The sequence below is a fragment of the Macaca mulatta genome, chromosome 2 (genome assembly GCF_049350105.2).
Source record: "Macaca mulatta isolate MMU2019108-1 chromosome 2, T2T-MMU8v2.0, whole genome shotgun sequence".
Lineage (NCBI taxonomy): Eukaryota > Metazoa > Chordata > Mammalia > Primates > Cercopithecidae > Macaca > Macaca mulatta.
Genome location: NC_133407.1, coordinates 37,379,910 through 37,450,399, shown reverse-complemented (window position 1 = coordinate 37,450,399; position 70,490 = coordinate 37,379,910). Strand labels below are relative to the sequence as shown.

Here is a 70,490-nt window from a genome sequence, read left to right as displayed (position 1 = left end):
CCCCTTCAGTTTGCAGATGGATTCTTTCTCTATATTTGTAAATATCACATATTATTCCTTCTCTCTCTCTCTTTCTCTCTCTTTCTGTGTGTGTGTGTGTAACACATATACCTGGTACAGAATTCAAAAGAAAAAAATGGCTATTCAGTGAAAACCAATTCTCCCTTCCACCCTGTTCCCAGATAGCAGTGCTTGCTTTTCTGTTCCTGCTTGGCCCCAAGAAGGCCTAGGCTTCCATCTCCTGCCAGCTGTGGGACCCAGAGCAAGACTCTTTTTCTCTTTGAACACTGGCTGCCTCCTCAGTAAAACTAGTGTCAGACTACCTGCAGCATGAGCTCATTAGGACCAAATGAGAAAAGTGTCCCAGGCCCGCTGAAATGCTGTGCACCCCTGTTACCACTATTTGACTCAAAGCACTATTCTCATCCCCTCACCTTGTCTAGCAGGGGCTGAGGGACAGAATTTGAAGACCTTGGATAAGAAAATGAAAGATTTGTCAGGTGGCAGGTAATAGGCTGTTACAATGTGGAGGAGAGCTGGAGTTAAGGGGAAAATAGCACAAGAAGTTGAAGGGAGGTATGTCTGTCAGGTTGTGCTGTACAGCAAACAACCACGAAGTATATACAACTATAAGCATTTCTTTCTTGCTCAGCATTTGCAGGCCAGCTGTAGCTCTGCTTGAGACGTGGATTTGTGGGGTGGCTGGGACAGTTCTGTTGATGTGTCTTATTCAGTGGCTGGGCTGAGCTCCCTTGGGTGTGTCCTGACAATGACAGAGGCATGAACTGCCAAGCCAAACTACATAAGCGTCACATCTGCTAACATCCTATTGGGCCAATAAGTCATGTGGCCCAGTCCAAAGTCAAAGAGGGTAATGTTCACTCCTCCCACCATGAAATAGTGGCAAAGGTATGTATTATCAGGGAGCAAAGAATTGGGAGCAATATTTCAGTCTGTCTTCTCTACATTCCCCATCCCCACAGCTTTAAATACCATGCATTTGCTAAGGATTCCCTAACTTACATTCCACTCCACAGCTGTCCCCTAAGTTCCAAGCAGCCCCGAGTTCCCACAGCCCTCTCTTCCTCCAGTATCTCCACTTGCACATCTCACACACTTCTTCAAATAGAAGTATTAGTTCCCTGCCCCTACCCCAAGCCTGATTTCATCAGCGGCCCCTCCTTCTACCCTCTTGCTCAAACCAGAGGCAAAGGATCACCTTTCACCCACCATCTCCCTCACCATCCATACCACGTTCAACCCACACAGATGATACTGCCTTCAGAATGTGCCTCTCCCTGACCAAGTCCTCTGCACCTCTCCCACCTACAGGTGACTACTGTAGCTTCTTGACTGCTCCCCCTGCTTCTGCACTTGCTTCTTCATGCTTTTCTCAACACAGCCAGAGCAATACTCATGAGTGAAAGGTCAAGCCATGTCACTCCTCTGCTCCAAACCTCTGATGGCTGCCATCTCAAAGAAAAGCTGAAGTCCTTATGGTGCTCTGCAAGGCCCTACATAACCTGCCTTTGGTCCCCTACCTCTCTCACTTCCTTCCCTAATACTCTGGCCCTCACATGGTCTGCTCCAGCCACACTGCCCTCCTTACGGCTCTGCAAACACCTGTAGGCACACACTGTCCCCAGAGCCTTTGCATTGACTGTTCCCTCTCCCAGAAATGCTCCTCCCCCAAATACTTGTACTGCTAGTGCTCTTTCTGAGGAGAACTTCCCCTAGTCACCTTATCTAAAACATCTCCCCTGACTCAAACTTTTTTTTTTTTTTTTTTTTTGTTGTTGTTGTTGTTGAGACAGAGTCTCGCTTTGTCACCCAGGCTGGGGTGCAGTGGCCAGATCTCAGCTCACTGCAAGCTCCGCCTCCCGGGTTTATGCCGTTCTCCTGCCTCAGCCTCCCGAGTAGCTGGGACTACAGGCGCCCGCCACCTCGCCCGGCTAGTTTTTTGTATTTTTTAGTAGAGACGGGGTTTCACCATGTTAGCCAGGATGGTCTCGATCTCCTGACCTCGTGATCCGCCCGTCTTGGCCTCCCAAAGTGCTGGGATTACAGGCTTGAGCCACCGCGCCCGGCCAACTCAAACTTTTAGATCCCCATACTTATCACTGTCAAACATATGATACAATTTACTTGTTTATTTTGCTTATTTTCTGTGTCTAGTAGAGATAATGTATGCTCCATGTTGGGTGACCATCCCAGTTTGCCCAGGGCTGTCCCTATTTTAGCACTGAAATTACTATGTCCCAAGAAATTCCTGGAAAACTGGGATGGTTGATCACTCACAAAGGCAGAGATTTTTCTGTTTTGCTCACTATCTTATTTCTCTTCCTAGTGCTTAGCACATTGTCTGGCACTTATTAAATAGTGGTTGAATGAATGAATTAGCAGTCAAAATGACCATCTGAAAATTTAAATCAGCTCATATCTGTCCTATGCTAAAAATTAATTGATGGCTGCATGTTGCACTTGAAACACAATTTAAACTCCTTTCATAGTGTATTAGATCATTTTCACACTGCTGATAAAGACATACCCAAGACTGGGCAATTTGCAAAAGAAAGAGGTTTAATGGACTCACAGTTCCACATGGCTGAGGAGTCCTCACAATCATGGCGGAAGGCAAAAGACACATCTCACATGGTGGCAGACAAGAGAAGAGAGCTTGTGCAGGGAAACTCCCCTTTATAAAACCATCAGATCTCATGAGGCTTATTTACTGCCATGAGAATAGCACAAGAAAGACCCGCCCCTGTAATTCAATTGTCTCATACTGGGTCCCTCCCACAACATGTGGGAATTATGAGAGCTACAATTCAAGATGAGATTTGGGTGAGGACACAGCCAAACCATTTCACATGGCCTCCAAAACTGCATCTCCTAGTCCTTTTCTGCAACTTTTCATACCTCCTCCTCCTCCAGTCTTGTTAGGCTCTGGGCCATCTGACCCTCTTCTAGCCTCTTCATGAACACCCACCCTCATAACAGCTCTAGGTCTTTGCTGTTGCTGTTTTCTTGGCTTCTCTTGGGGGCACCTGCTTATCCTTCAAGATTCAGTTCAAACAATGTGTCCTCAGAGAGGCCTTCCCAGGATTTCTGGTCAAAGAGGCTTCCTGCAGTGGCTACAGCTACTTACCCAGTGTATTTCCTGCATCCCTTCATCACTAACTATATTCATCCCTGTTTATCTGTATGCTTGTGTATTTATTACCTGTTGCCCATGAGGGCAGGAGCCTTGTCTGCCCTGTTCTCTACCACAGCACCACCCCCTAGAACACAATGAGTTCTCTCCTACATCTGCTAGAGCAATGCCTTGTGGTCAGGGATGGAGGAGGATGTTGGAAAGATTTCATGCACAGAGTGAGGAGCTAATTTTGCTGAGGATCAAATGGGCTCTTTGGACAGTGAAGGAATTCCTTGTGCATTTTCAAGAAAGATATGTGTAATAAAAATTATATTTTCCATTGATTCAGTACTTAACATGGGTCAGGCACAGTGCTAAGCACCTTCTGTACATCACCTCATTTAATCCCCACAATAATCTCATTATTATCTCCACTTTCAGCTATGACACTAACTACCTAATATTCATTCTTCACATCTTCTTTGTTAATAGAGTCCTGGCTTTGTGTAGGGTGAGAATGTGTCCAGCCCTGAATGATGGATTACAATAATCCTGTTCCCTGCATTCCCAGACTCCCTTGCAGCTAGGAGTAGCCATGTGAGCCTATTCAGGACAGTGTAAAAGAAGTAGAGTCTGTTGAGGGGCAAGGTGTTCCAAGAACGCTTCCATTTCTCCCACATCTTTCTTCCTAACTTAAGGTGTTGTGTTGTCTGGAGCCCTGGCAGCCGTCTTCTAACCATGAGAAAACAAGCTCCATGGTGAAAGTCATCAGACTAAATATTGCAAACCAGAAAAAGAGGAGTTCTTTCCTATTCTGGTCACATTGCTAAACAACTGAGCCAACACCAGAAACCACCTCCAATCTTTTTGTTGCATGAATGAAATAAGACCCTATTTGTCTAAGCTACCGTTAGCCAAATTTTCTGTCACTTGCAAGTGAAAACATTCCTAACTAATAGATTGGGTTTCAGATAACTTTGGAAAGAATCAAACCTAGAGAGGAAGATTTCTGTCTGGAGATTGTGACTCGTGGAAGTTCAGCAGTATAATGACAGGAATTTATGCCCACATTTTGTTATGGTGATTGATACTGAAGACAGATGCTGAAGCCATTACTTTTGAGACTACTTCAAAGAGAGAAGAGGATAAAGGTCATATTCACCACTAACCAGGATGTTATGGTGGATTTCCAAAAGTGACAGAGGGAGATCTATAGGAAAAGTTCGATTTAAAATGCAAGGTTTTGCATTCTGACAGGGTATAAAAGAATCAACATTTTTCAGCATTTACTGTGCTCAAGCACTAGGTCAGAATTTTTACAGTATCAGCCCATTTGAACTTCCCAATTGCCTTGCAATGCAGAAATTAACATCTCCACATTGCAGAGGAGTGAACTGAGGAAAGCAGTAAAGTAAAATAGCTAAGAGCTACAGAATCAAAGCAATCCTACCTAAAAGCCCAGCAGGATTTTTTTTTAAATAAATTGACAAGTTGATCCTAAAATCCATATGGAAATAGGAAGGACCTAGAATACCTAAAATAACCCTGAAGAAGAAGTTAAAAGTTAGAGGGCTGACATCTGATTTCAAAAATTATTATAAGGCTACCATAATCAAAACAGCATGGCATTGGTTCAAAGATAAACAAATAAATCAGTGGAATAGATATATTCAATATATAGTGATTTTCTTTCTTTTGGATATATACTCAATAGCGGAATTGCTGGGTCACATGGTAGTTCTATTTTCAGTTTTTTGGTAAACCTTCCTACTGCTCTTCATAGTGGCTATACTAATTTACATTCCCACCAACAGTGTATGAGGGTTCCCCATTTCTCCACATCCTGGCCAGCATCTGTTATTCTCTGTCTTTTTGATAAAAGCCATTCTAACTGGGGTGAGATGGTATTTATTATGGTTTTGATTTGCATTTCTCTGATGATTAGTTATGTTGTGCATCTTTAAATATTCTTATCGGCCATTTGTATGTCTTCTTTTGGGAAATATCTATTTGGATATCACCCATTTTTTATTCAGATTATTTGTGTTTTTTTACTAGGATGTTTGAGCTCCTTATATATTCTGGTTATTAATCCCTTGTCAGGTGGATAGTTTGCAAATAGCTTCTACTGTTCTTTGGGTTATCTCTTCACTTTATTAATTATTTCCCTTGCCGTGCAAAAGTTTTTAGCTTGAGGTATTATTGTCTATTTTTGCTTTTGTTGCTTGTGCTTTTGATGTCTTGCACAAAAAATATTTGCCCACACCAATATCATGGAGCTTTTCCCCTAACATTTTCTTCTAGTAGTTTCATACTTTCGGGTCTTAGATTTAAGTCTTTAATCCAGTTTGATATGATTTTTGCATATGGTGAGAGTTAGGGGTCTACTTTCATTCTTCTGCATGTAGTTATCCAGTTTACCCAGCACCATTTCTTGAAAAGACTGTCCCTTCTCCATTCTATATTCTTGGTACCTTTGTGAAAAATGAGTTGGCTGTAAATGCGTGGATTTATATCTGGGTTCTCTACTTTCTTCCATTTATCTATGTGTCTGCTTTTATTCCAGTACCATACTGATGTAGTTACTATAGCTTTTTGAAGTCAACTAGTTTGATTTCTCAGCTTTGTTCTTTTTGCTCAGGATTGCTTTGGCTATTCAAGGTCTTTTGTGGTTCCATGTAAATTTTAGGGTTGTTATTTCTGTTTTTATGAAGGATGTCTTTGGTATTTTGATAGGGATTGCATTGAATCTGTAAATCCCTTTGTGTAGTATTGTCATTTTAACAATATTAGTTCTTCCAATCCATGAGTGTGGAATATTTTTCCATTTTTAAATGTCTTCTTTAATTTCTTTCATCAGTGTTTTATAGTTTTCCCTAAAGAGTTAGTTCTTTCATGTCTTCGGTTAAGTTGATTCCTAGGTATTTTTTATTTTTTGTTGCTATTGTAAATAAGATTACTTTCTTGATTTCTTTTTCAGATTGTTGTCCGCATATGTAAAGCTACTAATTTTTGTATGCTGATTTTATATCCTGCAAATTTATTGAGTCCTTTCATCAGTTTTTTGGTGGAGTCTTTGTGTTTTTCTAAATATAAAATCACGTTGTCTGCATACAAGGCTAATTTGACTTCTTCCTTTCCAATTTGGATGCCCTTTATTTCTTTCTCTTGCCTAATTGTTCGGGCATGAACAACAGATTTTTTTTTACAAAGGCTCGAAAGTAATGCAGTAGAGAAAGAATAGCCTTTTCAACAAACAGTGCTGGAATAATTGGAGAAGCATATGCAAAATAGAGACTACAATAAAGAAGAAGAGGAGGAGAAGGAGGAGGAAGAAAAAAGAACTTGGGACAGGTGCAGTGGCTCACACCTGTAATCCCAGCACTTGGGAGGCCGAGGCAGGGGATCACCTGAGGTCAGGAGTTTGAGACCAGCCTGGCCAACATGGAGAAACCCCATCTCTACTAAAAATATGAAAATTAACCTGATGTGGTGGTGGGCACTTGTAATCCCAGCTACTCGGGAGAGTGAGGCAGGAGAATCGCTTGAACCCGGGAGGTGAAGGTTGCAGTAAGCCAAGATCACACCACTGCACTCCAGCCTGGGTGACAGAGTGAGACTCAGTCAAAAAAGAAAAAGAGAAAGAAAGAAAGAAAGAAAGAAAGAAAGAAAGAAAGAAAGAAAGAAAGAAAGAAAGAAAGAAAGAAAGAAAGAAAGAAAGAAAGAAAGAAAGAAAGAAAGAAAGAGAGAGAGAGAGAAGGAGGGAAGAAAGGAAAGAAGGAAAGAAGGAAAGAAGGAAGGAAGGAAAGAAAGGAGGAAAGAAGGAAGGAAGGGGAACTTGGAGTCACTCTTTTTGCCATTAATAAAAATTAACTCAAGATGGATCATAGACCTTAATGTAAGAGCTAAAGCTATGCAATTCTTAGAAGAAAACATAGGAGTAAATATTCATGACCTTGTGTTGGTGATTGGTTTCTTAGATACAACACCAAAAGCATAATCCATAAAAGAATAAGTGGATAAATTGGACTTCATCAAAATTTAAAACTTTTGCTCTTCAAAATGCTCTATTAAGAGTATAAAAGAGACAAGCCACAGCCGAAAGAATACATTTGCAAAGTATGTGTCTGATAAAGGACTTCTTTCCAGAACACAGAAAGAATTCTTAAACTCAACAATAAGAAAAAAAAGAACCCAATTTTAAAGGGGGACAGGGACAAAATATTTGAACAGATACTTTGCCAAGAGGATGTAAAGTTGGCAAATAGGCACATGAAAAGATGCCCAACAGCATGAACCACTAGGGAAATTCAAATTAAAACCACAATGAGATACTACATATCATTTAGAATGGCTGAAATATACCAAGCATTGGTCAGTAGGCAGAGGCAGTGATACTCTCATATGTTGTGGGTGAGAATGTAAAATAGTACAACCAGTTCAGACAGCAGTTTGGCAGTTTCTTTAAACGTTGACATATGCCTTCCATATTAACCAGTCATTTCTTTCCTGGGTGACTATTCAAGATAAAAGGAACTATATATCCATACAAATACTTGAACATGAATGTTCCTAGGAGCTTTATTTGTAATAGTAATGATTCTGGAAAAAAAGCCAAATGTCCATTAAAAGAGAAACGAGTAAACAAATTGTGCTCCATCCATACAATGCCATACTACCTAGCAATAGAAAGCAATGAACTATTGATACACACGACATGGATGACTCATCAAGGGAATTATGTTAAGTGAAAAAAAACAAAAAACCAGACCAAAAAAAAGAGCCTACTGAATGATTCCTCTTATATAAACGTTTCAATAAGGTAAACTAATCTATAAGAACAGAAAGATGATCAGCGATTGCCCGGGGATGGGGTGGGGGAGAGGGGTGGAAGGGAAGGACTGAAATGCTGAAATTAACAAACTGTTATATGTGGTTTATGTCCATAACAGTAAATAAGACTTGTTGTGTTTTTTGTTTGTTTGTTTGTTTTTTGGGTGTTTGTTTGTTTGTTTGAGACGGAGTTTCACTCTTGTTGCCCAGGCTGCAGTGCAATGGCATGATCTCAGCTCACTGCAACCTCCACCTCCTGGGTTCAAGCAATTCTCCTGCCTCAGCCTCCCGAGTAGCTGGGATTACAGGCATGTGGCACCACACCCGGCTAATCTCTACAGACGGGGTTTCGCCATGTTGGCCAGGCTGGTCTCAAACTCCTGACCTCAAGTGATCTGCCCGCCTGGGCCTCCCAAAGTGCTGTGATTACAGGCGTGAGCCACCGTGCCCTGCCAAGACTGTTTTGTTTTGTTTTGTTTTGTTTTGTTTTGTTTTTTGGAGACAAGTCTGGCTCTGTCGCCCAGGCTGGAGTGCAGTGGCGCAATCTTGGCTCACTGGGTTCACGCCATTCTCCTGCCTCAGCCTCCCTTATAGCTGGGACTACAGGTGCCCGCCACCTTGCCTGGCTAATTTTTGTATTTTTAGTAGAGATGGGGTTTCACCGTGTTAGCCAGGATGGTCTCGATCTCCTGACCTTGTGATCCGGCAGCATTTAAAAAATACCCAAGAGTACACAAGGGGTCAGCGGGGAAGCCAGGGTCCTTACCAGATCCCCAGAGCTCAGGAGCACAAGCTCAGGTCACGGTCGTGGGCTGCCCCCCAGATGGCCAAAGTCTGTTGGCAGGGCCTGTGTGTGAAAATTATGGGTGGAATAGCTGGAATTCTTTACATAAATGCCAGGAAATCCAGGGGCTTCTGGGTACCATATGAAAATGTAAGAAAGAATAAGAGGCTCATTTTGTGAGCAAAATGAAGGATACTTTACAGGGTCACGGAGCCATGGAAACGTCCCTGCCAGCCCTTCTTCTTGGTGCTTGTTGGGGCTGGGTGGGTGTTGGGAAGAGCAAACCCCAGTTCTGCCTGCCCTTTCCAGCCAGGGTCTCACACAGAAGCAAACCATGGTGCCCACTGAGGCTGGCAGGAGGGCAGCAGGGGAGAGGGGCTATCCATGGGCATCCAGGGAGGTGAGGCTCAGGCTGTGCAGAGGTGCAGCGCAGCGGAAGCCCCAAACTCAGAGACCTGGGAAGTTACACCATTGAGCAGAGTCAGAACAAGAGCACAGATGTACCCCTGAAGGAGGCCGTTGTCACCTGCAGCTTTCCCTAGTGCCCCAGCTGAGGTGAGGGTGTTCCCCACAAGAGCAAGCTATTCTTGGCAGGTAAAGACACACTCATACCTTACACAGCTACGCTGGCTGTGGGCATGGTAGCAAATTGACTGCTGGTTCTCCTAACCAGTTCAAACTCGGTCAGCAGAGCTTGTCACTTTGAAACCAGGCCTGGACCATATTATCTACTCCTTTTTCCACCCAATGGATATTTATTGTGCCAGGCACTCTTGTAGTCTCTGGAAATCCTGGCACCTGGAGCTTACATTCCAGCCAGGAGAACAGACCATATGCAAGACAAATAAGTGAACATACAATGTCTCAGGTGTCGGTAAAGTGTGGTGGAGAAAAATAGAGTTGGGACAGGAGACAAAGAGACAGGAAGTGGTATGGACAGAGCTGGGAGGGACAGGGAAGGAAGTTGCACAGAAGTTCTAGTGTGACCCTGCTCTTATTTTGTCTCCTATGATGGTTTTCCCCTAATCTTGTAGCCGACAACAAAGAATCAGGGTGCACTTTGTTGTTCCCCTGGCAGCGGTATCCAGGAGCCCAGAGATGAGCTAATATCACCAGAACTGAGTACTTTCCTCATCTCTCTTCCAAAAGCCAGTCCTGCTAATCCTACCTCTTAACCTTAGAAAGGTCCCATCCAGAAGTCTGTCATTATTCTACCTTCTGTGTATTCAGGTCTGCTTCTCCACACATGATCACGCTTCAGAAATTCCCATGGCCCTGCCTCTTCTGCTGTGTTCCTCACCTATCATGCCCACCTCCTCCTCAAACACTTCACACTCAAAGGTGAAACTCTAACCCATCCATTTCTAGACTCCCTCCTTGCCCACGTCAGCCCTGTGGACTCTCTTCCTGATCTCTGATAGCACAGTATGTCTGAGCCCCATGATTGAGGCAGTGGTCTCCTGACTGTTGATTTGGTCCCTCCAGCCGTCCTGGTTGTGCCTCCTGTGTTTTTATCTCTTCTGTGTCCCTGAAATGCAAGTTTATGTGAGCTTACAAAAGGTACACCACAGATATAGCTCATTTATCCCTTAGAAACAAGGCTTTGCTTTGTCTAAATGTTCTCCTCTCCATCTGAGAAATGGAAAGGTTTGGAAAATTCCAGCATGGGAGTGTTCAGCCTTATTTGAGTTGTGCAAGTGGGAAAAAATGTGCTTTTCCCAAAATTAAAAAAATTTCCCCAGCTTTTCCTCTGAAAGCAATTCACAAACCTCTGAGCCCAGTATGTAAGCTTGCCAGTTTCTTCACCTCTCTGAGGAATGAATTGTCCTCCCATTTTTATGTCATGGACACGCATGCATTTGTGGGCAAAAGAGGAGGATGGAGTCAGAGTGGAAGTTAACCAATCTTGAAAATGGAGCATGTGACAAGTGGAAAAGGCAAGCTCTTTGACGTCCAAGTCCTCTGGCTTTCCAGTGTATGAAAGAACCCACTGCTCAACAGCAGTAACCCCTGCCTGTTTTTATTCTTCCTCTCCATCTATCCCAATGTTTCTTCCTTCTGATGAAGGTAGCTGCCATGTTGCGAGTTGCCCTATGGAGAAGCCCATGTGTCAAGAAACTGAGGGTGGGCTGGGCATGATGACTCACACCTATAATCCCGGCATTTTGGGAGACCATGGCGGGTGGATCACTTGAGGTCAGGAGTCCAAAATCAGCCAGGCCAACAAGATAAAACCCTGTCTCTACAAAAAAAAATACAAAAATTAGCTAGGTATGGTGGTGCGTGCCTGTAATCCCAGCTACTCACGAGGCTGGCTGAGGCATGAAACTCACTTGAACCTGGGTGATGGAGGTTGCAGTGAGCCAAGATCACACCACTGCACTCCAGTCTGGGTGACAGAGTGAGAATCTATCTGAAAAGAAAAGAAAAGAATAGAAAAGAAAAGAATAGAAAAGAAAAGAAAAGAAAACAGAGGGTGACTTCTGGCCATTCAAGGAGGACCTGAGGCCCTCAGACTTCAGATCCATGGTAACTGTAAGTTAGTAAACATTGTTGTTATAAGCCACTAAGGTTCGGGATAATTTGTTATGAAGCAATAAATAACTCATATGCCAACTCTGTGCCAGGTACTATTCTTGGCTCTGGGGACAGAGCAGAGGACAAAACATACAGCATCCAGTGCTCATGTAGCCGATGTCTAATGAGTGAAGGCAGATGATAAAACACGTTGACTGCTTTAGTGTCCCCCAGAATTCATGTATTGGAAACTTAGTCTCCAATACAACAGTACAGGGAGTTGGGGGCTAATGGGAGGTGTGTAGTTCATGAGGGCTCCACACTCTTGAAAGAATTAATGCTGCTGCTGTTTTTTTGTTTTGTTTTGTTTTGTTTTGTTTTGTTTTTTTAAAGGCTTGCAGGCCAGGCACAGGGGCTCATGCCTGTAATCCCAGCACTTTGGGAGGCCGAGGCGAGGGATCATGAGGTCAGGAGATGCAGACCATCCTGGCTAACATGGTGAAACCCCGTCTCTACTAAAAATACAAAAAATTAGTCAGGTGTGGTGGCGGGCGCCTGTAGTCCCAGCTACTTGGGAGGCTGAGGCAAGAGAATTGCTTGAACCCAGGAGGTGGAGATTGCAGTGAGCAGAGATCGCGCCATTGTACTCCAGCCTGGGCGACAAAATGAGACTTGTCTCAAAAAAAAAAAAAAAAAAAAAAAAAAAAAAAAAAAAAGGCTTGCAGACGTGGATTCACTCTCTCTTGCCCTTCTACCTTCCACCATATGAAGACACAGTAAGACGGCCCACACCAGAAGCCAGAGTCTTGATCTTGGACATCCCAGACACCAGAACTGTGAGATAATAAATTTATGTTCTTTATAAATTACCTAGTCTAAAGTATTCTGTTATAGCCGCACAAATGGAGTAAGATAGTGACAGAGAAAAATAAAGCAGTGGAGGGACCTGGGGAATTGCCAGGGTTTAAGGGTGAATGGTGAGGTGGGGATGATAGTGGTTGTAGCTTTAAATAGGGTGAAGAGGAAAGACCTCTGAGAAGGCAGCATTGAGCAGAGACCTGCAAGTAAAGGAGTGAGCCATGAGCTATCTAGGGAAAGAGTGTTACAGACAGAAGGAACAGTCTAGAATGAGTTTTTGTTTTACTTAGCAAAACAAATTTTAGAGAAGGAAAGGCTCTTGGCTCCTCTGTTTAGCCTGTAGAAAAAAATAGCTAAGCACTAGCAGCTCACCAAAGCTGCATTCTAACTTCGCTCCTGCCCACAGAGAGAGTCAGAGTTCAGAGACAAGTTGTGCTTCGTTTTCTTTCTTTCCTACATCCTCAATATAGGCAGTTACACACCTTGGCAGGCGGGACCTCTGTGATTTTGAGGTGGGGAAAGAAGCAGTCTAAGGCCTTCTTGTCCTACCATTTACCTTGGTGTGGTTTTCCCACTGAGTTGGAGTAGAGAATGTAGGGATTGGGGAACTGGGGCCACAAGCTACAGGAATACCAGCTGGAGAAGCCTTGAATGGCCCACCTCACTCTGGGATCCTTGGGTCCACCCATTCACATTGGGCCAGACCCCAGCAGGGGTCTAAGAAATCCAGCCAGGACCGCTCTAGCTGCCCAGAGATGGTCAGAGCCAGGGACACTGACGACCATTCACTTCTATCCAAACAGGCCTGAGGCTTATCTGAGGAATACAAGGAGAGAGCAGTTTCCAAATGAGTTGCGCTTGGAAAAACATAGGCCTTAGAAAGTTATTCCATCATGTAGGTGAGAAGGCAGAGTTTGGGTTGGCCCGCTGATCCTCCTTCTCCACACCACCATGCTCAGAGTGAGGCTGGACACTGAGATTCTGACGCCACAGCTGCCTAGGGGAAAATCTGATGTGTAAGAGGAACAGCTAAGAGCAGTTCCCCTTTGGAAATTGGACCAGAGCCAGATCTGACTTTTTGGTCCAAGTCAGAATCAAATAGCTGCCTGTGACTTCAGCCAAACACTGGCTTGACTTGATGCCTCTCATGCCCAGGAAAAAAGAAATGTGAACTTTCCATCCAGCGCACATCCTCCAGCTCTTCACAGTGTCCTACCTTGGAACCCATGGTACTCTGGTTCTTTGCAAACGGCGGAGAAAGTTGCAATAAAGACCTTTTCCAGCCAACAAAAATGGGAAGCTTTTGTTATCATCTAGATATAGGAAACACAGAGCAAAAGGGAAATGACCCCAAATGGAAGCACGGAGATGTAGGAAGGAATAGAAAGCAATAAAACGGGTCAATAGATGAGTAATTCCAAATGATTTACTCATTACAATATGTAAAAGAATAGTAATAATATTTTGTGAGGTTTAAAATACATATATAACTAGGCTGGGCACTGTGGCTCACACCTGTTATCCCAGCACTTTGGGAGGCCAAGGCTGGCGGATCACTTGAGGTCAGGATTTCAAGGCCAGCCTGGCCAACATAGCGAAACTGCATCTCCACTAAAAATACAAAAATTAGCCAGGCATGGTGGCGCACTTGTAATCCCAGCTACTTGGGAGGCTGAGGCAGAAGAATCACTTGAACCTGGGAGGCAGAGGTTGCAGTAAGCCAAGATCATACCACTGAAGTCCAGCCTGGGTAACAGAGAGCAAAACTCAGTCTCAAAATAAAATAAAATATATATGAAATTAAAATACATGCCAAGAACAGAAAAGATGGGAGGGGAGTGAGTTAAAGTATTCTCAAGTCTTTACATTGCCCTGGAAGTGGCAAAATTATTAATTTATATTAGACTTTTTGTTGCTGTTGAGACAGGCTCTCTCTCTGCTGACCCAGCTGGAGTGAAGTGGTGCAGTCACGGCTCACTGCAGCCTCCAAGTCCAGAGCTCAAGCAACCCTCCCAATTAGCCTCTTGGGTAAGTGGGACTATAGGCATGCACCACCACACCCGGCTCATTTTTAAATTTTTTGTGGAGACGAGGTCCCCCTGTATTGCCCAAGCTGGTCTCAAACTCCTGGGCTCAAGCAATCCTCCCTCTGTGGCCACTCAAAGTGCTGGGATTATAGGCTAACACTTTAATAAGTCAAGGCTACATGTTATAATCTCTAGAGTGACCATGGAAAAAAAATAGGAAAACTATAACTAATAATCTAAATGGGTAGGAATAATGTAAATACTTAATCCACAAGAAAGCAAGAAAGAAGGAAAACAAAATATGTAAAATCAATAAAAGACAAATGGTAAGATAGTGGATTTGAACCCTAATATATTAATAATTTCACTAAATAAAAATGGGCTAAATGTCCCAATTAAAATCAAAGATTACCAGACTGGGTCTTTTTTAAAAGAGACTAACTCAGGGCACCCTTTTGCCTGCTCTGCTTAATCTTGGCCCTCTTACTGCTTGAAGGCTGACTTGACAGCTGGAAGTGCAGTGGTTATCTTAACAACCATCAGGCTAAGTCTAGAAGCTGTGGGCAAAGAAAGGAGGAACAGAAAGATAAAAAGAGCCTGGGACACTAAAGATGCCATGGAGCTGCCACACCAGTCCCAGTACCCACCAGCAGACTTCATGCATTATGGAAGAAAAATGAATCCCTAACTTAAGTTTAAACTACTCTTAATGTGGTGTCCAATACTCATGGCCAAACATGATTCCTTTTTTTTTTTTTTTTTTTTTTTTTTTTTTTGAGACGGAGTCTCACGCTGTTGCCCAGGCTGGAGTGCAGTGGTGCAGTGGCGCGATCTCGGCTCACTGCAAGCTCCGCCTCCCGGGTTCCCGCCATTCTCCTGCCTCAGCCTCCTGAGTAGCTGGGACTACAGGCGCCCGCCACCGCGCCCGGCTAATTTTTTGTATTTTTAGTAGAGACGGGGTTTCACTGTGGTCTCGATCTCCTGACCTTGTGATCCGCCCGCCTCGGCCTCCCAAAGTGCTGGGATTACAGGCTTGAGCCACCGCGCCCGGCCCAAACATGATTCCTAACATACAAGGCTTAGGACATTACATCTGCAAAACCCACTGATTGTTTGATACTAACCTCACCCCAGTTAAATCCACTGGGTTGCATTCTACCTGCAACTGATAATAATCACAGTGTGACCACACTGCAAGATATGAGACCACTGGACCAATCAGACCACAGAAGAGTTTAGCAGACCGGGACCAGCCACATGCATACCCTGTGAGTGCCCGCTTCTCAGACTCAGAGGGATATTGCTAGGGTACTTTATAAGCACTTAAATGAGTTGGGGGGGGAAAGTGGCTTCCTGTAGGCAGCCACCAAACAAAATGTTATATGGATCACCCCATGACAAAAACAAATGTCCAAGAGTTCATTTCACTCCTTCAGCAAATTTTTATAGAGCACTTACTTTGTGTCAAACATTATTCTAGCCATCGGGGAGACAGAGACAAACAAAACAGGCAAAACTCCCTGACTTTGTGCTGTTTACATTACAGTGGGGAAGACAAACAACAAAACAATAAATAAGTGAAATGAATAATAGGTAGAATGGTAGTAAGTCAGTGGAGGAAAAAAATGGGGAAAAAGGACAGTACTACAGTGTGTTATTATTTAAATAAGGTGACCAGGGAAGGTTGTGCTAAAGGATGATGTTGATAAAAGACCCAAGGGAGTGAATAATAGACAAAGACAGGGACAGAAAGCTTCAACCTTCTCATCCTAAAGCAAGAGGAGATATTCCCAGAGAACACGACTCATCCTCATGAACAGCTTTGGCAGAGGGTGCTGCTGGCTCAGAACTGCCGTTGAGTCTTAGTGAGGGAAACCTGGCACATGGGAGGTCCCACTGCGGTGAAGAGAGGTGAGAATTTAAAGAACTGCTCCATGAGAAGGTAATTATTGAGCAGGTGCTGGAAACCATTAGATATACAACAATCTTATCTATGAGCTAAGTTCTATTACGATGCTTATTTTGCACAAGATGAGAGTGAGGCTCATCTTTTTGTTCCAGGTGGAAAAGCCAGTAAGAGAAGAGAGAAGCTTTCCTGAGTTGTTCTCAGCACCTTACAATCCCCCAACCTAGACCCATCCCACCATTTCCAGTGACTGCTTATCAGACTAACATGCAGGCAATAGTAGGAATAGAAGAGAGTACCTTCAGCTCAGAAGTAAAAAGAAAAGACCCCTAAGAAGAGTTGGCTCCTCTTGGGAGCCCTGGGCTGAGCATTCCTCCTCCTCTGACTATGTCATTGAGAGGGGCTTTGGGGGCCCGGGGGTGGGTGGCAGCTGCAAGTGTAGGGGGAAATGAGCTGGCCAGGTCTCCAGCATTAAAGGCTTTGCAGTTGCAGACACCAAGGTCTCTCTCCCCTTCCGCCATCCCATTCTACCCCCCAACTCACTCTCCATCCCCTGACCTTCCTTCCTTAGCCATTGTTCTTCATGGAAATGAGACGGCAGGGAAGATGCCGTCTTGGCACCGCCTCCCAAGGGAGCAGGTCTGGAATGTGCTGGGGACATTAGATCTCCCAGGGAACCCCAGCTGGAGTCTGACTGCTCAGCCACTGCAGTCTGCTGGCTATAAACAGGACAGCCACCAGTATAGGGTGGAGACTGGACCCCAGCGTGTGTCAGGACATGAAGACATACAACTAGGGCTGACCCTGGGTTTCAGATGTTCCCCAGGGCTCCAGTCCCCTGAATGGCGGGGAGGGAGGGAGAGCAAACGAATTCCCCAGTAAGTGTGCGGGGAAGAGGCTGTGTTCTCTTTCTCTTTCTCTTTCCCCATTAATCATGTGCTTTTTTAGTGCCAGGCACCAGGATAGTATTTACATATGTTATGTTGTTTCATCTTCATAACAGCCCTGTGAGGGAAAATCCATCTCACAAAGGAGGGGCTGAGGCACAGAGACGTGAGTGATCACACGCCCGAGATGACACACCACCAGGGTTGACTGAGGCAATGACCCTGGCTCTTCACCACTGTGGCGGTTAAGAGCCTCTCCCTCCATTTGCCCCTTCCTGATCTGTTATGCTTCCCTCCATCTTCTTCTTTTCTTCCCTTTCTTCTCTTCCTGCCTCCCTTTCTGCTTTGTATTCGTTGATCCAATAAATATTTATGTCAATGTTACATGCCTGGCACTGTGCCTGGCACTGGGAACAAAGCAAAGTCCCTCCTAATCAAGTTGACATTCAGTTGAGGGTAGATTGACCATAAAGAAACAATCCCTCACATAAATAATTAGTTACTGATGAAATTACTTGTTTCTATGCAGAGAACAGGAAGAGTGGTGTGCCAGAGAGTGCCCGAGGCTGGGGGTGTTTTAAGCTGGGTGGTCATGGGAGCCTCTCTGAGGAGGCGATATGCGAGATCAGACAGGAAGGAAGAGAAGGCACCAACCATGAGAAGATGTGGAGCCAGAGTCCTAAGGCTGGGAACTGCAGGTGCAAAAACCCTGCAGTGGGCGGGATCTTGGCAGGTCTGGGTCCAAAAGGCCAGTGTGGCTGGAGCCCAGTGACCAGGCAAGAGAGCTGTAGGAGAGGGGCAGAAAAGGGCGGATTCTGGATGGGATTCCAAGAACCTTGGGAAGTTTTGAAGAAGAGGAGCAGCATAATCTAAGTCATGTTTCTGAAAGAGCACTCCAGCTACAACGCAAAGAACAGGCTGAAGTGTGGCAACAGTGGAAGCAGGGAAATGAGTGAGGACACTATTGCAGTGGCCAGGAGGGAGAAAGTGGTGGTTTGGACCAGGGTGGGGACAGTAGGGGTAGAGAAAAATGAGTCTTTACTGACAGCTACTAAGTGCCAGGTGCCAAGAGATGAGAAAGGCCCAACCCCCTCTTTGCAAGGCATCTAGTAAGAAGTTGGTCAAGGAAACAAGATCACTGAAATCCTGTCCTGGGTGTGAAGACAGAGGTCTACAAGGGCACAGGGGACCCAGTTGTGAAGGATCAACTCCATTTCAGGAGGGAAGGGAGATTGTGGAGAGAGCTTGGTCTCTTCTGAGCCTCCACCTATTGCAGATGCAGATGACATTCCTGCAGCTAGCTTCAGGGCCATGCTGGTGGATCGTACCCATGAAACCAGCGGGGTCCTACAGAATGAAAGTTATTAGTGTGTGCCAAGGGCTCCGACATTTCCTAAGTCAACCTGAAAGCTGTCATTGAAGCTATTTAGGAACTCAGCAAATGGAATTACTCCCAACAGGCAGCTGGCTTTTCCAAAAGTTCAGTAGACTTCCTCCCAGTGAGCACCAAGCTGAGACTTTAAGGATACACTGAGCTTCCCAGGCAAAGAAAGGGGCGACTCAGGGCATTCCCCAAAGATGCATGTTCAAAGAGGAGAAAGGACTGGGGCTTCAAGTCAACAGCCAGCAGCGCCCACCTGCTAGCAACGTGAGTGAGCCACCTAGGAAGTGGGTCCTCTAACCTCAATGAATACTTCAGATAACTGCAGCTCCAATCAACACCTCAACTGCAACCCCCTGAAAGACCCCACGGCAGAACCCCCACCAGCCAAGCCACTCTCAAATTCCTGATCCAGAGAGTCTGCGAGCTATAACTATTTATTGTTGTTTTAGCCGCTAAGTTTTGGGATAGTTTGTTACACAGCAGCAGATAACTAATATAGAAAGGTGAGTGTTGAGACAGTATAGAAGAGAAGTTAGAGAGGAAACCAAACCAAGAGCAAGTTGCTAAGGGTATCCTTACCACATTTGCAGGCTGTATGCCCAGGGGTCTCCCCTCTGTCCGTGGCCCCTGATCAGTCCAGTGGCACATTCTTTCCACCCACAGCCATCCCCATATGGCTGCTTCTTATGGCTGCTTACACACATAAGGACACTTGTAAAACTAGCTTATTAACACACAGAACCTGCTACGTGCCAGCTCTAAGCTAAGGGCTCTCGCATATAAGTTTTTGTTAAATTTTCACAACAAAACTTGGAGGTGAACATTATCATCCCCAGTGCCCAGGACAATATCTATCACAGAGTAAATACATGTATTAGCATGGAGTAAGACTAGTAATAAACAGACCCCAAAATTTCAGGGCCTTAAAGAAAAGAAATGTATTCCTTTTTCACCAAAATCCTAGGAGAATGTTGCCTGTAATGTGAAAAAATAGTTAATATAAGCTTGGCCACTGTATTAATCAGGGTTCTCTGGAGAAAGAAAACCAATAAAATGGGGAGAGAGAGAGATTTTAAGGAATTGGCTCACGCAGTCGTCGAGATTGATTGGTCTGAAATCTGTAGGGCAGGCTGGCAATTATATGTATGTATATATACACATATATATTTTATTTATTTATATAATGTAATATTATATATAAGGAGTAAAAAAGTGTATATACTTATATATAAAGAGTAAAAAATTATATATATTTATACATATAAAGAGTAAAAAATTTCATGGGGGAAGAGAATAGAAATACAACTTCAAGGAGAAAAAGAACTAACTAGAATTTCTGATTCTTATTTAAAAAGAACTCCTTCATGTATTGTTTTTCTAAAGCATATGGATGGGTATTAAATTGGGATGATATTCAGATTCCCTATGATACATTTAAAAGAGCAACTGAACAGCCTTATTTTTAAATGTTTTTACTAAATATTATATCATTTGCAATGATTTAAACTTCTGAAATAAAATTATTAGTTATTCCAGTGACTTTCCAGCTTAAAATTTAGAGGCAAATATTCCTTAAGAGGATATCAACCATCAATATTTTCAAATGTTGATAAGCTGTTACCTCATAATTTCTGCAAATTTATAATTCAATATTATACCACATACTCAAATTGTCAACTTTTCACAGCACATTACCAAAGTTATCAGGAAAACTGGACTACCGTGACCAAAGATGTTCCCGAGCGCACACTATTCTGACACGGAGTGCCATCATCAAGAAGCGGCTTTCTTTAACAATTCTACTTATAAACAACGTGGGAATAGAAGAAATTTAAAATGTTTAAAAAGTAGTAAATGCACGACTGTGACTGCAAATTGCATTTTGGACGCTTTGTATTATAGGGTATAGACAACCCATCCCCAACTATGGAATGTTAAGCTGACAACCAAGACAGTCAAAGCCCTCTGTAATCAATATGCCACTATTATCTGGCCATACCGAAAAATAAACAATCAGCAAATTACTTTACCTTTAAAAAAAAAAAAAAAAAAAGCGTTTACACTTAGAAGTTGAATGAGAAGGGATTCCCTCCTTCTTGAAAGTGTTTCTGGAGCTGCTAAAAAACTTGCATTTACAAAATAGTTAATAAAAATATTCCTGTGGATTGTACAAGAAGAGGGACAGAGACCACTGCTAGGAAAGGGAAGATAATATCAATCAGAGTCAGCTTCTTTCTCTGGGCTTCATCAGAGCCTGGGCTCTCCTCATTTTTTTAGTTCTTCATTTTCTGCAGGTAAGCTTCTTTGGCTTCTTGGTTAGCCACCTCATCCTGTTTTCCCTTTTGTTTGCTCTTTTTTGTCTGAAGATTTCTCCTTTCCTGCTGCCTTTTTGGGCTTCCTTTCCACTTTAGGGTTAGCTGACAACCTTGCAGGTCTTCTCTTGGGCTCTTCCTTCACCACCCTTTGGCTGAGCTGAGCTAACCTTCCTCTTGGGTGTCTTGGTGGCGGAGAGGGTGCGTGCCAGTTGCCTGCAGCAAGTGGTGCCAAGAGCCTTGGTGAAGCAGGGCTGCCTGGCTGCTGCAGCTCCTCTGGCTTCCTGAGCTGCTGGTACCCCTAAGCAACATTTTAAATTCTTACTTTACACATGAGGAAAACAAGGCTTAGAGAAGCTAAGTCGCAGTCACTTGTCCAAGGTCGCCCAGAGAATAAGTGGCCCATCTCCAACCCAAAGGAAAAGGCAAGCCAGAGACTGGGAGAAAATACTTGCAAAACATACATCTAATAAAGAGCTTACATCCAGAATATATAAAGAACTCTCACAATTCATTAAAAACAAAACAACTCAATTTTCTTAAAATGGGTAAAACAAGCTCAAGCCTGTAATCCCAGCACTTTGGGAGGCCGAGACGGGCGGATCACGAGGTCAGGAGATCGAGACCATCCTGGCTAACACGGTGAAACCCCGTCTCTACTAAAAAATACAAAAAACTAGCTGGGCGAGGTGGCGGGCGCCTGTAGTCCCAGCTACTCGGGAGGCTGAGGCAGGAGAATGGCGTAAACCCGGGAGGCGGAGCTTGTAGTGAGCTGAGATCCGGCCACTGCACTCCAGCCTGGGCGACAGAGCAAGACTCCGTCTCAAAAAAAAAAAAAAAAAAATTTAAAGTGGGTAAAACATTTGGACAGATACTTTTTTTGGTTTTGGGGTTCTTTTGAGACAAAGTCATACTTTGCCCTCTAGGCTGGAATGCAGTGGCACGATCTTGGCTCACTGCAACTTTCACCTCCCGGGTTCAAGCGATTCTCCCGCTTCAGCTTCCTGAGTAGCTGAGACTACAGACGCACACCACCACGCCCTGCTAATTTTTGTATTGTTTTAGTAGGGACGGGGTTTCACCTTGTTGGCCAGGCTAGTCTTGAACTCCTGACCTCAAGTGATCCATCCATCTTGGTCTCCCAAAGTGCTGGGATTACAGATGTGAGCCACTGCACCCGGCCTGGACAGATATTTTATAAAAGAAGATGTGTGAGTGGCCAATAACCACAGGAAAAGATGTTCAATATCACAGGTCATCAGAGAGTTACAAACTAAAACCATAATGAAACACCATTACTTACCCACTAGAATGGGTAAAATTTAAAAGGCTGACAATACCAGGTGTTGACAGATGAAGAGCGACTAAAACTCTCACACGTTATTGATGGGAATGTATAACAGCACAGCACTTTGGAAAATCATGTGGTATCTTACAAAGTTAAGCATACACTTTCCACATACCCAGCAATTCCATTCCAAACTATTCACAAAAATAAATGAAAATATAGTCTGGGCCGGGCACAGTAGCTCATGCCTGTAATCCCACCACTTTGGGAGGCCGAGGTGGGTGGATTACTTGAGGTCAGGAGTTCGAGACCAGCCTGGCCAACATGGTGAAACCCTGTCTCTATTAAAAATACAAAAATTAGCTAGGTGTGGTGGGGGGCACCTGTAGTCTCAGCTACTCAGGAGACTGAGGCAGGAGAATCCCTTGAACCTGGGAGGCAGGGCTGGAGGTCAAGGGAGGAGCTTGCCTGCAAGCGTAACAAGGAAACTTTTAAATAGATGGAGAAGCTGGGCGTGGTGGCTTACGCCTGTAATCCCAGCACCGTGGGAAATGGAGGCAGGTGGATCACTTGAGGTCAGGAGTTCAAGACCAGCTTGGCCAACATGGTGAAACCCCATCTCTATTAAAAATACAAAAAAATCAGCCGGGTATGGTGATGTGCACCTGTAATCCCAGCTACTTGGGAGGCTGAGACAAGAGAAGTGCTTGAACTTGGGAGATGGAGGTTGTTGCAGTGAGCCGAGATCACGCCACTGCACTCCAGCCTGGGTGACAGAGTGAGACCGTGTCTCAAAAAATAAAAATAAATAAACAAATAGATGGAAATGATCTAAATCTTTATTATGGTTGTGGTTATACAATTGCATATAATTACCAAAATTTCTCAAATTATACACCCAAATGGTTGAATTTTATTACACCCTTTTATATTGTCACAGCTTACTAAAAATGCAGGTACAACACCATCCAAAAATATTAATAATTGCGGCCAGGTGCGGTGACTCACGCCTGTAATCCCAGCACTTTGGGAGGCCAAGGCTGGTAGATCACGAGGTTAGGAGTTTGAGACCAGCTTGACCAACATGGTGAACCCCATCTCTACTAAAAATACAAAAATTAGCTGGGCATGGTGGCATGTGCCTGTAGCCCCAGCTACTCAGGAGGCTGAGGCAGGAGAATTGCTTGAATCCAGGAGGCAAAGGTTGCAGTGAGCCAAGATCGCGCCACTGCACTCCAGCCTGGGTGACAGAGTGAGACTCAGTCTCGAAAAGAAAAAGAAATACTAATAATTGCTCTTACTCCATGGTCCCTGTCTTTCCCATCTTCCTGTGCTCTCATCTCTGCCTAGCCTACGTCTCTCTGATACTTCCCTCTGACTCCTAGGACAAAACTCTGTGTGCCTCTCCAGGGCCAACCCCTCTGTGCAAGTGCTGGATTCCATTTCTCCTCCTGCGCCAGTCACTTTGGATTTGTGCTGGGGTGAGCAAGATGGGTCCTGCCAAAAAGGTCTGAGAAAGCAAGCTGGGGAACCAGGAAACACCAGAGCCCCAACAGAGTTTAGCCAATGACTATCTTAACTAAGACTGCAGTATTCGTGGTCTTCAACACTGGAGCCATCTTATTCTCTACTAGGATGTTAGGCTCCGTACTCCAGTTTGTCTCTTGCTTGATATCCTTTAAGATCATCTAATTTATTTCAGTCTGTCTTCACTTATGTGGGTGCCTTAAACAAAATATGTGGTTTCTTTCCTGCAGGAATTTTCAGCCTCTTCATGGAGATCGATGTCATTGTGAATCTCTAAAGAAGAACACTGATTATGGAATCTCCTTGGTATTTTAAACCAGTGCCCACACAACACACCGTGAGGGCTTCTGCACAAAATAAGCAGACATTATCGTATCTCCTAAGAGACACTCCAGCCCCAACCCTGCCAGGTCAAAGAGCAGAACTTTCCCAAAGGGGCTGAAGCGTAGCTGTGCCCTCAGAAGACAGCAAAAGGTGGGCCTGGAGTAGGCAGAGCTCTCTCCCACCGCCTTCTCCTACGAATACGAAGAGGAAAGGTTACCCAATTACACCCAAAGGCAGCTCTGGGTCAGCCTTTTCCTGGATAAGCAGGTTTGGTGAAGACAAGGTGGTGTCTGAAGGGAGCATCATACTCCCCCTGGGGTCCTAGGATTAGCCCTGGGCCTCTGCAACCCAGGACCTCAAGTTTTTCTTTGGAAGGTCTTGGCTTTGGCCCTGGAGTGCTGAAGCACAGAGTCCATCCAGTGTACTGCCTTCACAGAAGCATCCCCACCCCTGGGTTTACCCTTGGCGGATGTATGGGAGCCCAGCCCGCAGCATGGAAAGCAAGCCCTGAAGTGGCAGAACCAGATGAACAGCCCTGAGCCTGCCAGCTTCCTGGCCCAGGTGCCCACACCAGTCCTGACAAGGCCTGGAATGAGCCACCTCAGTGGGAAAAAGAAAGAGGAAGCTAAACCGAGGAGTGAATACCTTCACCCTGGCTCTGCCCCAAACTCCGCCTGCTGGAAGGCAAGAGATGAAAGAAAAAGCCAAACCCTTCGGCGAAAGAAGGCAGGAGAGGAGAAGCAGGAGAGGGATGTCAACCAAATTCTGGAAAGGGGGAAGCAGAAAAACGAGATTCTTTCCTCTCTCCCTGCTGAACGTTTAGGGAAGAATCTCCAACAAGCTTAGGAGGCACCAGACACCTCTTTGAAGTGGGCTAGGGTGAGATCCAAAGCAGGGCTGTGAGTAAGAACCTGAAGAAGGGGAGCACGCTCCAAGATCCTCTCCCTCACTTCATGAAGGGAAGATCAACCCCTTACTCCGTATCCCTCCTCGCTGCCAAATTGGAGAGTTATCATCTGGAAAGCCTAAAGGCAGGGATGGCAGTGGTGGGGTCCTGGTCACGCTTATTCCTTCCAACCCCCTTCATCGCCCCCTCCTCACTCTGCTTCATCTGCCAGCCTCCAGGCAGGAGGCTCACAGGATTCTTCACTGGAAATCTTGCTGGCCCAAGGGAAACGACCTACATATTCTGCTACTTTGGGGTCCCCAATATTAGGGCCAGAATCCTATCCCACCTTTTTTCTGTGAAACCCTCCAAGAATCCAGCTCTGCTCCCACACAGGGCTTCCGTCAGCTGCTAACTGCCTCATTCTTAAATAGGATCAGACAGCCAAGAATCAAAGTCATTTGAGGAAAGCCTTAACTACAAAAAAACAGAAACCAAAACAAACAAACAGAACATAATGAACTTTAAGGAAACAGAGAAAATGTGAAGATCGGAATAAGAAAATAATTTTCATTATAATTACTACCCCCAGAGGGATAAGAGAAGATAATTAACTCAGGAAACAAGAAGATGATGTTATAAAAAAGAACCCTGGACAAGAAACAGCTCTTGAAAATTAAAAATGACAGCAAAACTATAGAAGGGTTCAAATTAAAAAGGGAAGAAATTTCCCAGAAAAGATAATAGGAAAAAAATTAAAAGTTGGAGAATCATTTGGGGAGGTCTAATATCCAAATAATTGAAGTTCCAAAAGAGAGAACTGATAAATTGGAGAAAAGTAACAACTCAATCATCTGAGAAAATTTCCCAGAGCTTAGGGACATGAGATGCCAGATTGAAGGGCTCACCAAAGACTCAGAATAAAGGATAAAAACATATCAAGGCACATTACTGGGAAACTTCAGAACATCAGGCATGCAGAGAAAATCCTGTGAGCTTCCAGAGAAAGAGAAAACAGTTTATATCCAGAGATCATCAGTCAGAAGTACGTTATTTTTCTCAATAGCAACACCAAAAGCAAGAAGACAATGAAGCAACTCTTTCCAAATACAGAGGGAGAATTCTTTGTCACCTAGAATTTTATACCCAGGCAACTATCAACAGTGTATGAGGGTAGAATAAAGCCACTTTGAGACACAAGTGGTTTTTTAAAAATTTGCCTCTTGCAGATCCATTCTCAGAAAGCGACTAGACAAGTAAACCCAGAAAGAGGGAGAAAACGAACCCAGGAAATGAGGAACCACACAGAAGAGAATTGAGACGAAGGGCCACAGTGAAGATGGAGGGCGATCTGAGGATGAAAGCTGTTTGGTAGGACCAGAGAGTGTATCATCCCAATTCTCCAGGTGGGATGCCACGAGAGATAGACCTGATACAACACCAGTGGGTCTACATTCATTGAGGGAAACTTAGAGTTATGTGTGTCGATTTTGGCGCAACTTAATGCTAAATATGTAGAACACCAAGCAGATGAAAAATGAGGCCAAGTTTAACTTCAATCAAGACAAAAGTTGTGTAAGAAAGAAAATTTAATCACAGCACAGTATATGATTCTGTTCTTAACAATGTTTACATAGTCACAATAATATAAACATTGGATAGTAACTTAACCAAAAATGTTGTGTAGCCATGTCAAGAGGATGAAGGAAAGATGTGTGTGTGGTGTACAATCCTAATCTTCTATAGCAGGAATGAGGTAGATAACACCTAAAGCAAAAACATACTAAGAGAAGAAAAATAAGAATATTATATAGAAATTCAAATGTAGACATAGAACATCTTAAAAAGTTTAGGCCAGGGCATGGTGTCTCACACCTGTAATCCCAGCTCTTTGGTAGGTCGAGGTGGGCAGATCACCTGAGGTCAGGAGTTCGAGACCAGCCTGGCCAACATGGCAAAACCCCATCTCTACTAAAAATACAAGAATTAGCCAGGCGTGGTGGTAGGCACCTGTAATCCCAGCTACTTGGGAGGCTGAGGCAGGAGAATCGCTTGAACCCGGGAGGCAGAGGTTGCAGTAAGCTGAGATCGCGCCATTACACTCTAGCCTGGGTGACAGAGCGAGACTCCATCTCAAGAAATAATAATAATAATAATAATATTAATAAAATTTTAAAAATGTTTAAAGCAATTGTCTCTTTGGAATGGAATTTGGTGGAGGGGGGAAGAGTAAAACAGGGGATTGCTTTCTTACATTATAGAACTATTTGATTTTTTCCCCTTTTTCTTTTGAGGTATACTTAATATATAATAAACTCACCTATTTAAAATGCACAGTTTGATTGGTAAGTTTTGTCATATGTACACCACAGTCAAGAGAGTAAACCTATCCAGCACCCTCCACTCAAGTTTCCATGTGCCTTTGTAGTCCTCCTTCCCTCCAGGATTACTCCTAGGCAGGGACATATGGATGACTGGAGATCAATGGCCATCCAAGAATGGTTCAACAGTTCCTGCCATCCAAGAATGGTTCAACAGTTCACTGTTTTAGTGAACCAGGGGTCTGTGCTTCTAGTGCAGGTTCTCCAGATGCCAGCCTGGGGAAAACACCTCACTGTTCAACTTGGCCTTCAGCACTCAGCTTGAGAAATACCTCCTCCAGGAAGCCCGTCATGACTGCCTCCCTGTGCCCATGCTCCCTTCCTTCAAGGTGTAACTCTCCACTTTGTAGTGTACTTGTTTCTTTTTCCCCTGCACCCAGTGGGCATTCCCAGCCCTGCAAGAAGGAAAGCCCCCTTTGACTCACAGGGGCTGGCTCAGAGCAGGTGCGCAGGGAATATTTGTTGATTGAAGGTATAAAATACATGACGGAATAGATATATGGAAGGGTGAACGGGTGAGTGAATGCAAGGTGTTTTCCCATGTCAATGATATGAGGCTGTTTATATTAAAGATGGTATCTCTTTAAAGACCACGTGAAAACCCAGCAGAGGCTGAAATGGGAGGAAAGTGCCGAAACACAACTGGAGCCATGAGTCCATTCTTGGAGAGGTCTGAGAGACACCTGTCCCAGGATGAAATCCTGTCCCAAACATCCCTTCCCCTCCCCCTACCCTCACCCCCAACCTCAGACCCAAGACCCACCCAGGGAGCCCTGGGCTGAGCTGACCCCAGCAACTGGAGATGTGACTCACTAGGGGGCACTCTTCCATCACACCAGCCCTGCCCCAGAAGGCACAAACCCTGCCCTAGGCCCTTTCCTGCAAACTCAGGGGCCCCTTCACATTCCCTGCTGCCTCTTGCCAAGAGCAGAGGATCTTTCCAGGCAGCAATGGCACATCCACAATATCAGTATTCACTCAGTATAAGGTAGCTTTGCAGAAAAGGCAGGTGTCTGGGGTTACACTGATATTTCAAAATGGTCTTTCTTTATTCACCCGCCAGAATGTGCCCATTCTTAGATCCTCACCCCATTCCTTCCCAGTCTGATGGCTACCCACACAAAAATAAACTCAAGTGTGCGCTCCTGCATTTCATCCAAGTATTTGCCAATATCCAGACAAGTCTTCCATGCAGGACTGGAAATTGTGAAGGCCCTGGGCAGTTACACACCCTAGAAAAAGGGGAGGAAATGGGAGCATGGTTCAGAGCTCCCTGCCCATTGTGTAACCTCATCATTCATAGGAATCCTCTTAGCCCTGGGCCGGCAGGGGCACCAGAAGGAAGAAAAGGGCCACAGAGGAAGGCCAGGGGCTCAAGGAATGTGTGCAGTTTGGAGAGGCAGGGCTTCTTCTTCCTTTGTTTTTGTTTTTGTTTTTGTTTTTGTTTTTTGAAACGGAGTCTTGCCTGTCACCCAGGCTGGAGTGCAATGGCGCTATCTGAACTCACTGCAACCTCTGCCTCCTGGGTTCAAGCTATTCTCCTGCCTCAGCCTCCCGAGCTGGGATTACAGGCATCCACCACCATGCCTGGCTAATTCTTGTATTTTTAGTAGAAACAGGGTTTTGCCATGTCAGCCAGGCTGATTTCGAACTCCTGACCTCAGGTGAGCCACCCGCCTTGGCCTCCCAAAGTGCTGGAGTTACGTGCCTGGCCGCTTCTTCATTTTTTAGGACAACATTCTCTTACCTAAACCATTGTGGGGCCTAATTTCATAAATGCTCCAACTCCAGAGGATTTAACCCCTAAAGACACAGACCCCGTGAGGCCCTTTGTGGTTAATGGAGATTCCAGACCTGAAGCGTGAGAGTGAAAGGGAGAGGGGGCAGCAGTGGAAGGAGAAGATTTGGGGGAGAAAACCTAGAGGGAGTGATGAAGGGAGGGGTGGAGAAGGGAGTGAAGGGGGGACAGGGGTTTGCAGGAGGACAAAGAGAAGAAAGTCCCCCACTTGGGTCTTCTGCTCTTGGAACTGGAGCACTAGAACTTCCATCCTAATGTTCAGAGTCTTCCTATGAATTTGCTTCGTGCTCCAGTAGGCTTCTTGTTCCCATAACCTGTCAGAGGGAGTGTCCAGAGGAAGCTGGAAAAGTGAATTTCACAACTAACAGTCATCCTTTGATCTTGCCACCTGCACCCTGGAGCTCTCCTCCACTAAGCAAGCATTTGGGAAGTAAGGGGAACATTTCCTTCCCAGCTGTATGAGAGGAGGCTACTAGGGTCCCACCAAGAGCTCACTTTCATATTCTGGTTGGGTGCAGTGAGATGCAGCTGCAGGGCCAGACTGAGGACATAAACCAGGCCCAGACCCAGACCCGGGCTAGGGAGAGGCGATGGTGTGGGTGCCTGAATCCCTTGCTAAGCCATGTACACACCTATGATACAGCCACACCCCAAGGAGCTACACTTCCCAGAGCAAAGGCCTCCAGCCTGGCTTACTCTGAGAATTAGGTCACCTCCGCATCTTTCCTGGGTAGGATTCCTGACCCAGTCAGCCACATTGTCATCTGGGAAGAATCATAACCTGCAGGAGGAAGAGAGGAGGTAAAGGAGAAAGGGACAAAGTAGACTGAGACAAAAGTGGAAGAAGAAAGCACTGGCTCACTAAGAAGCCTCTCTCCCCTCTGCTGTAAGCGAAGATAGATTCGTAGGCAAGCAGCCTGGCCCGCCCAGCGTCCCCTGTGCATACCTGCCTCTGGCACATCTCAACGGTGGTCACCTTCTCAACCAACCACCCTGCAGAGCTGGGATGGCCACCAGCTTAGGCAGGTTCCACGGAGCCTCCCAGCAGCCCGTGCCTGAGAGATCGTGCCCTCCGTTCTTTCTGCAGAGAGAAAGGGAAAGGAAAAATAAAAGTACATGCACATTTCTCATTTAGGTTTTGGTATCCCTCTCCCGCTTCTGTCCCTTTGGGGACAGAAATTAGCAATCATGGGTGCCTGTGTGGCTCCGCAGCAGGCTTGTCGGCTCCAAGGTACCTCCTCCACTCTAGCTGCCTTGAACTGACGCCCTTCTGCAACCATCTCAAGAATATTTGTCAAACATTTTGTCAGGCATCCTCCCAAATGCCTGAAAGACAGGACTGTACCATGCCGTGTTTCCCCCGATTTTACAGCCCCAGAGTTCACATGTCCACAACCACTCCCCTGCCTCCACCAGTTATACTGTCCATAAGGTAAGGCCAGTCAGAGACCTCTTTCCTTTCACTTCTAAAAGTCCTACCTACAGCGGTATACTGATCACAGCTTCTCTTTGTAAGGGGATCCTTGGAAAGCCAAATATCCCTTAGCTTGGCACAAATGATCCATTTGCTCAATCATCTCAGATTCAATCACTATTTGAAACACAGTGTTTGGCTTCTAAGTAAAACACACACACACACACACTTTTTGTGAGTTTCGTTAAAAATTAACAATGTCCCTGGCAATTAAGCTTGCAGAGTTTCCTTGTCCTTGGTTGCCTCCAGTGAATTTGGGACTTGCAAACTCCATATTGAGGGGAGGACCTAGCCAGGGGTAGAAATCAGCCCTGACTATCCTGGTGGACAGGGCCCGACTGCCCCCACCTCACCCCAACTGACTTGTAGAGAGGCCTTGTGTGGCGGGGACGGGGAGAGTGTGTCAGAGCAGGCTTTCTGAAGAAGGAGTTTCCACCTAGCAGAGGAAGTGTCCTGGGGGCAGAGGAGAGGATTCCACGCAGGAGCCACCGAAGTGGGTACAAGGGAAACCCCCTGGCTGGCAGGGGTGTATGGGGAGGTAAAAAAGAGACTAAAACAAGGACAGGGCAGGTGAATAGAGGAGGGCTCCCAGCGTCTGCCCTGTTCATCTAGGGAGCCTGGATTCTGATAGCCAGGGAGGGGTTCTGAGAATAAGAAACCAAGCAGCCCCGTGTTTGATTACCTGGTTCTCGCTGTGTGTGACTCTGGACACGCTGCTTAAGCTCTCTGAGCCCTGGTGTCCTCATTTATAACACAGGAATGATAACAGAACGCCGTTGAAGGGTGGCTTGGCAGGGCTGAATCGGATGGCTGGGCGAAAAGCCAACGGTGGCACACCTTGCGCTCTGAGTAAAGGGGCGCCTATTATCACCTTGGGGAAGAATTGGACAGAGCGCCTGACGACGGGTGATTAAGTTGGGTAGGTGGGTCAAATTGACCGGATTTTCCAACCCAGATTCACACTTCCTGTGGAGACAGGTCGTAAAAGAGCTGGCAAAGGTGTTTGTAAACACAACTGCAATTCAAAGGTTGCCGCTGGGGGTGAAAGCAGCGGGGGTTAGGGGAAAGAGGCTAGGTGGCTAGAAGCATTCACTTCGCCCGGGGCACTGTCCCAGCCCAGAGGATATGGATGTCTTTGCAGTCCCTCCTCCTTTTCCCCCCTCCCCCGGTACACACACACACACACACACACACACACACAGCCGGAGCCCCCTCCCGCAGCAACCTCGGGACACGCGTGGTACAGCCCTTGCTGTCGTCCCGTCGATAGGTTTAGGGATGAAGGGTGAGAGCGGGTCGGCGACTGGGAGTAGAGACGATAATAAGCCGAGTTGGATTAAATTGTCTCCAGCAGCTCCCAAGGCAAAACGGGGGGGCAGGGGCGGACACAGCGCGGCCTGGAGGGCGCTGGGCGAGGAGAAACGGAGCTCGGGGGCCGGCCCGGCGCTCAGCCAGCAGCGCCGCCTCCCCGGAGGAAGGCGGGGGCCGGGAGGAGGGAGCGGGAGGAGGCGGAGGGCGGAGGAGGGCGGCGCGCTGAGAGGTTATTTGTGGTTCGCTTTGATCCCGAGGGGGAACCTGAAACTCTCACATTCCTGGCATAGCAGCCGCCTCCGGCGCGGGCCGACCCTGGGACTGCGCGCTGGGGCGCGAACAGCCAGAGCGTCGGCGCCACGGCCGAGAACACATCTCCGCGGCCGAGCTGAGCCGCGCAGACCAGGAGGTTGTGGTGTCTGACTGCGCCGGGCACCCTCGGGCCGCAGCGGTAAGGAAGGCTGCTCCGCGCTCGGGAGAGCGCGCGAGGCCACAGAAACGTGCCCCAGCCAAAGCTGTAGTCTCCGCGCAGCCCGGCCTTTTCCGGGAGTCGGAGCCCCGAGGATCGAGCGTCCTCGGGGCGCAGTGCGCCCTTTCGAGGCAGCCGCAGTGCTGGGCAAGAGCCGTTCCACGCGGGGAGCCCAGCGCCCTGGGCTTTGCGGGGCTCTAGAAGCGCGCGGGTCCCTTGGGGCTGGGGGAGAGGGGAGCAGGCCGACTCCGGAGAGAAGAGCGACGGTGTTTCGGTTTGCGGGTCGGCTGGGGTGGGGGTGGCGGGGGACAGGGATGGAGGCGCCGCTTGGAGCTCAAGTTGCAGGGTCTTGCGGGCTGATTTGGTTAGGTGGGGGTTACAGGTGCCTTTGCCCCCAACCAGTCCAAGAATTCCTCTTTGTCTTCCTTGGAAAATCCTCTCTGGAGCCACGAATTGGCTCTCACTTAGAAAGAATGCAGCCTGCTGTCCAGCCCGGTGACGTCAGCGTTAGAGTATTTGGAAAACAAAGAGGGCTCGAGAAGGAGGGAGGCGGACCCGCGATGCTTAAAGACCTCTCCGGGCCTCGGGCTACCCTCACCGGCTCGCCCCAGGCGTACCAGCGACCTTCGGTGCTCCAGGTCCGCCCGGGCTCGTGGTGGGGCGGGAGCCCTGGCTGGGGTGCGAGAGTCTCCTAGCTTGGAGACTGTCACTTTGGTTCCTTAGGCGAGCGGGACCCCAGGCCAAGGCTGGAGACGCGCGCTGGCTTAGAAAGGCGGCCTTCAGAGAGCGCAGCAGAGGGGCGCGGCCGGGGGCGAGGAAGCAGGTTTTAGTAAAGGCTCAGGCGTTTGGTGTCTGAAAGGACGTGAATCTGAGGGGCTTGGCCGGGACAAATTCGCGATGAGAGGCCTTGGAGGTGTTCCTTGCTCCCAGTCCGGGCACACTGTGGAGCGCCTGGAATCTGTCGGGAAGGCTCCGCATTCCTTCCTGCCGCTCCCCTGCCTCTGTGGGAGTCGGCCCAGAGAGTGATTATCTTAGGAAATGCCCGCAGATAAAACTCCAGGGCGAACTGAATCCCATGCGAATTGAATCCCATTTGCTTGCTTTGCCTCGGGTAGCTCCGGAGTCTTGCACATCTACCCCTCGTTGTGTGCGGGGGCGGGGGGGAGTGCATGACTCGGTGCCAGGAAGGATGGGTACAGAGGTGCCCTCCAGACTCATCCCCCACTCCCCACCTCTGGGCAGCTGTAGCCCTGGGGTGGGGAGAAGGGAACGATTGGGAATGACTGCTCTGCTAACATGCCATAGCCCAAACTGAAGCAGGACACTAGGGCTAGTTTAGTGGCAGAGGAGGGGCCACATTCCTCCCACCCATCCCCCAATCGCTGCCCACACACACAGGACCTGTGGCAGTGTGGATTCTGTTTAGTTTTCCCTGGAACCCAGTTTGGAGATTTGTGTTGGAAGAGGCTGTGGAAAGGAAGCTGGGTGAGAGAGGCAGGCAGCTTTCCAGTCCATGAGCCACTGGGAGCCCAGACTTAGAAGGGAAATCCTTTCTCTGATATTATCTCCGAGCACTTTAGGCTCACAGTCCCCTCTCCTCTGCCCCAGGTCTCTCATCCAACAACCTCCCCTTACTTCTCCGGTTAGCCCAAGTCAAGATGGGCTTCCTTGACACTGATGTCAAGAAAGATGCTGAGTGCCTGTCCCCTATGTGCCTAGAGGACCAGTGGGGGCTTTTCCAAGTAGCAAGTGTGTGTGTGTGTGTGTGTGTGTGTGTGTGTGTGTGTGTTGGGGAGGATAATCATAAAATCAAAGACATCATGCCATCCTTTCTTTTTCCTGGAGCTCTCTTGCAGTTACTGTCAGCACAAAGACTGACCCACTAACCTTAATGGGTGGCACCCTTTTGCCTCATCTCACAATACCATTGTCCTCTTGGAGCATTTTTATTCATCCCTTATTCACCAATTCAGGTGCAATTCCTCCTTCCTCCTGTTAACCTTGTGGAGTGACTGCCAAGGTCGTCCCATGACAGGGAGCCCCAGATTCATTCTGTCAGCAGCGCTTGATGAAGCAGAGTCCAGGCCCATCCTCCAGGAGCTCTCTGGTTCAGGGAGAGTGAAAAAAGTGGGCAGGGGTTCAGCGGGCTAGAGGGTGGTAGGTTGATTGTGCCAAGGCTGGGCTCTGGCATGCCTCAGTGTAGAGGGTCCTGGGGGCCTTTTGCCTAGGGCTTTTCTACTGGACTGCATGCATTTTTTATCACCTGCCAATAAATTGGGGCCCCATCCACCCCTAGACTGAATAGCTAAGTGGTTAGATCTGAACTAGGCCGGCCTTGGAATTGCCCATCAGGCTGTTTGATGTGTAGCTGGCTGTACGGGCGGTGGTTCCTGGTGCGTTATCTTCTGGTTTCCTGTTGTCTCTCTCCAGGAATAGTAAGTCACCATGAATGTTATCACAGTCATTGTTTACCAGGATTTTCACTGTACCAGGAGCTCACAGGCCACTGCCTCTTTTTATTCTCATCTCCATGAGTCAAGCAGAATTCTTTGCATTTTTCTGGTGGAGAAACTGAGGCTCAGAAGTTAGATAACTTGTCTTAATCAGTAGATAGCAGCACTGGTACTTGAATCCAAGCTTATGTGACCTGCCCCACCCCTGCTCTTCACTTTTGTGCTTTCCACCAGAGTAATAATGGAAATCCTGGAAAACCTTCTCCTTTCCCATGGACTCCCACTGATTGCTTTTCTCTCTCTCTGTCTCTCTCTCTCCCCACCCTCCTCTAGGTGCTCTGGGGCCAGGTGCCACCGGCCATTGTCCAGGCAGCTGTGTGCAAGCCAGAGAAGCATGAGGACACTGGAAGACTCCTCGGGGACAGTCCTGCACCGCCTCATCCAGGAGCAGCTGCGCTATGGCAACCTGACTGAGACACGCACGCTGCTAGCCATCCAGCAGCAGGCCCTGAGGGGTGGGGCAGGAACTGGGGGCACAGGGAGCCCCCAGGCCTCCCTGGAGATCCTGGCACCAGAGGACAGTCAGGTGCTGCAGCAAGCCACCAGGCAGGAGCCCCAGGGCCAGGAGCACCAGGGCGGTGAGAACCACCTGGCAGAGAACACCCTCTACCGGCTGTGCCCACAGCCCAGCAAGGGAGAGGAGCTGCCCACCTATGAGGAGGCCAAAGCCCACTCGCAGTACTATGCGGCCCAGCAGGTGGGGCCCCGGCCACATGCAGGGGACCGAGATCCCCGTGGGGCCCCCGGAGGCAGTCGGAGGCAGGATGAGGCCCTGCGGGAGCTGAGGCACGGGCACGTGCGCTCCCTGAGTGAACGGCTCCTGCAGTTGTCCCTGGAGAGGAACGGCGCCCGGGCCCCCAGCCACATGAGCTCCTCCCACAGCTTCCCACAGCTGGCCCGCAGCCAGCAGGGCCCCCCACTGAGGGGCCCCCCTGCTGAGGGCCCAGAGTCCCGAGGACCCCCACCTCAGTACCCTCACGTTGTACTAGCTCACGAGACCACCACTGCTGTCACTGACCCTCGGTACCGTGCCCGCGGCAGCCCGCACTTCCAGCACGCTGAAGTCAGGTAACTCTCCCCACCTTGGGCTTTCCAGTTCCTGGCTTATCCTCCAGCACAGGCTGTCAGGGAGGAGAGCCTCAAGATCACAGCTTGTGTCAGAGCTGGCCAGATCCCCACCCCACCTCCAGGCTTCCTGAGAAGGGAGAGCTATTGCCTGGCAGAGAAGAGAGATGTAACTGAGGTCCCCTAAGAAGTTAGTGGCGTCCCTTGCCTTAGTTCAGAGATAGGCACCATTGTCTGCTGAGCTTGAGCATTCTAGTAACTACCGTCCCCAGAGGACACAAATCGCAACAGGCGGTTAAAGGTTAGATTTCAGAAATAACTTCCTAAAGGCAAGGTTGGGAATCATTGCCAAACTGTTTCCAAGTTAAGTAGGAAGAAGGTGGGACCTCCTTCTCTGGAGGCTTTTTAAGAAAATGTGAGCAACTTGCCTTCTATGATTATTGGGAGGCATTCCTAACTAGAAGCTGGAAAGGCCCGGTGGCCTCATTACAGACGTCTCTGCATCTTACACCAGCGCAGGAGCTTCCCTGTCTCTCCTCCCCATTTCCTGCCATACGCTTCCTGCATCTGCAGCCTGCAGTGGGACAGGATTCTGGGTCCGGGTGGGCCTCTTTCTGGGGAGGCTCAGGAGAGGCTGCTGGGTCAGGGCAGGGACTTAGAGTTTGATTCTGAGTATGCTGGGAGGCCCTCGGGGGATGTGATTTGGTTTTCCTTTTCTAAGTGCTCTTTCAGGCTACCATGCAGAGCATGGTTTGTGAGGGGCCAAAATGGAAGCAGGAAGACTTGGGGGAGGCAAGAAGTCTAGAGAGTTTGGAGAAATGAGTGTTCCTAGAAACAAGGCCCCACCTCAGTCTTCTCAACTGGCCCGCATCTTTTCAGAGAAGCAGACACAGCCATCACTAGTGCATCTCCCCCTGTGGGAGTCCAAGAAACCCCACCAAGGGACCCCAAGGATTTCAGACTCTTCCTCTGGTGGCCCAAGGTCAAAGTCTGGTTCTCTTCATGCCTGCTGAGTTTTCCTTTAGTCACCCACTTTCCCACCGTCCGGCCTTTCCTTGCTCTCGAGAGATGTGTGACATGATGGGGTTGGTATGGCGGAACAGAGGATGGAGCCTCTTGGTTTTTCTCCAGCCTCCACCCCCTCCAGACTCGCACCTTATCGCCCTTCTCAGGGCTCGGTCAGGAAGAGTTTCGGAAGCTGAGTGGTGGTTTCTTCTTTTGGACCAGCCTTATTGAACTCTGTCAGGAAAAGATAGTAATCGTGGCAAGGAAGTAGACTGTTTGCAGGAGAACAAAAAGCGGGGGAGGGAGAGGACGGGGAGAAAGGAAAGCAAGTGTGAAGGGAAAGGAGTTGCTATTCTTTCTCAGAGCTAAGTCATCCCCAAAGAATGCCAGTTGTGTCTGCCTGGCCCAGTGCAGGGGGGAGCAAGTTCTTGAAGCAACCTTGAGAATGGCCATTTTAGCAGTGGAATGGAGAGTTTGAGTACTCCAGTGGGGACCCTCTTCCCAGCTCTTACTGGAAGCCCCATCTTAGATAGTAGGAGAAATACATCTGCCCAATATCCCCTTTCGGATGATCTGATGAAGATTATTTGTTAGGAACTTGGGGCTAGACTCCCAGCCTAGGGTCCTGAGAAGAGCAGGGGGGCCATAGGCTGTATGGGGGCAGGAGGCAGGGGCAGGCTGGGTGTGCATGAGTGCTGACATGATGCACCTAGAAGGAGAATTTGGGTTTTGTGGGGCTTCTGGGACTTGGAAGAATCTTTGTGAAACTGAGGCAGTTGTGACGCTGGGAATCACAAGGTCCCAGAAAGGCTCTTGGACTCCCCGTGCCTCTCGCCCTTTGCTCCTTCCCTCAACACGGAGCCCTATGGGTGATGTTACACCAGTGCCAGAGGCCAATAGAACATTGTCCCCTGAACTCAGCAACTACAGTAGTCCAGAGGCAGCCCTTACTCCCAAGGAAACCCAGAGTTTGGGCCACATTTATTCTCTAAACTGAGGGTAAACCGAGGTTCCTACTAGAAGAGATGGAGGATGGGCCACCACTACAGGAGCACCTGCCACCCACCCAGCACCGGCCCCGCACTCTGCCAGGCCTTACATAGCATCATCCTCACAAACCCTGGCGAGGCTGGAGACCCTCATGATGCAACAGAGCAATGCCCTGTCTGTGGGGCTGAGGCACTTGCCCAAGGTTAAACAACTGGAGCAGGGATTTAAACCCCTATTTGTCAGACTCTAGAGCTCAGACTCTTACCCTGACATCTGTCTCACTGTTCTAACCTTAACTGGAGTCTTCTAAAAATGATTCTGGGTGGGTGGGGGCTGGGGGTAGCAGGACTTGAAATAGAAAGGAGAAAATGAGTGCTGCTTTGGCAGTCTTGAAACTGGCCACTCATGTAATAGACATAAGGTTGCTGCTGGGGCCCAGCCACCAAGTTGTCCTGGGGCCTGGAAGGTTATATGCTCAGTCATGATTGACATGGCCTCCAGCCCCAAAAAGAACCTTCCATTGACTAGAAGTGTCAAGGTGCATTTTTCAAGATGACATATTTAAGCATTAGTTGCTTAGGAGGCCCAGGATTGCTCAGGCTGATCTCCAAGGCCCCAGCCACTGTGAGGCGGGTATGAAACAAGCATCCTGACATTAATCCCCTCCAGCTCTGCTGTCTGACTCTTGAGAGCCTTAGGCAGGAACATTTGGAAAAGGCCTTCCCCACTGGTCCCTGCCTACCACTTGAGGGTTGAATAATTATCTGCAGCAATTTTAATAAATATTAGTTATGAATAATAACCATCTTCCCAATATGCCTAGGAATGGGGCGACTCTGGGCTGCTCCGGGTGGGAACCATAAGGGTCTGTGCTGTCTCTGAGCACCGTCTCTTCTGTTTCCCAGGATCCTGCAGGCCCAGGTGCCGCCTGTGTTCCTCCAACAGCAGCAACAGTACCAGTACCTGCAGCAACCCCAGGAGCACCCCCCTCCCCCACATCCAGCTGCTCTTGGCCATGGCCCCCTGAGCTCCCTCAACCCACCTGCTGTGGAGGGGCCAGTGAGTGCCCAGGCCTCCTCAGCCACCTCGGGCAGTGCCCACCTGGCCCAGATGGAGGCCATGCTGAGGGAGAATGCCAGGCTGCAGAGGGACAATGAGCGGCTGCAGAGGGAGCTGGAGAGCTCTGCAGAGAAGGCCGGCCGTATTGAGAAGGTAGGCCCTGCTGGGGTTTCAGAGGGGCAGACCAGAAAGAGACCCCGAGGGGCTACCTGGGGAGTGGGTAGTCCAAGGAGAGGCAGAGGAGCCTGAAAACTGTTTGGCTTGATTTCCCCCATCCCTCTGTTCTCCACCTCCCTCACCCCTCATGCACCCTCCTGAGCTGACTCCAGACAGCTGGGGAACAGCCGAGAGGCCGGCAGAGCAGGCCTGGAGCATGAGCAGTTGCTGGCCAGTGGTGATTAGAAAGAGCCCATTCACCAGCTCCTTGCACACTCGCACCCTTGCCCTGCACACACCCCCTCTCATGGACACCTCCCACAGAGAGCCCTTTGTGTCCCCCACACAACAGCAAGTCTGTTCCAGGCCAGCCCTGGCGAAAAAGAAAACTTCTCCTCTTGGAAAGACTTGTTGGAATCACAGGCCAGCTAAGAGCACGTGCGGAACCTGCCAGCAGCCAAGTGGGAGGAGCAGCCGGGGCCCAGCTGGCCCTCTGGGTGGACGGTGATGCCTGGGGGACCAGGCAGAGGTGGCTCAGGCTTAGACCTGGTGCCTGCTTCTTTAGTGAAGGATTACCAGTTTTCTGCTGAGGCTCAGTTTTAGCAGATGGCCTCAGGCCTCCCTTGACTGTCCTGTGGTGTCCAAGTTAGGTCCAACCACCCCGACATGGCTGTAGTCTTTTGGTGCCCACTTCTGGCCAACCGTACTCAGTTTCTTGGTGGAAGCCAGCCAAAAGTAGAATGTTTCCTTCTGGACACTGGGCACAGGGAAGCTATGTTTAGTCACCCTGCAGGCAGCTACTTCCAAAGTACCTGGCCCTAGGGTCACTCAGCATCTGGTCCTTGGGGCAGCCGATGGACCGTTGCTTGCTGGTCCCAGCAGTCCAGTCTACTTCTGGAGGCTACAAGCTTCTGATCATCCCGCCATAGTCATCCCACCAAAACCTGGAGGTTTTGCTCCTGCTTGGTGTCCTCTCATCTGTCACCTTTTCTGATGGAGAGTAGTGGGTCAGCCTGGAATCACTCCCTAGGAGCTCTCACCTTCCTTCAGCTCTGCTGTCTGCCTCTTGCAGCTGGAAAGCGAAATCCAGCGGCTCTCTGAGGCCCATGAGAGCCTGACCAGAGCCTCCTCCAAGCGTGAGGCCCTGGAGAAGACCATGAGGAACAAGATGGACAGTGAAATGAGGAGGCTGCAAGACTTCAACCGGGATCTTAGAGGTGAGAGCCAGTCACACAGGTGGAGGTTGGAGAGCCTCTGCAGAGGGCTTACTTCCTCTGTTCTAGAGAAAAATTGGGAATCTATTACCTGCTAAAAGTGCAGATGAACTCAGAGAGCCAGGCTGAGACCCTCGGGAGCTGCCCTGATAGAGAGATGCTTGTCTCTATGTACTGGGTCTCGGATCCCTTCAGGGAGCTCCCATCGTGGGGCCCGGATGATGGCTTCTGACAGAGGAGGCTCCCTCCCATCGGGCCCTGAGCTGAGCCGGGGTTTCCTCATGGCCCATCCCCAATGTGGAGGATGCAGCCCCGTCTTGATAGGATGTCAGGAAAAATCCCAAGCTGGCAGCTTCACCTGACACTAAAACATCTTTCCTTCCCTTGAAACAGAGAGATTGGAATCTGCAAACCGCCGCCTGGCAAGCAAGACACAGGAGGCCCAGGCCGGCAGTCAGGACATGGTGGCCAAGCTGCTTGCTCAGAGTGAGTAGGGGCCTCACTAAGAATCCTGGCCTGTGTGCAGGCAATGGGACTGCTGCACACCCTCTGGACCAGGAAGATTGGCCTTCCCCCTTGCAAAGCAGTACTTTAGGAGCAGGTTTACTGCCTACTGTGTGCCCAACACTAGACTGGATCTGGGGATGGTGGGGAGAAGTGGCTTCCAAAGAAGAATAGGATCTAGTTGTGTATCTATTAAGAAGATCAGTTGACACTAGAGGGAAAGCCAGGGAGCAGTGATTTGCTGAGCTTCCGTGCTGACCATCAGTGCAGTGCATTGGGCAGTGTGGGAGGCAAGGTAACGCGGAACACAGGTGAGGTGAAGAAGGAAAGGTCGTCTGAGAGCTTCCCAGGGAGTTCCAGGCAGCAGAAAGGTCAGGAGTGTGCAACGGGAATGTGAGAGGCAGGGGGCATGATGGAACTGGGCCATAGCAAGCTAAGTGGAGGCACTTGAGACAGCCAAAAATGGGATCCTAGACCTTAACCAACAGATGCATTCTAAAGGGGGTGGTCTAAGCATCTTTGAAGAATGGGCAAGTTCATTGACTAGTCCATTCATGAATTAGCAGATGTGTTTTGAGCATCTGGCAGATGTTCAGGTGAGAATGGGAGCAGGCCCCGGAAGGTACCATGGCAGGGAGGTCAGGAGAGAAGTGGTGAGCTTAAGAAAGGAGCAGGTTCCCACAGATTTAAAAGAACAAGGGGGGTGGTCCTAGAAACTGGTGATTAGGAGCCCCAGTGGCCTGAGAGAGAGGCTCCGTGGGGATGGCGGGGGTGGAGAGCCAGCCAGAGGTGAAGGAGTTATTGGGCCGTTCAAGAGGTACATGGGGTGGGTGGCAAAGGGAGCCTTGAGCTCAGCAGCAGGAGGCTCTAGCAATCAGAAGAGACTAACAACAGTTATTTATTGAGCTCCTACTAGGAGCTTTACTGCCGTTCAGGGTGTTTGCAGAGAAGTGGAATGGGAGTGGTTGGTAGCTGGGTAAACGTGGCTTTGAGGCTTCACAGGAACTCTACTATGAATGGCACCAACAGTAGTGTGGGGTGCAGAAATGGAGGAGCAGCTTGAGGACTTAGCTCTGGCTGGCAGCACCCCTATCTTCCTTCAAAGAGGGTTCAAAGACTAGGGCAGGGAATGGGGGAACACAGCACTGAAGGAATTGACAGGGTGGGGCAGGAGGTAGGCTGGTCTCTACTGGCTGGGTGGGGTGAGGTGGCAGCGGCTTAAGGTCTCTGGGAAGGAGTCAAAGGGAATGAGGGAGAAAGGGGATGGGGCAGCCCTGGGGTTTCCCTGAGGAGTCTGGGGAGGAGAAGCTGCAAGGGCAAGGCAGATTAGGGTGCCTGTGGAGGAAGGCGGACTTTTGGGGCCTGGCTCTGCCAAAGAAAGGAAGCCATGGGGCGGGTTTCTGGGAGCTTGCTAGCGGGTGAGAAGAGGGGGGCCGGCCGGGAGGCGTTTCCGCTCCCCGGGGAGCGAGTGAGCGCCGGGCTGTTCTTGGCTCCTCGCTGGAGCCATTAATCTCGCAGCCGCGGGTGACCTGGATGCCTGGCATTCCAGAGCCGCGAGCTGTTCCGCTCCCGGCCCGCCCCCCGCCGCTCCCTCCCGTGCGCGCTGCCTGGCGCCCTTCGCCCGGCTTTGGGAGGAGGGAGGGTGAGCACAAAGGGAGCCTGGAACGCGGAGGTGGGGGCTCGCTCGCTGCCCAGGGCGCATCCCGGGTCCCCTCGGCGCCTCGCCTGCCTTCCTGCCCGCCTCCGCTGGCCTCCGGGCGTCCTCTTCCCACCGGCACCCGGGCCACTTAATTCTTACTGAGGAGCTCTCCTTCCCGAGATCCCACAGGCCCAGGGCTTTATCAGGGTCCTGTTGGCAGGGGATGGCCAGAGCCCAAAGCCTCCCAGCCCCCACCAAGGCCTTAGAGATTGGACAAAGCTGCAGGAAGCCTCTGGAAGCAGAAGGCTGGGTCCGCTGGCCCCTCCTCCCTCCCCTAGGGTTGGGGAAACCCAGGCAGCTCTTCCTTGCTCCGTAGTAGCTATTGCAAAGGCAGGAAAGATGTGTCTGATTGACCTCCCTTTTATCTGGGGTCAGTCAACACTAGGAAAGTGTGGCCATTATCATCAATGCCATCTGCTTTTCCTCCTAGGCAAGCCACGCAGCCCCCCAGCACTGCCTTTCTGGCCCCTCTAGGCCAGCCGTTCCCCCTGGGGATCTGGCCTTGAGGCCTGAAGCCGGCCTGTTAGCTCCACCCCCTTGAGAATGTTTCTCTTCTCCCTGCGTCTCAGGTTCTCCAGCTATAAGATGAGGCAGTCCTTCCCCACAGAGTCACGCTAAGGCTGAAATGAGATGCAGGCCCTGGGCAAACTGTGAACGCACAGGTGGAGTAGGGGAGGGTCCTCCCTGCCTGAGTCCAAACCTGGCTGCTCCTCCACCCCACTCAATGGATTTCAAGCCAGCGAAGTATGAACACATACGTTTCAATATTATTGGACTTCCCCTTATTTTCCTCCATGCCACAGAATGATACCGTCCTGGGCTCAGCCTTCAAAAATCCAAAACGAACCAAGAGCTAACCTGAGTTGCCTCTGTGTCCTCCTTGCCCTGCCCCAGGGCCCTGAGTAAATGAATCCTCCCTTCCGCATGCCAAGGTCTCAAGCCTTCACTCTTCTGTTCCAGAACTTGTACTGTCCTATATCATAGGTGCTTAGCTACATGTGGCCCAAGAATTGAAGTTAATGAAAACAAATAAAATTTAAAATTCAGTTCTTCCATCTTACTGGCCACATTTCCAGTCCTCAGTAGCACGTGTGTCTAGTAGCCACTGCATTGGAGGGTGCAGTATAGAACAGTTCCACTCTGGCAGAAAATTCCACTGAATCAGAATGCTGTTCTAGAGACAGTGCCTTTAGGTTCACTAGCGGGGGCCCACAGCCCTGCCCCGCCTCCTGCTCTCCAGCAAGGTAGGCAGCTGACCCACTCCTCAGGGGGCAGCCTGGGACTCTCAAGGGGCAGGTGCCTGGGAGGTGGATTTAAGGCTAGAGCATCAGATGGAGGGCTCTGTGGTCTGGTTTGGGCCTTTCCTGGCCATGCTGAGAGGGCCTCTGAGCAGAGTTTCTTTGGGTAATTAACAAAATGATACAAAAGTCAGGATAGCTGGACCCTTACACACTAATCCTTGTGCCATAGTCATTTTCATTGTGCTGCAGACTTTGCATTTCTTCCTGAGCCTGGTTGCTTGCATCTCAGTGATCTTTTCAGACCATGGAGGGAAATGTAGCCCTCAACGGACCTCTCGGCCTGGGTCTGCAGAAGGAGCCCCAGAGCTCTGGGTGGCCTCTAAGTACAAACGCCTCACCACGTAGCCAGAGGCAGCCTGGGCCTTTGTAGTGTGGCCAGCTGGAGTTTCCATTTGGCAGCACCATTCACCTCCTATGTTCCTCCGCTATAAGTTGGGAATCCCAAATCCTACCTGGAGGGGCTGGAGGATTCATGGAATAAGATGTGTAAGTGCCTGGTGTGTGGACAGCAGATGGTGGTTCTGTTCCCTCTTCCTTCATTCTCCCACTTGAAGGAGGACCATGTCACAGACCACCTGAGCCTCTGTTTTCTCATCTGTACACAGGCATCACAGTTCCTACCTCAGCAGTCTCTAGCCGTCACAAGGTTCAAGGGATATTGTGGATGTGTTTTAGACATGGTGGCCCCCGGCACAAGTGGATGGTGTTTGGGGCTGTCCCATGGCAGTGTGTCCCAGTAGAAAGGCAGGGTAGCCCAGTTGTTTACTCCTGACTTAAACCTGAGCCTCGGTTTCTTCTTCCATGAAACAGGGTTAATAAGGGTACCTTATTCGTGTTACTGTTGAGAGAATGAGAAGCAACTGTGCTCATCCAGTGGTCAGCACAGAGCCCAGGAGGCAATGGCGCCAGCCAATGTAGTCACTGTCACTGATCAAGCCTCTCTCTCCCTACAGGCTACGAGCAGCAGCAGGAGCAAGAGAAGCTGGAGCGAGAGATGGCACTGCTGCGCGGTGCCATCGAGGACCAGCGGCGGCGTGCCGAGCTGCTGGAGCAGGCTCTGGGCAATGCGCAGGGCCGGGCGGCTCGAGCCGAAGAGGAGCTGCGCAAGAAGCAGGCCTATGTGGAGAAAGTGGAGCGGCTGCAACAGGCACTCGGGCAGCTGCAGGCAGCCTGTGAGAAGCGGGAACAGCTGGAGCTGCGTCTGAGGACTCGTCTGGAGCAGGAACTCAAGGCTCTGCGTGCACAGCAGGTGAGCTGAGAAAACCTGTGCAGGTGTCCAGGCTAGGGCAGCATCTGAGGATGTCAGCTTCCCTTCGTCCTCGGGGACTGTAGGTTTGGAGGCCAGGGCTGAGGCCCCAGGAGCCCCTAGTTAGATCTAGGCTGCAGGCCCCTTGCAGGGCGGCAAGGATGATTGCTCTCTGCTCCACCTTTGCTGCGTGCTCCCTTCCACTTGTCGTCTTAGCAGAGGCCCTGCCACCTGGCCCACATCCAGCCTCAGGGGACTCCTGTCCTCGGCAGCAGCAGGGTATATTGTCCTTGACCTCTAGAGAAAGTAAGTTAGGAACCTGGATATAGAAGGCCCTCGAGCTTTTTTTTGTTTGTTTTTTTGAGATGGAGTCTCACTCTGTTGCCCAGGCTGGAGTGCAGTGGCGCAATCTCCGCTCACTGCAACTTCCGCCTCCCAGGTTCAAGCGATTCTCCTGCCTCAACCTCCTGAGTAGCTGGGACTACAGGCACGTGCCACCACGCCCAGCTAATTTTTGTATTTTTAGTAGAGATGGGGTTTCACCATATTGGCCAGGCTGGTCTTAAACCCCTGACCTCATGTCATCCACCAGCCTTGGCCTCCCAAAGTGCTGAGATTACAGGCATGAGCCACTGCGCCCAGCCACCAGCCAGCTTTTATATGCCTCCCTGAGATTGGGAGGAAAGATGGTTGCCCTAATCCATAGTGCTTAACCTCACTTTGGACTTCTGTGTAAACAACTCTTGGTGTTTACAAACCAAATAGCTATTTCTCCACTCCCAAACCTACCCTTGTGACAGAGTTAGCATGGCTGAACCCCCGGTTTGCCCAGTTCTGTTCTAATTTACACCAATTTTCCCAGTATAATTATTGATAGCACCCCCTTTGCCAGTTTGGAGGATTATTTGTTTGGTCTCTATGCCCTTGGCCATAGGATTCAGGGCAGGGGTATGGGGACCTGTGCTGTACCCCCATTTCGGTAGAGGAAGGATGGGGAAATGTATGCTGTGTATGGCCGAACACGCACATGTAAGAGTGACAGTCCTTGTGTGGAGGCGAAGACCAGTGGCTGCCGCACCCCAACCTCCACCCTTGACCACGGTCTCCACTCCTTGCTCTGCAGAGACAGGCAGGCACCCCAGGTGGTGGCAGTGGCAGTGGCAGTGGCGGGTCCCCAGAGCTCAGCGCCCTTCGGCTGTCAGAACAACTGCGCGAGAAGGAGGAGCAGATCCTGGCGCTGGAGGCCGACATGACCAAGTGGGAACAGAAGTATTTGGAGGAACGTGCCATGAGGCAGTTTGCCATGGATGCGGCTGCCACGGCTGCTGCCCAGCGTGACACCACTCTCATCCGACACTCCCCGCAGCCCTCGCCCAGCAGCAGCTTCAATGAGGGTCTGCTCACTGGTGGCCACAGGCACCAGGAGATGGAAAGCAGGTTCGGCATTGCAGGCCAGGCACCTGAGGTTTGGGAGGCGGGTGGCAATGTCCAGTCACTGCCCTGCCCTTGATCCCTGATAAACAAACCGCTTTCCCCACACAGCTCAGCAGTCCCTCAAGCAAGCTGAACCTGCATGCTTGGCACACCAGGCGCTGTAAACTTGCATTTGCCTAGAAATACCGAGTCCTTGGTCTACCCAGGAGACTCTTACTGTGGAGGTGTTGGGTGCCGTTTAGGGCTTAGGCCCTGCCTCCTCTCTCCGGAGTGCTGCCCTCCAGGATGAGGGCTGTGCCTCCACTATCATCTGATGACTCTGGAACCCACCCTTGATGGCCTGCCTTTCCTGGTGTGGGAAGGGCCCAGGGCCTTATGCACTGGTGGTTTTCAGAGCCTGGGCTCTAAGAGCATCACATGCCAGAGCTGTGGTACCATTTCTAAGCCCCCTCTAGGTCCCTGCTACAAGCACAGAAAGATCCAGCCTGGCCGGGTTAGGGGAGGGGGCGTGCTTTTCCTCTAACTCCTATGAGGCGGGAAGGGTGGCTGGATCTATGGGTCTGACAGTGTGGGCATGGCCTCTCACCCCTCAGGTTAAAGGTGCTCCATGCCCAGATCCTGGAGAAGGATGCAGTGATCAAGGTCCTTCAGCAGCGCTCCAGGAGAGACCCTGGCAAGGCCACCCAGGGCTCCCTACGGCCTGCCAAGTCGGTGCCATCTGTCTTCGTGGCTGCGGCAGCAGGAACCCAGGGCTGGCAAGGGCTCTCTTCTAGTGAGCGACAAGCAGCAGACGCCCCTGCTCGGCTGACTACAGGTAAGAGGAGGCTGCTGCTGGGATAGATTGAGAGGTAGTTTCTCCTGGGCCTGAACACAGATTGCCAGACCTTTCCTCCCAGAACTGAGGCTCATGGGAGCCAGGGCTTCCTGATTGTCTCCCAGGGGAGCTGGCTTATTCTCTACCTCCAGTGACTCTACAGCCCATGGCTCTCCTGCCAGTGTGAAGAGGGGTATTTCGTCCCCATCGCCGTAAATTCCATCATGCTTTAGCCCCAGCCACTGAACTGAGAAAAATAGAGCTTCCTGTGCAGATGCACCTTCTATGCAAGCCCCCTCCACTCTTCCTTCTAAGCAGATGCCACAGAAACTCTAGAAGATTTAATCTACAAAGAAGGGTCCCACCACCCAAAACATTTGGAAGCCAATCCAATCTGGTAGTCATTCCCATTTTAAAATAGGAGCATTTTTAGTCTTAAAGTTCTTGCAGATCAAGAGCAGCCCACTCCACCTTGAATCCCCAGCAAGGACAGTTAACTTACAGTGTCCTTCACCAGGGCCACATCTTACAGGTGTGGCAATAACCATCCACCTACCTTCCCAGCAGACAGGGCACCCACAGAGGAGCCAGTGGTCACACCTCCCCCTGCTGCCCATGCCAAACACGGGAGCAGAGATGGGAGCACCCAGACTGACGGCCCCCCAGACAGCACCTCCACCTGCCTGCCACCGGAGCCTGACAGCCTTCTGGGGTGCAGCAGTAGCCAGAGAGCAGCCTCTCTGGGTAAGTCCTCCTGACCCCACTTCTGTGCTAGGCAGGGCCAGGGGAGCACTAGGGTGTGAACTGGAACACCAAAGCCTTTTCTTCCCAACCCCCTCTGGGTCATTGCCTGTACTCCATGGGGAGCCCTGCATAGCCAGAGGTGAGCAGCGTGCCTGGCCCACCTCACTGTGAACATGAAGGGTGGCTGGCTGCATGAATAGGGAAATTGGAAACCCTGATTAGAGGCAGATCCAGAATTCAGAAAGAAAGCAACCAGATGGGAGGCACTTAAGCTCCTCTTTCATGGTCTTCCCTACATAGTTAATTTCCAATTTGATTATCCAAGAGAATGGAGTTTGCAAGTCATGCCGATGGCACTCTGGAAGCCTGTTGAGAGTCCGGGAAAGAGAAATCTGAGAAGATGCCATTTCTTTTTCCACTCCCCTTTCACACTGGCCTTTGCATATTTGCCTGTGCCTCCTGATCTCAGAAAACCACAGGCATGAAAAGAATGCTGCAGCCTCCCTCCCTCAGGCTCTCCATTGCTCTGTCTAAGCCCTCCAACCAGTTCAAAGTTAGAAACAAATGCATCTTACACATCGGAGGTTGGTGGGCTGGGCTGAGCACTGAGAGGGTGCAGAGCATTGTGCTTGGTTGGCCAAGTTCTGGGAACCTGGGCAGCAGAGGTGGGAAAAGTTGGTGAAGAAAGATCGTTGTATTTAAAATGTGCCAGGATTTTAAAAGCAATCTAGTAACACTCATTGGCATGTGCCTGTGTTCTTGTCTCTCTCCAGACTCTGTAGCTACATCCAGAGTCCAGGACTTGTCAGACATGGTGGAGATACTGATCTGAAGGAGGTGGTGCTTCAGGACTCTGAGCCATTCTCTCCCCTCCTCTGCCCTGTGCCACTCTCAGCCATTTCAGCAGCCTGTCAGCCGCTGCTTTGTCCCTTTCCCCAGCCAGACTCTCATTCCCATTGACCATCTGGCCCCAGGAGCTCAGGAGGAGGACCCCAGGGGAGAGGAGAACTGTGAGAGCACCAGCACCCCCAGAAGACTCTGCTTCTTAGCCCACATTCCTCCCGGCCTTATGGAGAATGAGGATTCAGCCTTGACTTGTTGCCCAAGGCCTGCTACTGGGGTAGCAACTGACAGCTCAGAAAGGAGCTGAGCTCCCTCTGCCCTGCCAGTTGTCAGTCAGGCAGGGAGGGAGGGGCTGTGTTGGTTTGGGGGACTAATTTCCCAGGACGGCTGCCCGTGGACACCAGGCAGACTGGTTCACTAATCAAGTCAGCCATATTGTTCTCTGGCTAAGTTTGGTTCCAGCCAACCTCATCTGCTCTTCAGTTCCTCACTGCCTTCCTGGGATACTAAGACTTGAATCTTTTGGCGACTATTAAGGGTGTTAGTCTTGGAGAAGCCACAGCCTCACCTTCTCACTTGCTGTGGGTTAGGGGCCATTAAGTGGACTGGGAGACAGTGTGCAGTTTGTATATAACTCCCTTTCTTGTGGAACAGAAGACTGAGGCTTGCAGGTTCTGATGTGTCTCCATGGGCTGTGCTCCCCTCTTCCTACTGTCACAGTTCCTGAAACTTCTGACTGGCCTCCCAGTTATGCCTCCTCCTCAAGTTCCTGGCCCGTGGATGTTAAAGCTGCTTGATTCCCAGGATCTCGGCTGCCTTTTCCTCCATCTTGAGCCCTATAAATGCCCACGGGACCCCCACCACCAGCCTCTTGAATGGCTCCACAGCTCCTGTCCCTGGGACATCCTGTCAGTTTGGTCATAAACCCTGAGCCAGATGAAATGAGCCACCTTGAACAGACACCTGCCGTACCCCTAGGTGGGCTGCAGTGGCCCTCCCCAGTACCAGTTCTCTCTGAGAAACTGGAGATGTTGTCTTGTCCGCATAAATAAGTGTCTTTGTTCCCACCTGGAGGCTTTGGGAGAGGAGCAAAGCGGTTGAAAACTAGTTAATGAGCTACCAGAGTCAAATAGTCATCTGAATGGAGCCCCCATCACAAAACAGTGCCCAGGAGGCTGGCTCCTCAAGCTACCCATGCCCAGCGCCCTGAAGCAGGACCAGATGCTTTGGAATTGGGGTGGAACACCCCCATGGCAGCCTGCCAGCAGCAGTGACTCCGACTTCTGGTCTTAGAGAATCCCTCACTTCAGCCCCAGGAGCTATTGGTGGGTTTTAGCAGTTTTGTCTTTACCGTTTTTAGTTCTCCTTGATTCTTTGTGTTCTTCCTTTATCGTTTTTAGGTTTGGTATGTGTTGTTTTATTTCCATGGTTCCTCAAGTTTCCTTTTTAAACATTTGCATTTGCTGGACAATTGCATATTTTTTAAAAATTCCCCTACCCCCGTTTAAAGCTGAAAAATACATTTGGTTCATGTGCATTGTTTACAAAGCAAAAAGAAAAAAGAGAAAAAAAGGCAAAAAATATCGTGAAAGAAAAAAAAAACGACTTAATATATTTTGGATTAATATTTGGTATTTCTTTTAAAGTATTTTTTGTGCTGTGAACGTTTTCTGCCAAAGACCATGATGTGTGTCTGTATGTTTAAGTTATCGTAAATATTTAAAATGTAAACATGGCTGTTTTGTTATGCCACCCTGTACCAGGATTGCTGCCGCATTCCACTGGGTATAACAGTATTTTAATTAAAAAAATAATTAAAAGTGATGTCTTTGCACAGGTGAGACTTTGCACTGAGGGAAGGGAAAGGGTGAGGATTTTGGGGGGCCACCCAAGTCATAGTCCAGTCTCTTCAAGGACCCAAAATAGAATCTAGGAATTTTGTGAAGCTGCATTAAGGACAGAGTTGGAATGAGGATATGGTTGGCATTTTTCCCCTTTCATAGGTAACATTTCTTGAAGACTGGGAGGGGAAGGAGGGCCTGCCAGATGGCAGCCTCCCCAAGTAGCTCTGTTCTAATCAGCTTTGTTTGGCCACATGCTGTGGTCATCCACAGTGGGAGTGGGTGTCCCAAGATGGCTTTATCCTTCCCCCACTCCTTTCCCCACTCCCACCTAGCATATAAAGTCTTGTCCGAAACCGTCCAGAAGGCCAGGCATCATGCAGAGGACATTCAAGGACGTGGTGTGTTCTTAGCCACTGCCTTCCTCCTTTGCTGTGACATCACCACTCTTTCCTGATGCTCAGGAAAGCATATTGCTCCAATTCAAAAAAAGAGAAAACCATTCTCAGTCTTGCTTGTTCTTGTATCAGAAACAAAATACCTGCCTTGTGCTTCTACAAGTGTGGCAGGACACTGAGGTTCCCCATCAGAATGTGGCCATTAGTCCGCTGGCCATGAGGCAGCAGCAGGCTACCAGACAGCCTACATGTCGAATGGTTCCCCACCATGGCGGTGAGTGAAGTGTCTCCAGGACCAGTGTGGGAACTCGGGAGCCACGTTGATGAGTAACTAAGTTGAGATCCTAAAGAAGGTGTCTTCCCGAGCCAGCCTACCAGCCACAAGTATGGAGACAAGCAGGTGGAAGAATTGGAAACATCCAAAAACGTTTTCAGCAACTTTGCAGATGGTGATAGGCCCCACTGAATGAGGAGCTCTCCATGCAGAGGCATCACACCCACCCCATGGCCATACCTCCACCCAACCCTCCAGCCTGCCTCCTGCCACTGAGGCAGCATCTATGCCGGCCTTCCTCCCATTGAGGCCTGAACTGGAGTCAGGTTACTCACCTGAGATGCAGGCCTGGTCCGAGGAGGCAGCCTGAACAATAGGGCTCCTCACCCTCCCACCACTGCTCCTCCCTGGGCCACACCAGCCCATGGCTACATCTTCTGAGGCTTGCTGTCCAAAACAAAATGTCAGTGCCTGTGGCAGGGAGTTCCAAAGGACAGCTTGGCAACTCAGACCTGTGAACAATAAGCCCTGACAACAGTGCCATCTCACCCCAGTACCTTTGGCCAGGGGCTTCCAAAGCATCTGCACCTTCTGTGAGATCCAGTCTGTGGAAAGTCACGTTAATGTTTCCTTGGCATAGACCAAGGAGAACAGGAAATCAGTCCCAGTGTACCCAGCACATGTACGTGCATGTGCATTTGTGTGCATGTGTGCACATGCGTGCCTCACCCTGTGTCCCAGAGACAGGTGTGAGGGGCACCGATATCTTCTGGCTAGTGTCCCTGCAGGGCATGGGTGCTCTCCAGCCACATGGTCACCAGTGCATCTGAGTGACATTTCCTCTCAGGAAAGGGGATGAGTGAGCTGCTCGGTGCCCTGTGAAATGCAGTCTAATGAAGTTCCGGAACTAGTGAAGCTGCAGGCTGTGGCAGGGATGGTGAGGCCCTTGGGGGGGAGGTGTTTGCCCTCTGTGTCTAACACCTGTGAAGGGGTGGAGCCTGGGCCGGAACCCAGGTGGCTCAGCAGGGCCCTTTGGAGCCCAAGTTCCTCTTTGAGGGGCAGCCCTAACCTGCCTGCCCTGCCTCCACCCAGTGCCTCCACCAACAGGGCTGGGGATGTGGCTCGGGGGCAGCTCATGGCTCCAAGGGCTGGAGGGCAGCCTATGAGTGGCTGCCCCAGCCTCTCTCACTTCTCTCACCTCCTGGTTAATTGTTAACTCTTCCCCTGGCATAAGTATGTGCCAGGCTCAGCAAGCTTGGTGAAAATATGCCAAGATAAGGGCAGAAAAATGGGGCCCAGTCACCCAGAGATAGCCAAAGCCATTTTACAGCCCCCGAAGAACAGCTAGACAGGAAAGCTTGCAGTACCACTCTGCCATCTCCTAGCACAAGTAACGGGCTGGCCAGGATGAAGTCGTCCCTGAGCAGGCCTTGCTGGGAGTGACTGACCCTTCTGGAGGTGGTCCAGAAACCCCCGCAACCAGCAGTGCATTCCTGGACGTGCCATGCCTGGATCTAACACGGGAGACGTGCCACAGCAATTGAACGCTCAGCATCTTTTTTTTTTTTCCAAACAAGATAGAATTCACATACCATAAAATTCACCCTTTTGAAGTGCATCATTCAGTGGTGTTTTGTATCACAGCATCTACTTTAAGCCAGTGGTCAACCACAGGTCATCACCAAATGCGCCACCAGTGGGCCATATGGACACAATTAGAAGTGTTATTGGATCTGCTGCCTTCACACTTGTCGGCTCCTCTTTCCTAGGCTGACACTTTGAACTTTCTATTGCAGACAGTCCCCTTTCACCCATCCTGGGCCCAGCAGCCCCAGAGCACCTCTGCTGGGCTGCAGCCAGGACACTATCTGCTCTGAGCTGGAGCCTCCCACATCTCATTCCCTAGGCTGCCAGGGTGGAGGTCCTGAGGTTTGGAAAGGAGGCCCGTGAGCCCTGAGGCGCCCATGTCTGCTAAGGTTTTCCGGAGTCAAGGAGCATTGGCAGGGGTGGGTCCAATTTTGTGAGGTCTGAAGCTTGTATAATTTAGAGGACCTTCTTTAAGAAAAAGAATGCAAAATGGTGAATACAAAATTAGGTCTAGAGTTTTGGAAGGGGCCTGTTCTAGTGAGCACCCGAGCTACAAGGTTCATTAGCTTCACAGTAAATCTTTGCCTGCCTGGGCATTGGGCATTGTGTTTCCCTGATGGGAATGGAGCTCTGGGAAGTGCCCAGGACTTCGGTTCATCCTTGTCTCTCCCAGGTGAGGCTTGGATCTGGAAGTCAATGAAGTTGGTTTTTCTTCTGCAGATGAAGTGGCTGGTTCTGGATGTCCACTAAAAACAGCCCCTTCTGTAGGGCAGAGGTACCCATAAAGGGAGCCTGGGGTCCAGGCGAATGAAGGGGGTATCACCGCAGAGCCTGGACGAAAGGGCTGACCAGTTCGCTGAGGACCAAACTGTAATTGACTCTCATGTGCACCCTGCTCTCACCCACCAGCCAAACCTCCAGCCCCCAGCGGGAGTGGGAGTGGGGCATATCTGACAGTTGGCTCTCGGAGTGCCCTGGAGAGCCATGCCACTTGCACTTGATTGCAAAAGGGACACATTCTACTCTAGTCTGTGGGCCTGTCAGCTTTTGAATCTGAGCCAGCCCGGTGTCATGATCTGTCCTGAGATAAATGCCTCTTGCAAGTCCAAAGGCTCCTACCTGGGGGCACATTCCAGATGTGTTGGGCAATAATTTGGTTATTTCCCTGCACAGGTTTGTCTCTTCTTGCATCAAGTTGGCCTTCTTTTCAAGCTTCAGGAGCCTTGAAAAGAGCCCTGCCCAGTCTCTCTTCTGAAGCCTTTGCTTGCTCAACACAGTGTACTATGGAAATCTTCAGAGCATGTTGCATTATGGCAAAAATACCAAAATCTCAACCATAGAGTGACTAACTACAAAAACCACAGCTAGTTTTGTCTTGAAAATTACAATAACCCTTTTTAACTTAAAAAGAAAAACAGGCCCCTCTCTCTTTCTTTCTCCACCATCGTAGTGTGTGTTTGGCTCCGCCTCTCGCCATGTCTTCTCACAAGACTTTCAAGATTAAGCAATTCCTGGCCAAGAAACAAAAGCAAAATCATCCCATTCCCCAGTGGATTCGGATGAAAACTGGTAATAAAATCAGGTACAGCTCCAAAAGGAGACATTGGAGAAGAACCAAGCTGGGTCTGTAAGGAATTGCACACGAGATGGCACACGTATTTATGCTGTCCGAAGGTCACAATCGTGTTACCATGTCAAGCTGAAAATGTCACCACTGTCTGGACAGTTGGACATGTTTTTTTGGGAGTATGCTTTTTCTCTCTGAATCTGTTAGGAACATGCTGGTTGACTGGGTTCTGTAATAAATACGTGAGACCTTTTTCATTTCAAAAAAGAAAAATAGGCCTCCTTCCCAGGGGCTCCGGATTTCACCAGCCTTCTGTGCATGCCCAGCCATATAAACCGCACAGGGGTGGCTCCAAGTGCACTGTGGCCTCTTTGAACTGCAGGCCTTTGCACATCCCAATCCTTTTCCTCGCAATGCCTTTCTCATCTCTTTTCTCCTCCAGCTTGAACATCACTTCCTCCCGGCAGTCGCCCCTCTGCAGCTTCCTTTCTGCTCCCACAGGACCATGATGGGGAGGAGAGCTGGGGCGTGCAGGATGGAGGAGCTCTTGCTAGCAGACATTAAGACTCATGTCTTAATGTCGCACCCCTCTTGGGTGAGAAGGAGCCACAGGTAAAAAGACATAACCGAGCTTTTCAATGATACAGGTGTTTACTCTTGTCCTTGCGCTGGTGTCACAGGTGGCCCTGCTTGAACAGTAGCCCTGTAGGATATTCTGACCAAAGGTCTCAAGCCCTTCCTCCTTGGCCAGGCACCCATGCCCCTTCGCCATTCACTGAAAGTGGGAGAGGTGGGAGAAGGTAAAAGGGACTCTGTGGGTGGAGTCTTCAGGTCAGAGAAGGAGAAGCTGTGCCCGAGGGCTTGGGGAGCGGAGTGGATGAGCAGGTGGAGGTGGAGGTGGAGGTGGGTGTGTGAGCCCAGAACTGGCCCTGCCAGATGGCTGGTCCCTGAGTCAGGCCCAGGCGCTGACTGCCACGTGGGCAGTAGCCAGCCCCAGTCATGGGAACGGCAGGCGGAATCAGAACTCTCTCCACCCCTAGGAGGGCCGCACCTGCCTGGAGCTTCTCCTGCCTGGCCCTGACAGCCCTGGGCTCCCTCTGGGAAAGGATAGGGGCAGGGGCAGCGGCAAGGGTAGGGTGGGGTGGAACACTTGTTATCAGGGCAGCAGTTCCCAGCCATGCCTTGTAGTGTTAGGGTCCCTAGAATAACTCACAGGGTTTGTCGATCAAGGCCACAAAGATCTGAGCCAGGCAAGGTCCAGGGAAAGGCTTTCCCGGAGCCTCCATGCCATCCCCAGGTGCCAACCTCCCTCCCCTTCCTCCCTGGAAGCCAGAGCACCACAATAAAGGGAGGGGGAGAGGTTGGTGATGCCTTCTGGGGAGTGGAAGCATTTGTCTCCCAGTCCCTGCCCCTTCTGTTCCCAAGTTCATGGGAAAGGAGGACCTGTCCTGTGCCACAAGAAAGACTCTGGCCCTCACACCTGTCGTTGTACCTCTACTTGGAGCAGCATTTTCAAAGGCCTGTGCTCCAGACCTGTGCCTCTTTCCTGCAGCCCCCCAGCTGGACCATCAAGGCCTGGTCCTGGGAACAGTGTGGTCAGTTCAGGGGCCTGTGGTTGAACTTTTGCTGCCATCCCACCCCATGTCCAGTGAAAGATATTCACCTCTCAGACCTTCCCTTGCACATGTGCTCACTCAACTAATAGCCGTTAAGGACCCAGCATGTGCCACATCCATTCTATATACTGGGGGGAGTCAGTGGGGAATAAAGCAGACAAAATCCCTGCCCCATGGAACTTCATTCTAGCAGGAGTGGGGTGGGGGAAGACGAACAGGAAACTAAACTTTACAGAGTATGGGAGAACAATAATTCTTAAACTCTCTCTGGTGAAAAACCAGTTGATTTTTTTTCCATCTGCATTTGAATTTCTGAGCAATGTCAAATTTAGAGATCCCCTAGCTAGAGATGTTATGGCATAGAAGCTTCCAAATGCATCCCCTCAATTTCTGTATATGTGTCCTCTTGCAGTGCTGGTCCACACTGTGTGCCAAGGTGACAAGAGCTTTGGGGGAAAGCAGGGAAGGACGAGAGGGATGAGAAGTTTGAAGCAAGGTGGTAGGGCTGCGGGAGAGTTGCAGTTTTAAAGAGGAGTTATTAAGAAGGTGACATTTGAGCAAATATTTGAAGGAGGTAAGGGAGTGAGTCATGTGTGTAACTGAGAAAGGCGCATTCCAGATAGAAGTTTTAATAAAAGGAAAGTTGAACTTCGACTGGTTGAAGCCCCCCGAGGGGTGAGGGGCAGGGGCAGGAAGCAAAGGAGCATTGTAGGAGGGACACATGTGAAGGAAAGGCCCCCCAAATCACCCCAGGCCCACCAGCATCCTGAGTGGGGCTACAGTTACATTCTACCTGGTCTCCCCTCTCCTTTCAGAACCTTCTTTCTTTACAAACCAGCTCTCAACACCTGATATGTGGGTCACTCACAACACAGGCTGTTCTTTTAATAAAATGACATTGTTTGCTGTGCACAGCGTATCTACCTCCAGCTTTGAACACAAGAGGTGCTTTAACCCAGGAGCTGGTCTGAGTCCTGCTTCTGCATCTATAGGCACAGGGCCATGACTGTGAAAAAGGTTCCATCCATCTGACTTGCTTCTGCTTCTGAGCCCAGGTTATATGGCACAGGAGATGCGGCAGGATGAAGATTCCTTCCTCCATTGAATGCAATTCCACACCTGCTCATGCACACCACATGCATACAAACACTTTCACACCAAACACACAGGCATGACATACACTCATGGGCTTGTCCACATGCACACCTGCCACAAAAACCCAGCATAAGCCTCCAGGTACACAATATGGGCATGCACACTTATACACACACGTGCACACACATACACATTTTTGGAGGCTTGAATGCACACCCATGCCCAACACACACCCCTCAGGCAGGCGCTCATGTGTCGCCTGAACATGGATTCACTCTTCCTACAGGAGAGTTTCTATTCTGAGCAAACATCCAGCATCTGCAGTCAATGGCAAACAGGTGAATGGGACAAAATTCACTCATGTGTCCTGGTGGCCCCACCAATACAGCCCTGAAGGAGCAGGCAGCAGGCTTGTTCCCTCACCACCAGGCCCGTCAGAAGGGCAAGACCAAGGTGGGGATCAGGTCTGGGTAGGAGTGCACTTAGAGCTTCTGGGTACTGACTCAAGGTCAGGAGCCAATAGCCTTGTGCGTTCCTGACAAGTAGGTCACCATGACAAGGAGCACTGGCTCACATGCTGGGACCTAAAGTTGACTGGAAAAGACTTGGGAAAATCCAGCTGTTGTGAGACAGCCAGTGTTAGTAGGTGTTGCTTTCCCATGCCAGTGAGTTAGGTTGGGTCTATGCAGCACCAGAGCTATGGAGTGTGTGTCAGCGGCCAGGGCTCTTGCTCAGCACAGCAAAGACTAGGAGAAGAGGGCAGTGGCTTAGGAGGGATTGTAGTGCTGGGAAGGATGGGTGAGGCAGGGGACACATTATGAACAGTGTTATTTTTTTAGCACACCAGCATGTTAGGCACTGTGCTGGGTGTTTTTCATGTATTATCTTGCAACATACAGCCCTGCAAGTTAGATTTTATTGCCTCCATTTTACAGATGAGGAGACTGAGGCTCAGAGGGCTTAAATAAATTACTCTAGGTCCTCAGCTAATAAGGGCAGAGCTGGGATATGAGTCAGGGCTTATCTGACTGCAGATCTCAGACTTTCTCAACACCATCATGTTGAAGCTAAAACTTGCATTTTAAACTGTCAAAAGCAAGAGAGACCTAAGGAGACATGGTAACTAAAGGTACAGTGGTATCCTAGATGTGATCCTGGAACAGAAAAAAAAAACCACGAACTTTAGTTAATGACAATTAGCTGTGATACATGTACAATTAATTGTGTTACAAGTACTTTACTAATGTACAAGTGTTAATAATAGAGGAAACTGGGTGCAGGGTATACAGAAACTATTTATACTATCTTCATAATGATTCTGCAAATCTAAAACTGTCCTAAAATAATAGACTTATTTTTTAAACCTTGCATTTTTGCCAGCAACAGGAAGTAGTAGATAACCAACATTCCAAGGTGCAGCCTGTATATAAGGCCTGAAGAGGCCGTGATCCCTGGAAAGTTTCTCAAAATAAGAGGCCATTCTGGACTTTGTACCACTGAGTTCCCATCACCTACATAACTTGAAATAGAGACATTAATTGCAGGGCTGTGATCACAGCCAAGGCCACCTTCCTAAATGGGGCAAAAGGGCACTGAAGTCAGGCAGAGCAGCTGCAAACTGGCATGAATTCCCAAGGCTGTGGCAGAGAATTCTTGCTGGGTGTGCCTGTACCTCCCTGACAATGTGGCCTGGCCAGGCTGATGTCCCTCCATTTTCTCAACTGTTGCCACTAGAATGTAGTGGGAAAAATGTATAACTCTTATACTTCTTTTGTTAATTTATTCTTAAATATCTTATTCTTAGTAATACTACTATAAATGTAATTGTTTTCTTGATTTCATTTTCTCATATTTTATTTCTAGTACATGAAATAAAATTCATTTTTGCATATTGATCTCATGTTTTGTCACCTTGCTGAACTTGCTTATTAGTCTTAATAGTTTTTTAGTGGATTCCTTAGGATTTTCTATATACTGCAAGATTATGGCATCTACAAATAGAGATAGTTTAAGTTCTTTCTTTCTAATCTTGATGCTTTTTATTTCATTTTCTTGCCTAAGTACTCTAGCCACAAGCTTCAGTACAATGTTGAATAGAATTGGTGGGAACAAATATCCTTGCCTTGTTCCTGATCTTAAGGGTAAAGCATTCAATTTTTTACCATTAAATACAACGTTAAGCTGTGGTGTTTTTAAAACAAAAAGAAAATAGTTGCCCTTTATCAGACTGAGGAAATTCCTTTCTATTCCTGGTTTGTTGAATGTTTCCATCCTGAAAGAGTGTTAAATGTTTTTAAATGCTTTTTTGGCATCTATTGAAATTATCATGTGGTTTAGTCATTAATTCTATTAATACAGTATATTATATTGATGTCCAGATGTTAAACCAACCTTGCATTCCTGGGATAAACATCATTGAGTCATAGGGTATACTCTTTCATATATGTTACTATTTCATTGAGTATTTTTCCCACAAGAATGTGATCCAGGAAAGCAGAGCCACATCTGCCCCTGCTCACCACATTGTCCCCATTCCCTCTAGCAATGCCAGGCACAGAGAGTGCTCAGTGAACCTCAACAAATGAATGAAAAAGTCAATCTATAAAACACAGGATCTCACGGGCCTCCAAAGAGTTCACACTAGGAATAGTGACCATCATATTATCACAAATGTCTAAGTATGCATAATCCACATAAACTGTAGAATCAAGGGAGGTTATAAAAAACCCAAACTCAGAATGAAGCCCTTTCTGAGTCGGGGGGCATTGGGTGGCTTGCTCCACTACAGTCAAGGGTGTCTCACTTTAGGTTCCAGACTGAGAGGTGGAAGCTTATGGGGACTTGGGGCCCTCTCTCCACATGCAGGTCCCCCCAGCCTAAGGAAACATGCCAAGGTCTCAGGTGGTGACATATGATCTAGGATTGCTATGAGCAAACATAAGACAGATGAGTGGGTATGTTGTGGAAAGCAGAGTATGTTGTGGAAAGCAGGGTCTTGTTTGCTGTGGTCTGGGGATCTGTGGACCCTGTGGCAGTCAAGCTTGTCCCTGTTGACAGGTATGATCCTAATACAACTTCTAAGCAGGTTTCTTAAGCTCATCCTGAGATCACAGCTATTAATCTAAACTCTGGGGGCTGGCATGAGGATTAAATGAGATAATGAATGAAGACCCTTAGCATGATGCCCAACATAGACTAAGTGTTCAGTACCTTTGTTTTATGCTAACTTTTATTATTGTTTTATGCTTTTATTATTTTTACAATTATTTTAGAAGGAAGTCCACTGACAGCCAGACTCTCTTGTAGCTTCATTTTATTCATAACTTCAAAAATCTGGCAGTCTCTTCCAGTAGGTACCACTTGAGTCAATCCAAGACCCAAAGAGCACAAGGTGCTCCCCAGGAGCAGCTGGCTGGGCACCACCCTCACCTGCTACCTGGGCACAGATGAGGGGTGCTTCAAGACAAAGAGAAAAGAAAGCTTTTCTTTCTCCCTGAATAAAAGCCCTGAGGGCAAGGGAAGTTGCCCTCCCTCTCACCCTCTGTCTCCCTACCACATTTCAGGCTGGCTGTTGATGCCCACAGTAAGGACAGTCCAGTCACAACACAAAGGCCATGGCACAAGAGGGCACCATAGGAAGAAAGCTGGGCACAGCCAGAGAGCTGGGTGCCTGCCTGCCAGCTCTAAGAGGATCCCTGGTTCTTCTCTCCTGTGTGGTGGGAACTCCTCTCTGGATTCTGGCACCAGACTTCTAGCTCCTCATCTCCTCCATACCTGCCTTATAAGAGCAAGGCAGAATATACCAAGAATGTATTTGCTGGTCTTTTAGCAACCAGTGTGCTTGCTGAGCCAGCCTCAGGCCCTTCCCTTCCAGGAAGCAGAGCAGCAGAGCCAGCCAGGCCAGGATTTTGGCTTGAAATGCCCCCAAGACCAACCAGCTGTGCTCTCAGCCCAGGTGAGCTTCTGTGGGACCACAGCCCAGATCACCTCATAGACTCCTTACTAATGATATGGATTCCATTGCAGCCATAGGTGGAGCTGACTAAGACATTGAAGAAAATTGAAAAGAACAGTTAGAAGGCCGGGTGCAGTGGCTCAAGCCTGTAATCCCAGCACTTTGGGAGGCCGAGACAGGCAGATCACAAGGTCAGGAGATCGAGACCATCCTGGCTAACACGGTGAAACCCCGTCTCTACTAAAAAAAAAAATGCAAAGGGCTAGCCGGGCATGGTGGCGGGTACCTGTAGTCCCAGCCACTCGGGAGGCTGAGGCAGGAGAATGGCGTGAACCCGGGAGGCGGAGCTTGCAGTGAGCTGAGATCCGGCCACTGCACTCCAGCCTGGGCAATAAGTGAGACTCCGTCTCAAAAAAAAAAAAAAAAAAAAAAAAAAAAGAACAGTTAGAAAAGTAGGAGAACTGGGGCACCAATGGGATGTGAAGGCCTATAGGGGAGGAAGGGGGAAGGAGGATGGGGCCTGAAGAGGCCACAGGGTCTGGCGGTTGTGAGGCCACAAGTGGCTGTCTGGTGCAAACTTTCATAGCTAGAGAAGGTATTGAAGCTGTCTGTCCAAGGATGTTCATTACAGAATTGTTTATAACAAGGAACCATTGAAAATAACTTCAAGGTCCAGCCCCAGGAGACAAATAAATAAATTGTGGTTCAGCCATGCAGAGGTAAAAAAAAAAATTAGCTCACAGGTTTTGTTTGGCTATGAAGGAGAAGGGGATTGTTTGCGAACATTAAAAAGATTGAGAAGTTTTATGGGAAAAAATCCAGATGTCCAGCTTCTCTTCAACACCAAAAACTCTGGCAACACTAGACCCTCATTTCCACTTGACATGACTCTGGCTGCAGCAAGAAGCAGCTGCGTCCTTCAGATGAGGAAGTCCCTCCAGGTGGCCAAGGTTTCTACCCACCCAGTCTCTCATGCAGTTTCATGTCAGTATCTATCAGTTATGCGTAGAGATCTTGTGCACATTCTTCCCTGAGGCTGGAACATTCTCCTCTTCACCCCCAACCCTGTGCCCTGATAAGTCATTTTGATTCTTCAAAAAATAGCATGAATGTCACCTCTTCAGGGAAAATTTCCCCAACTACCACATAGTGAGTTGGGTCATCCTGTTTTGGGTTCTTCTTGCATCCTTGTAAAACTCTTCACTACTCTCACTAAAGAAGTGTCTGTGACAGCTCTCCGTTACAGAAGAAGTCCACTCAGTGAATACAGAAAGAAATACAAAGTCACCATTAGAATACCAGATGCCCCTGAAGGCAAGATCCACCCATGGATATTAAACTCAGTGGGTGAAAGTTTAAGAAATATGATATTTACATAGTCTCAAAATATTTTCCCCAAAACAAATTTTCATTAATTACAAAGGGGAAAATAGTAACTTGAGAGTGAAGAAACCTAGCAGATTTCACTTTAACCAAGTGACCAAGGTTAACATCACCAGTAATAAGTTGCGTTGACATCCTGCACCCCTTGATAGGATGCACTGAGAAAAGCACGTCACTTCTGTGGTATCTGTCCCAATAAGGCATAACCGCAGTCTAATCATGAGAAAGCCTCAGACAAACCCAAACTGAGGGGCATTCTACAAAACAACTGCCCAGTGCTCAGAAAAGCCTTAAGGTCATGAAAGACAAGGAAAGACTGAGGAACTGACACAGATTGGAGGAGATTAAGGAAACATGACAACCAAATTCAAAGTGAGTCACAGGATCAGATCCCAGAACAGGAAAAAAAAAAAAGTAGAAAAGAAAATCTGTACTGAATGGCATTATGCCAATATTAATTTCTTAGTTTTCATAATGGTCGTACTGTATAGTTATGTAAGATGTTAATCTCTGGGGAAGCTGGGTGAAGGGTATGTGGAAGCTCTCTGTATCATTTCTGCATCTCCTCTGTAAGTGTGAAATGATCTCAAAATTGAGAAAAATCAAAAAGGTATGTGTGTAATTATTTGCTAGATGCCTGTGCCCCCTCCTGGGAGCCTATAAACTTCATGAGGATGTGGACAGGGACTGTGAATGCACTATCTCTATTCATCATTGCATCCTGACATTATGGAAAGTGCTTTACACATAGTGGGTATTCAATTAATGTGCACTGAATAAACAGATTCATAGTTGACACAGAAAAATGTCCTTGGCATATGATTAAGTAAAAAAGCTAGGATACAAAACAGCACAGTGGGATCAACAGTTTGATCCCATTTTTTGCTTTGAAAAATCATATACCAATATTTGTATAAATGAAAAGACTATAATTATTTAAAAATGAAATGTTGACAGTGGTTATCACTGGAAAATAAAGTTATGGGTATTTTTTTCTTCTTTTTACTTTGCTATATGTGTATATATCTTGAGACAGAGTCTTGCTCTATTGCCCAGACTGGAGTACAGTGGCATGATCTCGGCTCACCGCAACCTCTGCCTCCTGGGTTCAAGTGATTCTTGCCTCAGTCTCCCAAGTAGCTGTGATTACAGGTGCCCGCCACCATGCCCAGCTAATTTTTGTACTTTTAGTAGAGATGGGGTTTTGACATGTTAGCGAGGCTGGTCTTGAACTCCTGGCCTCAAGTAATCTACCCGCCTCAGCCTCCCAAAGTGCTGGGATTACAGGCGTGAGCCACCACGCCCAGCCTACTTTGCTATATTTTCTAAGATTATTTAGATTTTCACAAACTCTTTTTATGTGGAGAAAAGAAAGTGCGTATATACACATACATAAAGAATGCCCTGAGCACTGTGCCCGGGTTCCTGTGTGTGTGCAGACCTGGAGCCAGACTCCCGAGGGCTGGGCAGAAGATGCAGGTGTCTGAGCCCTGGGAGATGGTGACCCAGCAGCATGGTGACTGAAGTCAATGGAGGGGCGAGGTGCCAAAAGGGCAAGTTAATTATCCTCCACTTCTCAGCTTCTCCATTCAGCCAGCTGGCACTTCCTACCTAAGCAAAATTCTGAACTCGTGTATTAATTTCCTCGAGCTGCCATAACAGATGGTCACGAACTGGGTGACAACGCAGGAATGTATTCTCACAGTTCTGGAGGCTAGCAGTCTGAAATCAAGGTGTTCACAGAGCCATGCTCCCTCTGAAGATGCTAAGGGGGAATTCTTCCCAGCTTCTGATGGTTCCTGGCAGTCCTTGGTATTCCTTGGCTTATAGCTAAGTCACTTCACTCCCTACTTTTGTCATTACATGGCCTTCTTCCCTGTTGTCTCCTCTGTGTCTCTGTATCCAAATCTCCCTCTCCTTTTTCTTATAAAGACATCAGTCATTGGATTTAGGGCCCACCCTAATCCTGTATGGCCTCGTCTTAACTTGATTACATCTGCAAAGACCCTATTTCTAAATAAGGTCACCTTCACAAGTATCAGGGGTTAGGACTTGAGCATATTTTTTGAGAAGAGACAGTTCAACATACTACAGCCAGGAACTACCCTGTACCCATTTTCATTACTGTGTAACATACCACTTCAAAACTTAGCTGCTGAAAACAACCATTTTATTTGCTCATAATTCTGTAAGTCAGCAGTTAGGGCTGGGCTCAGCTGGGAGATTCTTTTGCTAGTCTCCCCTGGACTCATTAGTGGGGCTGCAGTCTTCTGGTGGCTTGACTGAAAGGGAAGGTCCACGATGGTCATATTCATGTCTGACACTTGGTGTTGGCAGTAGTGAGTCAGTCTGGTGAGCCTCAACGGGGATGGCATTGGTCTACTCCACGTGGCTTGTCATGCTCCATCCATCAGGCTAGCCCAGGCATGTTCACATGTAGATTGGCAGATGCTAAGAGGACAAAAGCTAAAGCTGCAAAGCCTCTTGAGGACTAAGCTGCTGCATTCTAGTGGTCAAAGCAAGTCACAGGCAAGCCCAAATTCAAGGGGTAGGGAAGGAGACTCGACCTTTTCAAGGAAGAAGTAGCAGAGTTACGTTGCAAAGGGGCATGCACATAGGAATGGGAGGGGTTACTGAAGCCATCTTTGCAAACTATCTACCATAGACTTCAAGTTCTGGGAGGATAAGATAAACAGATCCAGCCTTGACCTTAAGAAGCAAGTCTAGCCCCCGACTAGGCACTGCAGCAAATGCCACGTGTTAGAATAAAGGCATAGGAGAAAGCAGTGAATTCCCTGGTGTGTATAGCAGAGAGCTAGTAGGAAGTGAAAACTGAGTTGCCCACTTGCCCTCTAAGTCCCAAGTCAAGGACCTCTCATCCGTGTCTGGTTCTGGATAATGACCTCCATGTCCTGGGCCCTTAGGGCTCCAGATACAAGCTAAAATAATCATAGTTTAACCCTAAAGCAAGGATGGCATGGTCTCAAATCCCCAAAGAAGCAGTTACGTTCTCATGCTGACTGAGGCAAGAAAAGGTTTCCCAACATGAGGTTGGTACACAAATGGACTTAGAGCTAACCCTTGACAGAGTCCCTTTTCCCTCCCTCACAGACAAATGCTTGTCCTCTTCTCCAGTGACTGCTCAGGAGAGGTCTATCTGCCTACACTTCTGTGGGAGGAAAAACTCCAAGTACACACATCTAATATGCCATCAGGGGGTGGGAATCCTGGCTGCATTTTTTTCACTTGTAACTTTGACCCGCTTTCCTCATCTGTGAGATGTGGGTTCATGGGACTACAGTAAGAACCAGTGAGAATTATTTGCAAACACTCCAGAAATTGTGCCATTGTCTGTAAGGACACGTGTAGCTCTTGGCTCATTCATTTACTTAATCGTTCCCTCTTGTAATGTTTAACCCCATTTTGTCTGCCCACAGCAGCATCCTCCATCTCCCGGGATCCACTCTTCACTCTTTTCTGACCAGAAACTTTGAATGGGAAATGCCATATTCCTGGATACCCTCTTCACAGTGTTTGGTCCAAGGTTGAGCAATTGGCTCAAGTTGGGTCAGTCAGCATTCTTCCCTGAAATTTTTCAGTGTGAGAATGTAAAGAAGTAGCTTATTGCCCCTTTGGATTTGTAGTCAGAAAGTGCTGGAGCCATTTATAGTCAAGTCCTTCACCATGGGGAGGAACTGGATCGAGGTCAGAAGATGTAAGTGAATTCTGGTGCGGTGTCAGTTCTTGGTTGAGCTGTCTCTGAGGCCCACCCTTCTCTTCCTGCAGTTATGAGAACTTTCCCAGAGAAACTTCTTTTTGCCTAAGCTTGTAACCAAAGGAATCTTGACCAAGACAGACACTTTGTTGAATGTTTATTGAGCAATTCTATCTGCCAAGCCCTGGAGATACAACAGAGAAGACATGGATCCTTTCCTCTGAAATGTCGTAGTGGCAGAGAAAACAACAGGCAGGTGATGGGGGCTGCCACAGTCATAGTGCAGAGCAGGCAAGCTCCGTGTTGCTTAGGGGAGTCCACAAACATCTCACAGGAGGAGGAGGCGCCTACCCACAGCCTTAGGTAAGACTCACTAGTGGTGGGGCGGGTGTGGATGGGGAAGTGCAGGGCTGTGGGGAGTTGCAGGAGACTGTTGGGATGTGAGGGTAACAGTGTGTATAAAGGCACAGGATACGGATTGACACAACACTACTGGGGAACAGAGCATTTCCTGGGGGCTGGGACTCAGGTGGAGAATGAGACAGCATCAGATCAGAAGGGCCTTGTGGACCAGGCTTGAGAGCATGACAGTAGTGGACAGTTGCTGAGGAGCTGGGTGCAACCAGGGTCACCATACTTGTAGGAAGAGGTGTACCAGGTGAGACACAGGCACTGGGAGGGCTGCTTACATCATGCTAAGGCAGTTACCTAGTTTCTACCTACAGCCTTCACCCTGCACCTTGGGACACTCACCTAAAGGGGGTCAGCAGGTGCGAATGGAGCTCCCTCATGCAGACAAGCTCAGCCTCCTTCCGAAGCTGGTCCTGTCATTAGGACCGTGGGATCAGGCCAGCCCCTCTGCACATCCTGCCTGCCCCACTCAGCAGCAGGCAGAGGCCAGCAGTCCCATGGTGGACTGGCTTTGCTGTAGGCATCATGCCCTCTGCTCCTGTGAGATCCTGGAGCAAGCTGCCCTGGCAAAAAACATATCTGCTCACAATTGTAAAAGCAGCAGCAACAAGAAGTGAGCCCTTTGGTTCATACAAGAGGCAAACAGAGCATTTAGAGGAGGAGGATCTCTGTGGAGCCCCTCTCAGCTGCGCAGGACCAGAGGGGGCCTCCTTCTAGGGATCAGAGCCCTTCTTTCCTACAGCAGTCCTTGAGTGACAGGCACCTTCTCGGGGGCTTGGTACACCAAGCAGAAGGGCCCCCAATCCAGGGGCAGCCAAGAGATCAGGCCATGTGGAGCCTATGAGCTGCACACAAGAGCAGGTGGTCAGCTCAAGGCAAAGGAATTTCTTGGACACTTGTACCTAAAGCCGTGGTCAGAGATCAGTGAGCACCACAGAAGCTATCAGGAGGTGGTGTGAGCAGGTAAGTAGCTGAGGTCAAATAGCTGGAGAGTTTCCCAAGACTCAAATACATATTCCCAGATGCTCTGCCAGACAGGATCCCATCTACCTGCCATCCTCCACAGCACCTTGCTCTGCCTCCTGCAGTGACAGATAACAAGATTCTGTGAATTCTTTGCCCACCATGCTGTAAGGCTCTGAAGACAGGACCTGGCTTGTTCACACTGCAGCCCCAGCTCCAGCCTAGGCCTGGTGTAGGGCAGAGGCTGCAAATAGGAGTTGGTAGTGAATGAATGGCCGCTTGAGGAGCTTGCAGTGGCACTCTGGGGCAGCAATGCATGTTGGGGTGAGAACAGCCCCAGAGACTGGAGGAGAGGATCTCGGAAAAGGGCCGCAGGACAAGCAGCAAACTGAGATCCAGAAAGCCTGATCTGAGACAAGCTCAGGGAGATGGGAGGAACAATCTGGGCCAGGCAGCCTCACCAGGAGTGTCCCAGCAGAGGAAGCCAAGAGCAGGGAGGACAGGGATGCAGGGAGGTGATGGACCTGGGATGAGAAGAACCCACAGGTGAGGGGACTCAGGACAGAGAATAAGGACTCAGGGTCCCTCATATTCTTAGCAACAGGAAAGATCTCAGCACTGGCCTGGACATCGCCATAATGCCCACAGTAACCAAGGTCCCACACCTAGGCTCAGTGGACTCTCAGGACTGGAGCGGCCAGGATTCACACTTAGGAAGGCTGGATGAGCTGGCCACTGGCAGAACAGGGTGAACCCTGTCACCAGACTGGTGAGCGTGAGGACCCTGCAGGCTGAAAAGGAAATTGCTGGGTAGAGGCTGTTACTGTGATACCCTCAGTGACTTATCAGGAGTGTTACATCTGGGCCTACTCAGTGGTACACTGGGTTGGCAGGTGAGAGGTGGGAGCTGTGTGGCTGCAGGCAGGGAGTGACTTCTAGTCTGGATGGGAGTCAGAGCCACTTCATTGCTAGAACAGCAAGTGGAGGGTAAGCAGGACTTAGCTGGGTGCTGGGGTGGCCTTTGAGTACCAGGTCCAAGCACTCAGGCACCCAGGACAGAGGGAAATGGAAAGTGACCCACCAGATGGAGAAGAGGGAAGGATGAGGTTGGAGAGGGAATTGAGACCATCCCAGAGGGCTGTGTAGGCCAAGGCCAGAGTTGAATGCTGTCCTGAATGCCTGCAGGGTGCCAGGGAAGGGTTGCAAGCAAGGCGTGGCAAGGTGAGATTAGCATTTTTGGAAGACTTGTAGACTCACCCTGTCTTCCCCACCATCCTCCACTCCAAGGCCTACAGTGCTATGCCCTGTGGTATTTCTTTGGCAGCTATGACCTTGAGCTCTCAACAATGACCTACAAGAGGTCTGGGAGAGACAGACAGGGGTGGGAGCAGGCAAGTCGCCCATGGGCAGCTCCACCCTGGGGCCTCGCTCCAGGAAATTCCCTGCTGGGCAGTGACCATGGCAGGGATCAGGCTCAGGCTTGCTTAGACTCAGAATCCCCAGGCATAAGAGGAAGTGTGGCCACTATGTCTTGGGCCTCAACCGGAATGAAGTACCCTTTAGAAGCCCATTGGCTTCTCAAGGTATTGGGCCTGGCCTGCAAGCCTTCCCCACCTGCCTGGCCCTCCCAGCCCTGGCTTCTCGTTGGGCTGGTCTGGCCAAGCTGGAAGGCCCCAGGGCCACATTTTGGGCCCTGCCCTCACCTGTACCTGCGTCAGTGCTGCTGCCAGCCTCCTACCTCGGGCTTAAGGAAAGGGCCCACCCTGGGCCCTGGCTCCTCACCAGCTATCCGGGACTCTCCCGTCCCCATTGCTTGTCAGACAGCCTGGGTTGGGTTGTGCTTCTGAGCCCCATCCTCCCCCATCCCCACCACTGCCCAGCTCAGCATCTTCCAGGGATGCTCAGGTTCCCAGGCCCTGCCTCAGGTGAGGGCCGCATTGCCACTCCTTTGCACAGCTCCAGATGGCAGAAAACAAAAGTGTGCACAGGATAGGGGCTGGGATCCTTAACCCTTCCCTGCTTGTACAGGCACCCTGCCACCCCCCCACTTGCTCCCTATGACCACACCAACCCATAATCTATGGCACTTCCCCTGCACTCCTGAGAGATTTTTTACCACGTGGGGACTTGGCGAGAAGTGATTCATTACTTTCAACAACAGAAGGATGATGCAATCTACAGCTCCCCACAGGAGAAGGGAGGGAGGGGGACACCAGGAGCAGGTCCAGGGTACAAGAGGGAACAGAGAATCATATGTCCAAGCATTGTTTTTAGCCCCTCCTATAATATTGTGCTGGGCACAGATGGCGCAGCAGCTCTGCCTTGGAGGAGCTCAAGCTGGCTGGAGATAGATGATAGGAAGTTGATAATATGTGGAGCAGGTGTTTATGAAGCAGGAAGCAGAGGTTCCAGGAACAGAGACCTGTGATCTAGGGGCAGCCAGAAAATCTCAGAGGAAGACCATCACAGCTGAGGCCCACAGGTTGAGTTGGCCAGTTAAAGAAGGACAGTGAGGCTAGAAGGAGGATGAGCCTGGGTGACATGAGGGAAAGGAAGGTACAGGGAGGACAGCAGACCTTTTTTTTTTTTTTTTTTTGAGACAGAGTCTCGCTCTGTCACCAGGCTGGAGTGCAGTGGCAAGTTCTCGGTTCACCGCAACCTCCAACTCCCTGGTCCAAATGATTCTCCTGCCTCAGCCTCCCAAGTAGCTAGCATTACAGGCATGCACCACCATGCCTAGCTAATTTTTGTATTTTTAGTAGAGACAGGGTTTCACCATGTTGGCCAGGATGGTCTTGATCTTCTGACCTCATGATCTGCCTGCCTCGGCCTCCCAAAGTGCTAGGATTACAGGCGTGAGCCACTGCGCTGGGCCAAAAGTAGACATTCTACATGGCTAGAGAGTGGAGGGCCAAGTGGTACAAGACAGGCCTGGAGACAGAGTGGCCAGGATCGCATGGGCTCCAGGAAACATCTACTGCCAGGCAGGGTGCTTT

General features: G+C 49.0%; 1 protein-coding gene, 1 non-coding gene and 1 pseudogene across 7 annotated transcripts; all 3 read left to right on the top strand.

Moving 5' to 3' along the window:
* The first annotated feature begins 31,894 nt into the window (after positions 1 to 31,894).
* On the top strand, positions 31,895 to 50,513 carry AMOTL2 (angiomotin like 2). Of its 6 annotated transcripts, none has more exons than XM_077991483.1 (10): positions 31,895 to 32,084; positions 34,889 to 35,683; positions 38,581 to 38,887; positions 39,963 to 40,107; positions 40,498 to 40,590; positions 44,562 to 44,857; positions 45,978 to 46,291; positions 46,882 to 47,102; positions 47,670 to 47,846; positions 48,620 to 50,513. In XM_077991483.1, exons 2-10 carry the CDS (start codon positions 34,950 to 34,952, stop codon positions 48,676 to 48,678), a joined length of 2,346 nt encoding a protein of 781 aa, XP_077847609.1. In that variant the 5' UTR covers positions 31,895 to 32,084; positions 34,889 to 34,949; the 3' UTR covers positions 48,679 to 50,513. The 6 variants fall into 6 exon arrangements, with proteins under 6 accessions (XP_077847609.1, XP_077847608.1, XP_077847610.1 ...); XM_077991482.1 differs by having other exon boundaries at positions 47,667 to 47,846; XM_077991486.1 differs by lacking the exon at positions 31,895 to 32,084 and adding an exon at positions 32,494 to 32,740.
* MIR6827 (microRNA mir-6827) lies at positions 38,526 to 38,585 on the top strand. The gene has a single exon (NR_128364.1). It is a non-coding gene; the product is annotated as a microRNA mir-6827 (primary transcript).
* Positions 50,514 to 54,142: 3,629 nt separating the features above from the next.
* LOC100423295 (putative ribosomal protein eL39-like 5 pseudogene) lies at positions 54,143 to 54,629 on the top strand (annotated as a pseudogene).
* Positions 54,630 to 70,490: the final 15,861 nt, after the last annotated feature.

Coding starts and splice junctions, on each gene's coding strand:
- AMOTL2 (XM_077991482.1), top strand. CDS start 34,950: ATGAGGACACTGGAAGACTCCTCGGGGACAGTCCTGCACCGCCTCATC. Junction 40,591..44,561: donor GGCCAAGCTGCTTGCTCAGA/GTGAGTAGGGGC, acceptor CTCTCCCTACAG/GCTACGAGCAGCAGCAGGAG. Junction 47,847..48,619: donor CCAGAGAGCAGCCTCTCTGG/GTAAGTCCTCCT, acceptor GTCTCTCTCCAG/ACTCTGTAGCTACATCCAGA.